Source organism: Vulpes vulpes, chromosome 14 (assembly GCF_048418805.1).
Source record: "Vulpes vulpes isolate BD-2025 chromosome 14, VulVul3, whole genome shotgun sequence".
Classification (NCBI taxonomy): Eukaryota; Metazoa; Chordata; class Mammalia; order Carnivora; family Canidae; genus Vulpes; species Vulpes vulpes.
Genome location: NC_132793.1, coordinates 111,222,680 through 111,294,768, shown reverse-complemented (window position 1 = coordinate 111,294,768; position 72,089 = coordinate 111,222,680). Strand labels below are relative to the sequence as shown.

At 40.5% G+C, this 72,089-nt stretch overlaps 1 long non-coding RNA gene across 2 annotated transcripts; it reads right to left on the bottom strand.

The window, feature by feature from the left end:
• Positions 1-38,803: 38,803 nt before the first annotated feature.
• On the bottom strand, positions 38,804-61,545 carry LOC140595312 (uncharacterized). Of its 2 annotated transcripts, XR_011996806.1 has the most exons (4): positions 61,461-61,545; positions 60,669-60,835; positions 54,886-54,970; positions 38,804-38,930 (listed from the first exon to the last, which is right to left on the bottom strand). It is a non-coding gene; the product is annotated as an uncharacterized lncRNA (long non-coding RNA). The 2 variants fall into 2 exon arrangements; XR_011996805.1 differs by lacking the exon at positions 38,804-38,930 and having other exon boundaries at positions 50,916-54,970.
• Between the last annotated feature and the right edge of the window lie 10,544 nt (positions 61,546-72,089).

Sequence of the window (72,089 nt, the reverse complement as noted above, 5' to 3'; positions counted from 1 at the left end):
GGACAATCATCCCCATCATATGGTTTCACTCATATGGGGAATATAAGAAATAGTGAAAGGGATTATAAGGAAAATGAGGGGAACTGAGTGCGAAAAATTAGAGAGGGAGACAAACCATGAGAGACTCCTAACTCTGGGAAACGAACAAAGGGTTGCGGAAGGGGAGGTGGGCAGGGGGTGGGGGTAACTGGGTGATGAAAACTAAGGAGGGCACTTGATGGGATGAGCACTGAGTGTTATACTATATGTTGGCAAATTGAACTTCAATAAAAACAAATTAAAAAAAAAAAGTGGGACCTGGGAAAAGAAACTGCCTATTACAGAGGATGGCACGTAGTAGATGTTAAATAAATACCATTTCCATCTCCTTGCCTTTCCCTTAACCAAACAAAGATGATCAGTGTAATGAAAAAAAGATGCAGCATTGTGTACCTTACTCCTAGGGTGATCATTTCAAAATTTCTGCTGTCCTGCTGTGGAAATTTTCTCACATTTTCTTTGCCTAGAGAAACATTTGGATATCAAAATATAGACCTATATTATTATTATTAGCTCAGGAAACCAAAAAAAAAGAAGATCTTCATTCTGTGGCTGCAATAAAGGTTTCCTTCTCTAGCGATAATCAACTCTGCATAATTAAAATCGCTCAGACTGCTGAACTAATTTTCAGACGGAGGTTTCTTCCTGTAGCAACACTTACAAGCAAAGTTTCTACTGTGAATGAATTTAATCGTGAGTCTAATTACAATTTTAATGAATATCTCCAGCCCTGCATGTAAACTTGCTCTCCAAGGCTTTGCTATCTGTGAGGGTATTTTAAGGTCTTTTCATTTTTAATATAAAGGAATGTGTTGGCAAAACGAACATGTAGAAAAGAAATATTCTTTATGGTTTAGTTTGGTTTTGTTTTGATGATCAAGTGAGAAAATGTAAAATGTCTGCTGTTTTAAAGAGCCTTTTCAGCATGGGTATTTCACCTTTAGTCTTTGTGTGAAGTGTTCTCTTTACTTAAGGATGGAGAGAGCAGTTTGCAACACTTGCCTTCCGTTTGCGATTTGGCATGTATTATCTCATTTCGTGAATGTCCAGAAAATTAGAGTTCCAGCTTACCTTGGAGCTTCATCTATTCTGGAAATTCAAGGACATTTTATAAAGAAGTAGAAAAGAGGAGGGAACGTAAAAAAAGGAATTTCTTTCCTTAAAAATACATTGTAAAGGGGGCACCTGGGTATGTCAGTCGATTAAGTGGCTGCCTTTGGCTCAGGTCATGATCCTGAGGTCCTTGGATCAAGCCCCATGTCAGGCTCCATGCTCAACAAGGAGCCTGCTTCTCCCTCTGCTTGCTGCTCCCCCTGCTTATGTGCTCTTTCTCTCTCTTTCTTTCTCTCTCTCTCTCTGTCAAATGGAAGAATAAAGTCTTTAAAATACATATATTGAAAAAGATATAAAACAGCTAAACTAAGTCACTCAAGTAATCAAAAATACCTTTCTAAGAAAAAAAAATGAATAAACAAACAAAACTCTACTTGATTAAAGCCAGCATTTTTTATAATAGGGACAAACTGGAAACCACATAATATCCAACAACAGACCATCAGTGAAATAAATCATGTGTTTGAAGACTATTTAGGAACATGATTTTTTTTTCTCTTTTTTAACTTTTTATTACACAAACAATGCATATTCATTTAAGAAAAATCATCAACTATAGGTAATTTAAAATACTTTTTTTAAATGGCACCTACAATATCACAACCTAAAATTAAATATTGTTAAAACAGATATTTACATGAGTATATACTGTAGTAACATATATATATATATACTCTATAAAATACATACACATATGTACATACATGCATAGGTACATCTACACTACACAAAAATGGTCTCATAGTGCATTTACTGCTCTGTAACCTACTTTTATCATTTAACAGCATATTTAAACAACTTTCCATGTCAATAATTATGTTTATGCAGCATCAAAACAGACTGCAAGAGCAGAACCGCAAGCCCCCCCAAGCCCTCCAGACCACCAGATTATATTCCTGTTTCTATCCCTTCTTGAGGCCAAGTGGTTTGGAGCCTATCCTTTGCTTTCTTGTCCCCTCTGCCTAGAAGCCCCATCCCCTGCCCTTTTGTCTTCATCCCTTAGGCTGGTGGAATGCCTCTTCTTTGCGTTGCCATAGAACTGGGGACTTAGGGACACCTGGGTGGCTCAGGGGTTGAGCATCTGCTTTTGGCTCAGGGAGTGATCCCATGGTCCCAGGATCGAGTCCCACATTGGGCTCCCTGCATTTTAAGAAGTAAAGGAGTCAAGAAATGTAGCACTGTGTACACTAAGCTTTCCATAGCAATTGCTATTAATCATCATATCATATGTAAATAGAGACATAAAAGTACTTGCTCAGGACTTGGAAGTGGAACAGTCTTCTGTACTGCTGATGTACATCAGGATCCTGTAGTACATTTATGTAGTTTCTTTATTATATTGACAAATTTAACCTCATGATAGTCTGTTATGTATGTATTTTTTATTCTCAGTTGATGAAGAAAATGCTCACCCAAAAGTTCACACAGCCTTTACATAGTGCAGTAAGAATTAGAATCTAGGTTTTTCTGGCTCCAAATTTGACATCAGAAGACTTCAGTTCAAGTTCAGACCCTATCAGTTACTAGTTTTATAGCAATAATATCTGACACTTATACTGCACTTTCTGCATGCCAAGACCTGTCCCAGGAATAGTTAAAACTCATTTAGTTATCATCATAAGGCTTTGAGAAAGGTACTATCATATCCATCACCCCATTCTATAGATGAGGAAACTGAGAGACAGAGTTCAGTCACTTGAACAAAGTCACCCAATAAATAGGAAGTAGAGAGACTTGAATCTACTATGTAGTTCCAAAGTCCATTAATTGTATTATTATTTATTAATCTGTGCCCTAGAACTTTTGTAAGATCCTTGTTCTATCTATCTGAACTTTAGGTTCCTCATCTCCAATATGAAAATTATATAATGTACTATTAGGGATTTTTATGAAGATTAAATAACATTATATAGATGAAAGGTATTTGTTAAACATGCAGTACCTTAAAATGAAGGTTTCTATATGGAAACATTTTTGTATTTTGATCAACAACTTAAGCTCATAAAATGAATAAAGGATCACTCCCTGAGCCTCCCTCTGTCTACGTCTCTGCCTTTCTCTCTGTTTCTCTCATGAATAAATAAATAAAATCTTTTTTTAAAAAATAAAAATAAATTTAAAAAAAGAACTGGGGACTTACATCTAGTAGACTCTTGTTCAGTCAGCTCAGGAGTCTTGAGTTCATGAGAAAACTAGCCCAGGACCCTGGAGAGAGAAATAGAACAGAGACTTTGGGGAAAGAAAGGAAGGAACCGACCTTCATGGTAACTAGAAAGTCCAAGTGCTGATGTTTTCACCTGCGTTATCTTTTCATCTTCCCACCAATTCTATGAGTTTCTATGAGCAGCTCTGTCCTTATCACTGTGGAGACCAAATAAAGGTTTAAAGGGTAAAGGAATAAACCCAAATCCCTTTGTAACCTCACTGTAACCTCTCTGCCACCCGCAGAGAGAGCACTGTAATTTGCAACACTGAACCCCCACCTCTGATACCACCAGGAGCTCTGCCCTGCAGCCACTGGATTCTGGATACAGCTGTGCCATCCTCACAGCATGGATTCTCTGGGACCCCACCTTTGGGTATCACTAGCTTCTAGACTGACTGGCAGTCTGCAGATAGATTTTTGTTCATGTGAATAAACCAAAGCTATAAAGGAGTCTGGGGAAGAGACTTTGGGTTTCTACCTTAGGAGGAATGGACTCTACAGAGTGGAATTCCTCACCAGATGAAGGGTGTTCAAGGGCATTATATGTACAAAAAGAGTAGGTAATGTTTACCGTTGTAGGAAAATTCCTAAATAACTCATCTTCCAGAAAAGACTCCTTTGTGGGGAAGCCTGAGTGGCTCAGTGGTTGAGCATCTGCCTTTGCTTCAGGGCGTGATCTTGGGGTCCTGGGATCGAGTCCCACATAAGGCTTTCTGCAGGGAGGCCTACTTCTCCCTCTGCCTATGTCTCTGCCTCTCTCTGTGTTGCTCATGAATAAATAAATAAAATCTTTAAAAAAAATAAAAATAATTTAAAAAGGACTGTTTTGTGTATTTTCAAGACAAGTGTTAATTCTATGTTACAAGTGAAGATGGCTGAACCTCGAAAGGTTTAGGATCTCTGAACTGCCTACATCCTTAAATTTGGGGAAGTTTTATTCTAGAAAATTAAGGCTTTTAACTTTAAGCTCTAACCACCTCTCTTGTGGACTTGAAGCATATCTAAATCCCGCCCACTAGCTTCTCTGTTTAACATGATTGTGTGCTGTTGAGAGAAACAGTCTTTTCCAAATCCTCCCACTCCTTCCTCCTAGTGTTTATCTTGATCCTGACTTTCCCTCGCCACGCCCCAAATAGCCACATGCAAGGGATCATTCTAGAATACGCGTGAGGAGTGCAGACCGCACTAAAGTATGGCAAGGACATGGGAAGTTCCTTCTTTTTTTTTTTTTTTTTTTAAAGATTTTATTTATTCATGAGAGGCACAGAGAGAGAGAGAGAGAGAGAGAGAGAGAGAGGCAGAGACACAGCCAGATGGAGAAGCAGGCTCCATGCAGGGATCCCGATGTGGGACTTGATCCCTGGTCTCCAGGATCACGCCCTGAGCCGAAGGCAGGCACTAAACCACTGAGCCACCCAGGGATCCTCAGGAAGTTCCTTCTTAGACATATCTGTCCTTCCAGGACCCTAAAAATTCACAGGAATGGAAAAAATAGCTGGGGATTCAAACCAGGTCTAGCTGGGTACATGCTGTAGTATGAGGGAAAAAAAACAGAACAGAAATGAACATGCACAATGGCAAAAAACACTTTCAAAGAAGAACTTCCATTTTATTAAATCAGTTTGCTGCTCTCTTAAAATCATAAATTCTAGGAAGAAGCCAGTAAGTTTTTTCTGGATGAGATTTTGATTCTTTTAAGGGTGAATGTGAGCATAATAAAATGGAGAAAAGAATAAATTAAGCTTTCCAAATCTAGTAAAGCTGGGGAAAGCAAAAAACACAGCAAAAATGCAGAATGATTTGACCCCAGTCAATAATGTAGAAAATTTAGATGGGATTAAAAAGTATATACAAGATAAAAAGTACCAAACATCACTAATGTCACAAATTTCCAAGTGACCAAGATCCTATTTTATGTATAATTTTTAAAAGTCCACAACAGTCATGTATATGGACAATGAGAGCCCAGCTGTGTGCTTTATTTCAGCCATGGCTAAAAAGAGGTGAGGGGTTTCATGGAGAAACTGAATAGAGACCAATCATAAGGTCCAGATGGCATAAATCCTTAGGTCTTAAAAAAATTAGATAATAAACCTATTGAACTGTTGCCATTTTCTTTATAAAATAAAATAGCAGTACAATCCCTAAATGCCTTTCATATGAAGGATTTTTGTTTTGTTTTTCTTTTCCAGTCTTTTAATACAGGTTGAAGAAAATTTTTCCCGAATGAGATACAGTACTTGCCAATAACCAGCATCCATCCGAGATCCAAATCCAGAAAAATTATACAACTTAACATGCAGTCAGGGTAAAGCTTCGAAAAGTGATAATGAGATTCCTCCAAGTTGGACCCGTTTCCAGGTTCTCAGGGAAGGCTGCTTTACCATGCGGTGCATCGTTGGCTCACACGGAGGAGTGTACACAGGACAACATTGGCTGGAAAGAACCGGGCTTGGTGTCAGGAGATCTGGGGTCAGTCCACTCTCCCCATCCACAAGCAGGGCGAGATTAACCTCTCTTTATTTGTCATTCTGAACTAGCCCGGAAAATGAGGCCTATTGCGCCACTCACATGGAATCTGAAAGTTATAAAATGCCATCAAAACACAAGCTAATGTTATCATTTTTTGTCTGTTACTATTCTGAGAAAAATCCTAAGATTCTGGGAGTAATGAAAATGATTTTTCCCCAAGCCAGGCAATCTAAAACTTATGCTGGAAAAAAAATGTTTTGAAAGTATAAAAGATAATACCTATTACAATAATGGTAAATTTAAGACATCATAGTGGAGAAAACTATCATTGATTATTTGCTGTGTGCCTGACCCTATGCTTAGAGCTTTATGTACATTACCTGAGTTTTCATCCAATGAAGTAGAGTGATATCCCAGCCCCATCCTTGCTTGCAAAGGGAGTCTCTCTGAGACTGAGTTGCATATCTAAGATCTCATCAGTGGGTGAGTAGAAGAGGTATGGCCCCTCCAGGGTGTCTGCATCCAGAAACTGCCCATTTCAGTGACTCCAGGCCCTGGCACAAAAGACAGAAAGATAAACAATGCCAACAGAAGGCAGTGACAACAGGAGAAGCCCTTATACTGATCATGGAAGTGGAAAGTCAGTTAAAACAGAGAATCAGAAAAATGATCCCATGGAAACTTTAAATACTTTAATTTAAAATACATAAATATGAATTGTTTAATAAAGTCAATGTTTGAAAGTTGCTTAGAAAAAGAAACACAGCTTTTGGAACATATCTTTGAAGCACTTACATTTTTTACACGTCATATTGTAGTTGACTACGGATTCAGTTCAACAAAGCCTTCTGAAGGATGAGAAGATCAGGCCTCTAGATTTGATATCACACATCCTTTTCCATCTTCTTCGTTCATTTTTTGATTTGTCTGTGTTTGTCATAGCCTGAAGGCCTTCTTCCCTGATGCTAAGTTTCAACTGCAATAAATAGGAATCATTAGTTCATTGTTACATATCATCTCTCTGTAAATCATTGGAACCGCCAATTTGTCTGGGATCGGTTACTAAACCATGTTCTTAATTATTCTCTTGTAGTTCAGAATTTTTCCAATATTGTCAACCTCAGGCAACATTTTTCTCTTCTCTGAGATTTAGTAAATGTTGAACTGGGAATTTCACTCCCCACTAAATGCAACATTGAAAAAAAAAAGAAAAAAATCTCCTTTAATGTTAGCAATTTTTAATGATTATATGTAACCTCCAGTCTTGTCTCTTATTTCTTCTAAAATGAAACTCCAATATTATTTTTTAAAATATTTTATAGCCCCTTGATCCCTAACTTGGAACAAAGAAATGTATTCTGTTATAATAACCTGGCATTTATTTAAATCTCTTTCTTTACTGTATTCATAACCAAAACATTAAGAAGCAGTATTTTATACCATAGACCTCCAAAGTTTTTTCCAGTAATATAAGGCAAGAGAAATTTTACCATAGTTAGAAAATTTATATTCCATATACGCACATGCCACACTCACACATTACACACATAGAGGAAAACAAATGTTCATGAAATACCTTTACAACATGTATTGCACACTGATATTTTCTATTCTACTTTATTCTATTTCATTTTTCTAAATTTTTTTTCCAGTAAATTTTATGACCCCTCCCCCAAGATTCAAGACCTACAATTTAGAAAACATTGATAAAGAATTGGCTTTCCAGATGTCTGTTTTCTTCAAGTGTTTCCTCACAGAATGTATAAATTTATGGGGGAAAAATCAATTTATAGAATAATATCTGTCTACACTGATATTTGTGAAGAGTATCTATCTCAAAAAGCAAATAATTTATATGTCTTAAATCTTGGAGATTTTTACTTTTTGACAACAATAAAAAATCAGAATTTGGAATTTCAGCAGTATTGCCACAGGCAGCTGCTGAGAATCTTTACTTGGATTTTGTATATACTGGTAGCACTTGCTTCACCTTTTCCACCATGGTTTCTCGAAAATATCTTATCAGTTAGAACTGTTTCAATTCTATTGGACAATTATTCCCTAAGAAAACTTTCCCCATTGATAAGTGACTTTAGCTCCTCTCTAAATTTTCAAGCAGCAGATTGATCTGTAGGTAATTTGTGTCCCCCAGGGCTCAGTGCTGGGTAGCATGGCTTTTTCCTATGTATAAGTCATCCATCAATTGCTGTAAAGCTTTCAGTGCAGCCAATCTTTTGGTATGGGTCCAAGGCCTTTTCTGTAACTATTGGTCCATGAATTGGCATTCTGTGTATTCTTTCTTGCATATATCAACTCTGATTAGTTTTGGTTTTTTCAAAGTAGAACAAAAATTTAAACACACTTGGAGAGCCTTATGATTACAGAACATTTCTAAATGCTACAGTGCTCCCTTGAACATTTTTTAAGATTTAAAAAAACTTCTTAGTAATCTCCACACCCAACATGGGACTCAAATCCACAATCCCGAGATCAAGAGTCACATGCTCTACTGACTGAGCCAGCCAGGCACCACTGCTCCCCACTAAACTTTAACAGTTAATTTACCACATCTCATTTGACTCTATAGTTCCTTTTTTTTTTTTTTAAGATTTTATTTATTTATTCATGAGAGACACAGAGAGAGAGAGAGACAGAGGCAGAGACACAGGCAGAGGGAGAAGCAGGCTCCATTCAGGGAGCCTGATGTGGGACTCAATCCCGGGTCTCCAGGATCAGGTCCTGGGCTGAAGGCAGCACTAAACCACTGAGCCACCCGGGCTGCCCAAAACCAATTCTTGATAAGCATACAATTCATGTAGAATCATTAGTACACATAGACTACAGCAAGAGGTCTACTGGCAATAAGCATTCAGAGTGCAGTTTACAGAAGAAATGGAAAGCACTGAGCAATCCAAGAGTAGGTAAAGGGGATGTGGGTAAGAGGGCTCCTCTGCCCCACAGTAGAGATAGGAACAAAGCCCTATGGGAAGAGGTCACAAAGGTCCCAAGACAAAAATTAAAGTGTTGCAACTTAACTTAGGAGGTGCAAGCCCAGGGTGGTAAGGGCTAAGGGAGAAGGGGGGATGAAATAAGGAAAGATACTGAGCAGCACAATGCAATAGAGCAGCTACCACTAAGCAATATGCCAGAGACATAGCTGGCAACTCAAGAGACATGTTTACTCACCAAACAAGACTTCTCTGGAAATTTTGCAGAGAAACTACACCTCTGAACAACCCAAGAAAGGGCAAAAGGAGCTGAAATTTATTGACCCTGCCCCTTTCTCTAGTTGTTGGCTTTCTTTACTGTAGGTCACCCCACAGTGAGTTGTTTCCTCTGTACATCAGGTGCATCTCCCAGGCCCTCAGCATCTAATCAAGCACCTGGATCCCATACCCAAACAGTAGGACTTTATAGTCTCAGTCGCAAAAGTCTAAAAGGGGAGGGGTACAGCATGTGATGCATGAAGGTGACGCAAGTTCAGAGCTTCAGCTCAGACTCCAACCACTCAGGGATCTCAAGGATACCAGGGAAGGAGGAGATGACATTACCCAGAAAGTGTGCAGCTGCATGAGAAAGATGGAGGTGCTTGAGAGAATTTGAGAAGGCACACAAGGTTCATGAGCAACACAGAAAGCTTGAGGGAAAACTTTACATTTTAAAGGACAGAGAATCAGAGTAAGGACATTCCTGGAAGAAGTAATGGTACATTTTAAAGGATCCAATGGAAGGAAATAGTGTGACTTTTTTAATGGAGTGCAAAGAGTAACATGTGGCTGGCATATGGGGGCATACCAGAGTATGAGAGCAGAGAAAACTCAGCATGTTTGGATGATGGCAGCCCCACCACACTACTGATTTACAGACAATTTACAGTCAACAGAAACCCCCTACATCGTTATCTTTTTCCCACATCCGGGCCCAACGAGCACCCAGACATCCTGATTCCTAGTTCTCATCCACTACACTACATGCCCACTAGCGAATATCCTCCCCATGAGAGTGGCGCTCAGGGAGAAGATGGAATACAGATAAGGCTTAGAGAAAATAAAACTGTTCATTTCTCCCAAATAATGCAGCCTACATATTTCACAGAATTAATGTTGACAGAATCCACAGAGTTTAGGGAAAAGCAAGAGCCAGAGCTCACATGATTTCTTCCAGCCATTTCAGAGCTCGCAATTTCTCTGCCATTGGTAACCTACCGTGGAGAATTCATTTCATGCCTGTCTACTCTGGTAAAACTTTGGAATGAATTGAATTGTTACAAAAAGGTGAAAATTAGGAATGCCAAGAGTCATTTGATGCAGCTAATTAGCAGTCATCATCTCTACAGTTTTGCATGTGCTCCTGACTTTCTTTACCTGTAAACTTAGTTTCTGAAGTTGTGTCTGATCAAAGAATTGTGAGAAACCCCTTTGCCTGTTGTCAAGGAAAAGGTCTTATCTCTCTACACTGGAGCATTAGAGAAAAATATTCACTTTCAAGTGATCTTTCTGTTATTAGAATTATTTTGATCAAAATAAAAACCTGTAAGCTAGCTTTTAGTTCAACTACGTGCTGGGTGTGAGGGATGGAGAAATGAAAGAAATGGACCTGCTCTCCCAGTGGTTTACACTGCATTAATGTTCCTCTATTTTACTACAATAAAAAAAGTTGGGGGGAAAAAGTCCAAGTTCCTCATGTGAGTTGTCAATGTCCTACCTCCCTGACCTTGTCTCTACATATATTGCTATCACTCAACACACCACCTTAGTGGTCAGCTCTCATTTCTTTGAACCCATCATGCCTGGTCCCACCTCTGGGCCTCTGCATTTGCGGTCCCCATTGCCTAGAATGCTCTTTTCCCTGTCCCTCTCTCCACCCCCAGCTCTTTCCAAAACTTGGCCCCTTCATGACAGTCATATATTAGCTTGAAAGTCACCTTCTCAACAAGTCTTCCTCTGACTCACATATATCAGTTGGGATATTTTCAGTAACAAAGAAGACCTAGGAGAAATAGTGAAAACAAAGCTTTGGTAACTCACACACACAATATATAGCACGAAGGAAGGACTGTTCTGAGGTTGGATAAATCAGTGGCGTTGAGACTCCATCAAAGACCGAGGTCCTTTCCAACTTTCCACTCTGCACCTTCAGCAGGCCAGCAATGTTTCCTTTGGGGTCACAGATTCCATATATCACGAAGACAGGATGGTGTTTAGTGAACAAGATACAATTTCTTTCCGTGCAGTTCTTATCAGCAAGAAAAACCTCTATCAGGGGCCCCCCAACAGCCAACTCTCTGACCCCACTGGCCAAGGCCTAGCTTTACTCACACTAATCACTGGCAGGAAGGAAGAGGCAACCACAATTGACATTGGAAGGGGTCATACTGCTATGATGACCAGAGGTTAAGCACCCAGAAAAAAAATCAAAGTTGTGCCAGCAAGTACAAGGAGGGAGGCAGGTTGGAGCAGAAATAGCTCCAATTAAAAGACAACCAGCAAAAAAATAAAAAATAAAAACAAATAAAAGACAATCAGCAGTGACTACAATATCCAATCTCACATGGTCCCAGGCACACATTCTCTAACACAACTGACCTTTTCATCTCCGTATAAAACTGAGTTTAACCTCATATTGCTCTTGTTCACTTGTTTGTTTATTGTCTGATGGACCCATGCAAACGTAAGCTCTAGGAGGGCAAGAGCCTTGACCATTGATTGCCTCACCAGTCTACTCCTGGCACCAGAACAGTGCCCGACAGGTAGTGTCACAGAGAGAATATTTTTGAATTAATGTATGCATGAATGTCCACATACATGTCCATTTGCCTTTGTACCCTTTGTGGTAGTTTGATATTCTATTTCACAAGCAGAAACGTCCACCAAGACTAAAGCACTTCAATACCTATAACTTCAGGAGGCAGACACTGAACTCATATAAATTGTATTTCCTGATTTCAACAAACTTTCACAGAACTCAAAACAGAATGCAATACTTTTCTCTTAAGTTTTGCATCTTCTCCAGGATTCTCTGATTCCATGATACCACATCCCATCCAGAAGCCCAAGGAAGAATCTAGGGTGTCTTACGCATTCCTCCTTCTCCCTTACTCACCCCTACATCCAATAGTCAAGTCCTGAGGAACTTGAAAATCCATCCCCTCCTCTCAATTCTCACTGTCACTGTTTTAGTTAGGTCATGTTAAATAAACTCTAATATCCTTGCCAACTTAACTTTCTATGATACTTTGACTCTTATTTCCTTATTTTCCAAGGCTCAGCATTAAATAAACACAACTATCAGAAAAGGATTGAGTTCATTATTATTTTGAATTACCATAATATCAAGAACATACATTTCTGTTTTTTCCATCTTCACTAAGATTACATTTGAGAGGACAGGGAGGAAGAAAAGACAATTTAAGCTATTATTTTAAATGGCCATTTCTTAGCAGTGGAAGAAAAACTAGAACATAACTCAGAGGTTTTAGCTTGATACTCAGCCAATTGTGCAGAGTCCAATCCTGTAAAAAATCCATCAATATATGAAATAAATGAAACAAAGATAGTCCAACATCTTTTATGATTTTGGGATGTTAGCCATGGAGAACTTTTTGCTTTCAAAGACATATCATAATTATTGAGATGATGTTAAAGAAAATTTATGGACAACATGTGATACCTCCTTTGGTCTTCCAATCAGAAAATTCCATCTATCCTCTGAATTCCCAGAACACTTGATATGGTACATTCATTCTCATCCTCTCTAGTATGTGTTAAATTATTTCTGACTTTATTATATCGTCTTTACTCACCTGTGAGCTCACTGAAAGCAAAGCCTAAGTGTATTAGGGAGTCTTAACTCATTGGGGTCACATACATGAAATAATCAGTCTCTTTTCCAATCACCGCTTTCAGCCATACTCTGTTGAAACCCTCTCTTCCATCCCTTCATGACACTTGGGTATAATACATAACTTCATGGTTACTTTTAGTAATTAAAAGTCCTCTCTATTTTAAAACTTCAATTTCATCTTAGATACAAAGCTACTCTCCTCTGTCTTGTGGGCTGGACATGTGGTTTGAGAGAATTTGACGGTGAGGGTGTTCCATCTAATTTTTCACTTCCTTTTCTCCCTCAAGACAGACTTTTAGCTCTTCCATTATTGAAAATAGGGAAGAAATGGGGGGAACAGGGAAAGAACAAATTATTCCTTACTCAACTAAATTTGTTGAATTATCTCATTATATTTGTTGCTTTCAACCATAGATGCCCGTTATATGGTGGGCATCTATGTGCTGATTCTCCTGAGTGCCTCCCTCCAGGGCCCCATGAAGCCTTCCCTTTTGCAAAGCACAGATCTCTTCTGTGGGAAACCTGGATTGCCTCTTGAGTCTCCCACTCAGCTCCCACTGTTGTTGCAGTCTCCCTACTGGTATATGGCCTGCGTTGATCAATCCCAGCTTATTGTGCAGCATTCTCTCAACCTCCAGGAAAATCACAACTTGGGGCACGCCAAATGATGAGAGCACTGATTACCTGGTTGCCAGCCTCTCTTGAACTTTGCCAACTCATTCCCATTCCTTTTTCTTCTGCTCAAGAGTCAAACCCATAACCCAAGAATAGGGATAACTAAGGACCAAGATTACCATCACCACTTCTTGTGGCTGGCCCCAATCTTACAAGCCTATCACTTGACTTTGAGGGGCGAGGGGTGGAGTAGTCACTTCTCACTTGAACACTCTCCATCAGCAAAACGTATAGGCTCTCTCCCTTCTTCCTCCCCATCCGTTCCTCTGTAATCTGAGTGAAGAACCAAGGAGTGGTTTTGGCAAGATATGTCTTGCTGACTATGAGGAATGCTAGCAGCTCTCTTTAGGTAAAGAGAACCACTGTATCTTTGCCTTCTATTCTGGACTCTAGGTGGTTCTTCTGTAGCCACAGGAATAAGTCCTGCTCAACATCCTCTCCCACATACAATTCTTTTACTGCTGCATAACAGATTGCCATAAACTCTGCAGCTTAAAACAGCATACATCCACCATTTCACGGTTTCCATGTGTCAGGAGTCCAGGCATTTTATCTTGGACCTTCATTCAGATTCTCAGAAGGGTATAATCAAGGCATCAGCTGAGATCCATTTGTATCTGGAGGCTTGACTGGTGAAGAATCTCTTTACAAACCTACTCGGGTTGTTACCAAAATTCATTTCCTTGCAAGTGTATGCCTCGGGTTCATGTTTTCTCACTTTCTATCATCCAGAGGCCAGTCTCAGCTTCTGGAGGCCACCCTCAGTTCCTTGCTACACAAACCCTCTACAGATCCTTCCACAAACTGCAGATTACTTCTTCAAAACTAGCAGAAGTATCTTCCACTCCAGTCTGCTCAAACAGAGTCTTACATAACATAACACAATGATGGGAGAGACTACAACATCACCTTTACCATTTTCTGTTGTCTGATGAAGTCACAGGTGCCACCGACGCTCTGGGGGAGGGGATATACAAGGGTATGACTCACTGAGGGCCATCTTAAGGCATATCCACTGCACACAGATTTCTCTCCTTCCTTCAGTATGTAGACAGCCTGATGTGTGCAAATCACACCATGATGAGTGAGACGAAAATGATTAAGGCAAACTTCTGTCCTCAAGAAGGTCATATACAAGTGGAAGACAGTTCCATGAATGGCTAAATTGTAGCTTGTAATAAGTGCCTGCATATAGTTATGTATAAAGCACCTGCTGGAGCCAGGAGCCCTACTTTTACAGCATGAAAAGGGAAAAAGTTCATGGAGGAGGTACTGTTTGCATAGGCTTTTGAAAGAGGAGGGGGAGGAGGTGGAGGAGGACCCACAACATTTAGCACAGTACTTTACCTGTATTGGGCATTCATCAAATATGTGTTGAATAAAAAGCTAACAAATATGAACAAAGAACTAATTTTCCAAATGAACAGAGTAAAGACTTAGGGAAACACCTGACATCACAGCAATTCCAACATAAAAATTTGTGTGAGGTTGATGTCAAAGGTCCAACTGGCCACATACTGCACAGGCCTTAAGAACTTGAAAGCCTTCAAAAGTCATTCTCCTCATTCTGTGCCTGTGAAGCAGCCTAGGTGGCCAGAGGGTACAGAGCAGAGGGCCATGGACAGGTGAGTGGAAGGGTAGGGCTCAGGGCAAGGGGCCAGCAGAACACTCATCAGAGAAGGGAAGAGGACAGAGCTATCCAGGACTGCACCTAGACAGGTGGTTCGAGACCAGTGAAATGTAGATAGTCATCCACTTTCAAAAGTTGTGTTTTCAAACAACCTGTATGTTCATATAGCACATACTGATACCCAAGATACTTGATTCACCCAAAAAAGACTTTCCTCCATAAGCTGACAAATGAACACTTTGAACTATTTAATAGTAGTAGTATTTGCCAAACTCCTTTCTGACAATGTCACCACCTTGGGCTATACAGTAGTGTTTAATGCACAAATATGAATACAATATTGCAAAGATCTTTAAACAGGTTCTGGGGAGCCCACAGAGGAGCTTCTGAGATCCTGTGTACCTCTCCCATTTTCAGTTGGGATTGTTCCATTTCTGTATGCTTTATAGACTGAGATCCTGGGAAGACTTTATTTGAAGAGAATAAAGTTTAATAATGAGAGAATAAAGTTTAAATAAATGTTTGTTTGCTTGTTTTTTTCCCAAAACCACTGTTCTGTTATACTTTGTCCCGTTTTTTTTTTTAAATAAAAATGGGCAATTGGAAAAATGTCTTGAGCCAAGTGATAGAAAACATAAGCCTCATAAACACATTACAATCAAAATTAAGATGGAAATCTTTAAGCATATCCAAAGCAGCAGAGCTTCATTTCAATTCAATGTTTAATGAACGTAGCATTGGCCAACCAGACATGTGATTAATTGTGAAGGGAAAGAAGTGAAAGATTAACGTACAAAATATCATTAATAATGTATTGTTGAAGATTGTGACTAAAACTGAAGATGTAATTAGGGATTTTATGGTATTTCAAGCTCTCTGGAATGAGGCTGTCACTATGACATGAGTGTCTGTATCTTTCGCACATCTGAGGTTAGCACATACATGTTTTTAACAATGTGTATGTGTGTACAAACCAGAAGACTATCTGCGAAACCAGAAGTGTTTTCATTAAATAAACTCAGGAGTTAATGGCTGCCTCCAAGCAATCCATCTTGAATATATTATTCTCAGCATCTACAACATACAACATACTCTTTCCTTTGGTTTTAGGTTTACTTTCAATATCCATCTCATAAGTTTAAGTTTCAATCCAAATCTGCTTTCTTTTATTCTTAATTCTGGCCTTTGCTTTCACTAAGAATTCTAATCATTTTAACAAACCAAGAAAGAAGCTTGAAAAAATTATGGCAAATATTTCTAACATTGGTCTTTCTTTCCTTTCCTTCCTGCTTCATTTCAAATTATTCAAAGTTTAGAGAACTTCTGATCACCACAATAAGAAGCCAGTAACAATGCAGGTTCTTGTTATAAGGAAATAAATCTAATGGACATCCACTTTGCCTTGGCAGTGACAAAAACAAATATTGAGACAAATAGAATCACAGTACAAAGCAATGATTTCCCCATTCAAATATTACAAGAAGGAAAAATTTAAGAAACCTTAATGGGCAAATATTTTGATGGGCAGCATCTTAAAACCTACTTTTCCAGATTTCCACTGTCTTCCTAGTTACTGTCTTGCATTTCTTTGCTTTTTGAGTCCTTTCAACAAATAGCCTGTCTCTCTGCAAATAATACAAGAAACAAATATAAAATACCTATTATGGGCATTACACCATCCTAGGTGCTATGGAAGATCCAGAGTTGAGCCTCCCTGAGAGTTTATATTGTAGCAGGGGAGCTAATTCATGGAATCTAAAAAAATATAAAAATACACAAATGCTTAACAGAGAAAAAGATGAGGTTTTTTGGAGAAGGTAGCATTTGAGCTGGTTTTGAAATATTGGTAAGATTTAGACTTGCAAAGATGAAGGCATCCCTAGAAAGGGAACTCATGAATAAACATGCCAAAATGATAAAGCACAAAATAGTTCAGAAAATGAAACCCAGAACTTGGGCTTTGCAAACTAAAAGACTCAGTTTCAAATCCTAGCTGATTAAGCCAGTTCAAACATCTTCTTGGAAGGCACAAAGGACCCTTTTCTCTGGGATGTGGAAACTTGATGTTGAGATGCAGACATTACTTGGGTCCATTGAGGTACATTATCTCCCACACTGCCCCTTTCTTTCCTTCCTATCTTGTGCTATGTTTATACTTTGTTACTCAGACACATAAAGCCACCTGCCCAAAGGCATCCATGTTTCAGAGCCTGGGTTAAAATTTAAATCTCTATCATTTCAAAGCCTCTGCTCAGCTAAGATCAGGCTGCCCACATCCCCTTGCCTCCCCCACTAGAATCTGTCTCCTCTAGTTTTAACCATCCTGGGAGCCCAGCATACACGCATCCCACCCACACCTTGCTAGGCAACCAGCAGCACTGGGGAAAAAAAAGAGAAGCACAAGCTTGATTCCACCAATTGACCTTTGTTCTTATTACTTCTTGGCACCATTTTCAGCTACAAACAAATAAGTAGCCGCCACATGCATTGCCTGAGTCTAAACTTGTCACATGTGTCAATTTATAATAACATGGAAAATGCCAACTGAACAGATCATTCAACATCCTGGGCCCAGTAAAATAAGAAAAGGAAAAAAAATTAAATATCATGATAACCCACTTTACTATGATACATCAAGATATAGTCAATGTCCAATTGGGAAATATCTTCCCAGCCATGATGAGGAAGAGAACGTGAACACTCCCTTGCCAGAGAGTAAGGAGCTACTCCATAGTGAGAGAAGTCACCTTCTAAGAATATGTGTGAAGCCACAAAGCAACCTTTCCTAGGCATCATTAACATGGCATCTTAGCTCGGGCTGCTGTAACAAATTACCAGACCTTTGGCTTAAACAACAAACATTTATTTCTCACAGCTGTTGAGATGGAGAAGTCCAAGATCAGGTTGTTGGCAGATCCAGTGTCTGATGACAGGCCACTCCCTGGTTTGCAGATGGCCATATTCTCAAGTAGCTTCACACAGCAGAGACAGTGAGACCATGAAGACGCCACTCTCATGATCTAGTACCTTCCAAAGACCTCACCTCTTAATACTTCTCATTGAGAGTTAGGATTTGAACATGTGAATTTGGAGGGGATGCACACATTTAGTCTATAACACGTGGTCTTTACAATCACTCTATAAAGAAGGCTATTTTTATCTTGCTTACTTGTGAGGACTCTCAGCTCAAAGATGTTAAGTAATGTGTCTAAAGTGGTATCACAAATTAGTCACCAAACGAGAAGCAGAAATTCAAACTTGGCTCTGTTGGCTCTAACTCCTAACCTCTTGTCCCTGTATGGACTTATGTCCCAGTGCCAAGTCCTTCAGAATGCATCCCACAGTTTCTCCCCATCTGACTTCTCCTTTCCAAACTCTGCTCTTGTTCTACCCTAAACTCTCTAATTCACCAAGATTTGAGTGCCCACAACGTGCTAAGTACCATTCCAAATGACTTACAAGCACAGTGCTACTTAAATTTCACAACAGTGAAATTTAACAACAGTGAAGTGGGTAGAGGCAGTCCTCATAATGGCCATTCTGACTGGTTATAAGTTGCATCCATCCTGACTGGTCAGTGCCATGCCAACCAGTGGCTAAATGCTTATAACACTCCTGGAATACACACTATAATTATGCCTGCCTATGAGATAGGAAAAGTGAAGCTGAGAGAGGTAAGTTGACACAGCCAAGGTCACATGGTTGGGAAGGGGTATCAATAAGATTCAAATCCAGGACATTTTGGTGGCAAGGCCTATACCCACACCTCACTCCACACTTTTCTGAGGCCTCTGCCTATTCCAAAGGGGCGTGGATTCAATAATAGCTCATCTACCTGTCATTTACCAACCCTGTGACCTCAGATGAACAGGTAAGCTTATATTTCCTTAATCTACAAAATGGGGCTACAACATACGCTCAAATATTTGTCATGAGGTCTACATCTAAACAACTATGGTCGTGAGCATGGCTGGCTTGTGGCAGTCACCGAATTATTATTAATATTGTTGTTCTTATTACTTGTTAATGTTATTTTTAAGAAGACCCCTTCAAAATGAATTAAAGATTCTTCACAACATATTTACATCACTGTTCCTCTAAATTTCTCATCCTGGGCCCCCATCAATAATCACATAAATAGGAAATGTGTTTCCATTCTCCATGCTCCTGATCATGCTAGTCTCAGTCTGCCTTTCCCATTTCTCCATCTATTTAAAAAATTTCTGATAAATGTCCAGCTCAGCATCAATGCCACCTTTCAAAAGAAGACTTCTCTAATTCCTCCACCAGAATTAATCATCTTAAATCACCAGTGCACATTGCTTTTACCTCTAATGAACAATTTCTTCTTTTTTTTTCCTCATTTACTCTTCATTCATTCATCTCCCGAAGGGTCAGAACCTCTTTCATTCAATGTCTGCATCTCCCATAGTATCTAATTAAATATGTAGAGAGAGGAAAGGAAGAGAAGTGGTGAGCAGAGATGGTCCAGAGATGAGCCCAATGGAGGATAAGATGGGACAGACACTGGGTGGAGCCCAGGGAAGATCTCTAGTTGCCCAGAGCAATTGTGTCACCAACATCTCGGGTGTCATACATCAGAAAAAACCTTCTGGGCTCTAGTCGGACCCTTTTTAGGTAGGTGATTTTAATCAAGTCAGTTTATCTCTCTGGGCCTCTGTATCCTTGTTTGTAAAATGGACTAAGTCTCAAGGGGCTCTTCCAACACTGAATTCCATGCATCCGTGCCTCACCTCCAGATACCCTGCCATTACCCCTAAGCTTGTGATGATCACACTGTGGTATCACTGCCTGACTCCTCATGAAACTCTGAGCTCCTGCAAGAGATGTACCATGCAATGGATCTTGTTAGCTACTGTTTCCCTTGTACTCAGTGCTGGACCAAGCATTATTTTGCTGAATGAATGAATGAATGACCTAAAAGACTGAAGAGTTCCAACAACCCCAGAGCAGAATTGTGTAGCAATGACTTTATGGCTTCTGGTGACAGAGTTGGGTGTGAACAGGCTGCCCCATGTGTTCCAGTTTGCTGGAACAGTCCAGTGTTTGCCTATTGTCCTAGTGAAATGATTATAGCATCCCCTTTCTCCTTACAAGAGTCCCCATTGGATGGTAAATGCAATGGTCACCCAGGAATGAGGGAACCCAGTGCTCTCTGTACTGACCATGCACCAGATGCCTTAATCAATCATTCTCCATGTATGTTCTTTGTTATTCTATCTCAGAATGCTTAATATGGATGTAATTATCCCCACTGTCCAGATAAAAAAAATTGAGGCTTAGTAAGTCAATATAAATGGCCAGAAACTTAAACACCACTAATAAATAGAAGCTGGATTCACATCCTAGACTGTCTGGATCCAAAGTCTTGCACTTTCTACACCACCATATGGTTGAATCATGGGGAAGAGCAGAAAATGGGAAAGGTCATGGTTCTCTAGACTCAGGATGAGGTTTCTCCCACTCTTGCCTCTTTTGTTACATTCCCTCTATTCTTTTATTTAATATTTTTATTTATTTATTCATGAGAGACACCGAGAGGGAGGCGGAGACCTAGGCAGAGGGAGAAGCTGGCTTCCTGCGGAGAGCCTGATGTGGGACTCAATCCCAGGACCCCAGGATCACACCCTGAGCCAAAGGCAGACGCTCAACTCTTGAGCAACCCAGGCACCCCATTCCCTCTATTCTTAATTTTTTTGCTAGATCCTGTCCACTCCCAAATCCCAGGATGGCTGCAGGTTTCAATTTTGGTGGGGTGGGCACATCTCTTACCTTTCCATCACTCTTTTCCTGCTGCCTCCTGAGACTAAAGCTGTAAAAGAGAACTGTGCTCTGGAACTCAGAGAGAAGAAACCACAAAGTTTTTGAGCACAGCACATGGCAAGAGTCGATCTTCACAGTGCAAGGGAGGATGTGTGTAAAGCAAGCAGACTCAGAGGCAGTATAGCACTGGGGCTTCTCCCCAGACACCATTGCAATAGAGCAGGAATGTGGGCTTTGTGAGTTTGTTTGTCTGGGTTTGAGTCCTGATCAGCCACTTCTGTCTTTTTTTTTTTTTTTTCTACTTCTGCCTTTTTGATGTTGGGCTAAATAGGTAGTCCCTTGCAGCCTTGATTTCTTCATCTGTAACGACCCATTGCTGGTGGTTGTCAGGAGAAGACCTCTTCTTACCAGCCACTGGTAGAGAGGGACCATATAGTTAGAGCTCAGAGTCTTAGGGTATTCCCTTTCTATAGATTCCCCAGGCAAATAAGTCCTCTGTGCTCTCCCTAGCCTCCAATGCATCCCCTGGCTGGAACCCAAGGAATCTTGAATCTCTCTCCCTCCAATGTCTCTACCACCTCTCCCAGCCATCCTCTCACTCAGAGTTCATGGCAACGGCCTTCTGCTTTGCCCTTCTCCCTTTCCCTCCACCAATTTATTCTCCACTCTGATTCCAGATGGATTTCTTTTAAAGTGCAAATCTATTCATATCACTTGCCTACTTAAAATTCTCCAGTCGTTTCCTCTTGCCCTCAGAAGCAGTTCAAACTCCTTGGAGAGAATTACACAGCCGGGGTGCCCTCACCCCATCATTTCCTGCTCTCTAGCCAGAGTGAATGTCTCTTGGTTCCATTAAGGGGCCACACTCACTCTTGCCTCGGGGTTCTCATGATGCTTTTCTCTGTTCCTGGAATGTTCTTCCCTCCCCTGCCCATCCTCCACCCCACTCACTCACTCACTCCTCATCTGATTAACTCTTTCAGACCATTTAAATCTTAGCCTGAAACTCATTTGGAAGATGAACCTTTCCTCACCTGACATGCCAACCAAGGTCACCCAGTTACAGGTGTCAAAGGAACCATGGACCCCCATGGGAGAGGGAACTGCATCTGACTGGCATCCTGCTGCATCCCTGAACAACAGGGAATCAGAAGCAAGGTAGAAATCCCATTTATTCATCTACTCACTCACTCATTCATTCATCAGTTCTTTCCATTGTGGTAGAGTGGGCATTTCTCTCCTCTATCACCTTCTCTCTGCTACTATCTATAAGAAAGGACTGTGCTTTGTAATACAGAGAGAATAAAGGCTCACAGATTCTTTAAGAGTATCAGCCAGCAGGAATATGCTTTCTCACAGTACAAGAGGTTAAATGTCCTTGAGGCCCTCAAGCCAGACCTTGGTGAGGACCTCTTTTTCTTTCCCCTCCTCTAATGGGAGCATATGAAACCCTTGTTCTGCCCCATGCCCTTTCCCAGCAGTGGGACCATGTGAAGCAGGGAATGACACAAATATAAGGCAAGATACTGGGAGAAAGCAGAAGCTTTAAGAAAGGAGCATTGGATGAAGATGGCCAAGGGCTCATGTAAAGAAAGAGGTGGAAAGGAAGAAGTTCTGGGTAGGTCCTAAGAGATCCCAGCTAAATCCTCCAGCTAGAAGTGGACTAGAGAAGCCACCAGAACCTCTACCACCTTGTGAATTCTGGATGGTTTGGTACCTATGCATTGTTTAGGCCTGCAATGAAAGACTGATTAAATGTTTGCTAAAATTCCCTATATATGCTTGTAAATGGCTGATCAGGTTGTATGTAGTCTTCCTTTGGCAAACAGTAATGGTTATCCATGAGAATCCACATATCCCTTCTTCCATAGGAATGGAATTAAAGATGGGGTAATGTAGGTTATGCTTACATTTCCCAGGCTCCCTTACAGCTTAGTTACGCATGCTAAGTGTACAACTACTGGATATGAATGGCTTGTGGAACTTCTGCATCATTGTCAAGCCACTGGCCCTGAAGAGCTTCTATTTCCTTTCCTATGATCAGTATCACAGAGCGATCACACAATTAGGACAAAGCCTTAAGAAATGCACGGCAATAACATGAAAAAAGGAACCTGGGTCCATGAATGGCTCCATGAAGCAGAGCAGCCCACCAGCCTCAGTTGCTCACCTCAGGGATGTTTCATTAGAGTACAATAAACTAATCTTCCTTAAATCATAGTATTTAGGGTATCTTTGTTACAGCGGGTTAGCCATTATCCTAATTAACAGAGTTTGGGTTTGTTGGTTTGTTTTTTTTTCCCCATGTTAATATGTACAGTTGGGTTTTCAATGATTGGATATATGAAACAACAAGGAACTTCCTTTGTGTGTTTTCTCTTAATACCATATAGCAATTCTAATACCCCCTTTGGACTCATTTAACCAGGCAAAGAATAAAGGCTCACAGATTCTTTAAGAGAATTAGCCAGCAGGAATATGCTTTGGATATTGCATGTTGAATATTACACACATTGAATTTAAATGAGTTTTGAGATTTCTATGAAAAAATATGCAAACCTTATATCTATATATATATTTGTTATAGCACAGTTGATACGCAAATGGCATTCAAGGTGTAGCCCAAAATCTGCCTCCTCCAAGAAGTCTTCCCTGAACTCTCCCTACAGCATTAAGCAGTCTGTCTTTGCTCAGCCGTGCCATGCCATCAGTCTCCATAACTGTCACCCACTCACCTGGAGTGGCATCTGTATACAACTTCTCTTCTCTGCCAGGTTGTAAACTGTTACATCTTTACTTTGTCTCTTTACTTATTGACTTATTGAGGACTTATTATGTGCCAGGGACTGTGCTAGGTGCTAAGGTCAAAACAATAGATGACACACGTGCCTATCCTCAGAGTCTGGTGGAGAGAGAGAAAGATATGGGTAAGAAATGACAACATAGAAGAAAGTGCTACCACAGTGACATGAACAGAGTAGTTTAAAGACAGAGAAGACAAGGAACAACTAACCGGGGAAGACTTGGAAGTCTTCATGGAAAAGAGGATTATTTGAATAGTTTGTAGTATCTCATCCAAACATCCACCACATTTTTTTTTGTATATCAACCAGTAATAATCACAAAATAACACCAACACATTACTTTTATATATATTATTCCATTTGATTTTAGTATATGTGCTGCCGAAGCGAGCACTTATTATTCCATTTGATCCACACAACGAGCTCAGGAAGATGGGTGTTAACATTGTTCTATTTTTAAGAAGGGAAAAATTGAGCTTTCTAAAGTTTGGCCCTCTCAGGTCACTAAGTGAGTAAATGGATCTAAGTGAAAGTCTTTGAATTCAAAAGCATATGAATTTTCCACTCTTAGCTTAGCTTCTTGGGGATTGGCCATTCATGCCAATGGTTTATCTGGCTTTGATTTGTCATCTCTCTGAAATGCTGCCTTCTACCTCTACCCCTAACCTCCATACAGTACAGTTTCAGAGGAGAGATGCCTTATATTCCCCCAATGACTGACCTAAGTTCCCACAACATCAGAGCACTAGAGCCTACTTATCTGAGAGAGAGAATCAGACAATGTATTTTAAAAACTAATGACTCCACCATTAAACTGTTAGGGATTTAAATTTCCTGCTATAATTCTCCCAAAGTGTATCCTATTAGAACAATGAAGATATGACTAGAAGTAGTGTTAAATAGGCAAGAACCAAAAATACATATGAATCAAAAATGGATGGATCCAAAGGAAGCCAAATACATTCCAAGGGCAGCATATTTACCTACTTTCAAAAAGCAAATAAAAGTCAGCTACAATTTAGAACAAATAAGCAATGGTATAATCCTTAACCTTGTTAACAGGCAAGGGTAGGGGGAGGCAAGCTCAAGCTAAGATGACATAGGATATTTCACTAGTTTAAAAAAAATGAAGTATGTTACAAATTTGAGATTAACCATTTAATTACAAATGCATTTAAAAATAAAATTTTGTGCATAAAATTAAATATTTCTCAGAGTTTACCAAGATGTTAAGAGTAGATATAGTTAGGTATAATTAGGTCATTTTTCTCTATTCCCTGAAGCTTCAATGTGCACACACAAAGAGGGAGAGGTTGGGGGAGATCAAGAAAGAGAAGGAGGTATTTAAGTATCCTAAGCAACATTAAGGAGGAAAAGATAGAACAAAAAACATACAAGCTATTTAAAGACCAGAGAATATCATTGGAAGATAAGTCCTTAATCTTTGTGCTGAGATTAAGGCTGTCTGGTGAATCCTATGGAGCCCTTCTCAGAGTAATGTTCTTTAATATATATAAAAAAATGCATAAACATAAAAAAAAGCATATTGAAATATAGTTATATTGAAATATAGTTAACAAAAATATTGAAATATAGTTATATTGAATATATATTGAAATATAGTTATATTGAAATATAGTTAACAAAATATTTAAAAACATAAATTTGAGATTAAGTAACATATGTGCTTCTTTATTGATGCCTGAAATAAATGGTGGGCCTAATAAGAAGTAATAGTAAATAAGTATAATGAATAATAAGTATAAATGATATTTCAGGATATCTGCCACAATTACAACAGAATATCAAAGTATTTCTAAAGACAATGTCACAAGTGTTGCTTGATAGTAATCTGGTGTGTTATTCCCACTCATCACTGAAAGACATCCTAAAAATCAGTTAGCAATAAATGAAAATAATGGTGCAGTCCTTTTCCATCCATGCTCATGAACTAAGATTAGAACCTCTGTTTCAGAAACACTATTGAAAGACCATATTTCAGGATAATGCCATTTTATCTAGAGAGGAGAACTAACATAGTTAAGTGCCTACTATGTACCATAGTCTACAACATAAAACATCATGTTCACTATAAACCACTTTTCCCTTTACCCTCCCCAGAGGACATTGAGAGTGATGATAGGATAAGGTTGGGAAAAGAGGCTCCTCTGTTAAATTGGGGCAATATTTAATAACATTAAATAACAGCCCAAACAGTTATCCTCTGTCAAGGTTAAATTCTACTAAGTAACTCACTTCTAAATTGCTGTGGTCCACCACCATGAGAGCCCAAAAGTTGCGAACAAGAATTCCAAGCTTATGATCTTTCTTCTAACTCTAAATGTTTATGTTTTAAAAGGCAGAGACATGGAACAGATGCCTAGCACACAAACAGAGGGTGGAGACAAGGGCAGCTGCTCCCTCCAAACCCACAGTGGGAAGGGCAACAAGGCTGCTGTATAGAATGGGGAGGGAGGGAGGAAGGTGGTGCCCTTAGATCTGAGAAGTGGGTGAGGAACATCTGACCTCTCACTGTTATATTCTCCAGGAGATGCTCTAGGTAGAAAAGAAAGATCCCAAATTCAGCAGATGTTACTGAGCATTGACCTTCTGCCCAGCGACGATCCACCAGAGAGTACAGGATCTCATCTCTATCCCCAGGGATATCCCCTGCGGTGCAGAAAGTCATACGTACAACCACAACCGGCTTTTACAATGGACTTGGGCTGAGGCTCTGTGGCTAGATTCTGGTTTCTGTTATTTGGGCCTCTTCCTTAGGTCATATTAAGATATTTAAATAAGAGACCATCTTGTGAAATGTCTTCAGTCTAAAAGCAAATGTTTAAATTGTGAGATCAGAGTAAACCAAAGGCCCAAGAAACTAAATCAAATATGCAAATTCAATTTAAATATAGCAAAGAAAGCAACTGGTTCTGGAGGGTCATGTGGACAAATAGAGTCCAGTTGTCTATCTAATTGCTTTACTTATTTACTTATTTACAGGGCCATCTTGATGTATGACAGGCCTTACTGAAGAATCTGTGTATCTGTAGGTGAACTTAGCACAGGAAATGGCATATAGTAGGGAGCTCAACAAATATTTGCTGAATCCAAATTGATTTTCCTAAGAGCCAGACTGCTCTCCTTCTTCCCCAGCTGTAATATTTCTTGCGGGTTTTTTAAGCTCTCTATGCAGGCAGGCTTAGCCTGAGGCTACAGAGAGAACAAGGTCAAGGTTAATTAGGAACAGCCAAAATTCCCATAATGACAGGATTCAGGACTTCTAAGGACAAGTCCTCAGAGTTCATGTACTCCAAAGTTCCTATTCCAATAAAGAGGGAATAGGAGCCTCCCAGGACACCCAAGCAGTTGTCCACTGGCTTGGAGTGGGGGTGGAGGATTTAATCAGTGAAGACATCCTGGGTTTTTTTGGATATTTGACTTTCATTTTAAAGTGTGGCATATTTACCTGAATTTTCACATAAGAGCAAATTGGGAAACAACCCTGCAACTGCAGTTTCTTTGAATACAAGGTGAGTTCTTTCTCTTAGCTCTGCAAGCCCTTCTCCCACTGGTTTGGCAGCAAAAGATCACACAGACAGTGACAGTAATAATCACTTGGGCAATTGGCAGTAAGTTCCCCCCTAAAATGGCTGCGACACCAGCTGCAGAGACTAGAGATGCAGATCCTATCCTGCCAAGATTCCTAGTGGATCAATAGCATTGTTAGTAGGAATCCCCTGAAGGAAGCTGCCCACTGCAATACTGGAATTTCATGTCTCACATGATCCCATGCACTTCTAAAGAAGTTAGATCCAGAGGGCAAAAGGCCAGGGAAAAAGAGGGGCCAGCCCCGTCTGGGCAGGAAGGAGAGTGAGACCAAGGAGCAAGCTCTGTCTGTGGGAGTGACTAGCAGCAGCCAGGCCGTGCACAGACTCTCAGGGATTAACCTACAGAGAAGTCAGACCCTGCCACCAACAGGACCTCTGCAGACATTAGCTCTGACCCTACAATAACAATAGCTCCCACATACAGCAGTCACCCCTTATGTGAAGAGGATGCATTCCAGGATCCCTAGGGATGCCTGAAATTATGGATAGTATTAAACCCTATGTATAAACTATGATTTTTCCTTCTCATACTGATTTATGTTAATGTTTAATTTATAATAAGGAACAATAAGAGATTAACAATAATAATAAAATAGAATAATTATAATAACATATTGTAATAAAATTTATATGAATGCAGTCTCTTTCAAAATACCATATTGCATCTAACCCTTTTTGTCTTCTCATGATGATATGAGATGACAAAATGCCCACATGATGAGATGAAGTGAAGTGAATCACGTAGGCATGTGATGTGGCATTAGGCAAGTTCCCAGGCCATGCTCCAGGCCCAGTAAGTGGGAATCTGGGCAGGGGTGCAGCAGTCTGTGTTGAAACCCGTGTGGGTTAGACACTGCCCTAGTTGGTGGAGATACCTCTTAGGCTACTGCTACTGTGACCCCAGAGAGTGCTGAAGGGACCCAAAAGTGGCACTCGTAGTCCTTGTTACAGGAGGATCTGATAAGCATGAAGAGGCCAGAGAGCAAGTCATGGTGACACAGGAAGCGAGCACACAGGAAGCACAAGAAAATTCATAGCCTTCTGGGTGCCTACACTAGTTGGAATGAAGTGCTGCTAGCTGAGAGAGAAAACACGGGAGGTAGGGGAGGGGGAAAAGCAGGCTTGTGTGAGGGGCCTCCCCATTCCTTCTTCTCCCCCCCCGCCCCCACTGCCCCAGCTCCCCAGGCCTTTTTGCAGTGTCATCCTTGGACAGTTCTACATGACCATGGGGAGCAAAGAGACAGGACCAAGTGTCCGGGTCTCTAGTCATCCCAGGAAGGCTGCACTTAGTGGACCCTCAGGAGATAAGTGGGTCCTAGAGACAAACATTTGGGAATCACCAGGAGTGCAGTGGTTACAAGACCAAGCTCTGGAGCCACCTACTTGGACTCACAATTTCCGTGTGCTGTGTTTACTAGCCATGTGACCACGGCCCAACTTCTCAGCTTCCATTGCCTCACCTGTAAAATGGGGATGGCAAGAACAGAATGCATGTTTTAGGATTGCTCTGAGGACAAAAGGAGTGAGAAAATGCAAAGCTTTTAGAACAGTTCCTGCATGGTAGTATTAGCATCAATTATTAGCTGCTATTAACATTTTTATTATCTCTGAACGTGGAGAAATTTGAAAGGATCAATCCGGTCCTCTGAGATGGAAGGACTAATGGGCTCCTTCACTCCTTCTACTTTAGCAGCGTTAACTCCAGTCCTGCCCTCTGGGGCCCTGTGCTGCCCTCCTTCTTCCAGCCTACACCTCTTCCTTCCCCGGCCCCCATCACCCACCCCATCGTTGTCTTCTCAGGTGGAATCAGTTGCAACCACATTGGATGTCAGGACATTTTCGGTGGGTGGCTGGGCTTGAAGACCAATCTCGCGGAGGAGAAAAAGATCTTGAATCCACATACGTGTTGATCACTGACTGGGCACAAGAGCCTGGGAGGCAGAGTCCCTGGGCTCTAGGAGCCCCCTGGCTGGGGGGAAAGGCGCTGGCGTACAGACACCATATCAGCACCGCGTGATGAGAGCCAGGAGCAGGGTACAGAGAGCCCCAAGAGACTCAAAGGAGAAAGCGTTATCTCTGACTAGAACCCTCCCCCTCAACCCACTTAACAATTTGTGTTCTCACTCTGGAATTAGCAAAGCATAAGAAATCTGCTATTGGAAAAGGAAATGCCGAGATAGCACAGTCTCCTTTTTCTGAAACGTCCCATCTTTTCTAATCTCAGTTTCCTAAGCGGGGCCCGCTGGCAGGAGGACAAAAAGCACAATCCCAACACTGACAGGCAGTTCTCCTAGAGCATGACGGGAAACAGAAAATAGCCCACAAACAAAGCAACATGGGGCAGAACCAGAGCCGATGCCTCCGGCGGCTTGGACTGATTGCACTCCTGGTTTCAACCGTGATCGGTTGGATGGATGGATGGACGAAAATAGAATCCCAGAATGGGTTCTGGGAGCTAAATAGAAAGAAGGAGGCCCAGAGGCACAGACAGGAGTCCCCCAGAGATACAGAGGTTGTGGGGGAGAGGAGGAGAAAGAGTGAGAGGGAGAGAAAAAAGACCCCAAATGGGAAAACTGCCACGGAGGAAGGGCCTAGGAGAGTGACGAATGATGGAGAGAGCTCATAACCTCCTTTTCAGCTGGTCTGAGGGAGCAGAGAAATTGGATCACGAAAACTGGTAGGAGAAGCTAGGAGAAGGGCTGGGAGAAGACAGTGTGTCTGATGACCCAGCCTGAGGCTTGGAATTAGATGATGATTCTTCCCAACACAGCGCCGAGGTGAGTGACCCTCTGATTAGGAAACACTGTGTTCTATCCTCCCTGCAGGGCAAAGGCTTTATATTTTTTCTTTTTTCCAACCCAGAAAAAAAAAAAAAGATCCTCTCCCCCCACAGGTCCCATTCGCAGAGACCTGTCTGGGCAGACCAGAGTCTTCAATAGCATCTCATACCAGCACAGCCCCTTTGCGGAGGAGGAATATTGAAACACCTTATTGGTGAAACAAATACCAAAGCCCAAAAGAACTGCCAGCCAGAAAAATGGAGGGAAATCGCTTCCTTCTACACCCAACCTACATGCAAAGTCTTTTCCAAGTTGGGAGTTCTTTTGACGTTGGGTTTTTTTGGTCTTTTTGTTTGTTTGTTTCTGTTTAGAGTTTAATGTGTAAGTTGGTTGTTTCATTTTAGGGGAAACATATGCTCCTATTTTAATATAGAGTAGCTAGTGATTATGTCCTCAGACCATCAGAAGGGACTCCCTTCCTCATTCTATTCATCTCAAAGGATAAAGTTTATTTTTTTATTTAAAAAGTAAAAAATACACACTGTAGGAAAAAAAAAGGAAAGAAAAAAGGAACGAACCCAAATCCCACAACTCACAGAAAATTACTTATATCTTCTTATAATTCTTCCCAGTTCTTTTGTCCCTATATATGTACTCTTCCATTTTTAAATGTCTTTCCTGAAAAATTACTCATAGTACAGCTACTTGGAATTCTTTTTAAAAGGATGTAGTGGATCTATGCTATTCTTGGCTGCCCAACATCTGTGTTGCCTTCCTCTGATAATTGTGTCCATATCATCTTTTGGGTATTACTTTTCCATTGACTATACCTGGTGGGAATGTCACTTGGAGTGTCCTGCAATCCCCTAACCATGGGGAGGGAATGTGACCCAAGTTAGGCCAATTAGATGCTGTCTTGTTGAAATTTGAACTTTGAATAAAGTGACCCCTGAAATGCAAATGGTTGAAATGCAGTATCCCAGTGCAATTTCCAAATACCACTGTTTTGTTATTCTTGCCACTTCTACACCCCAAGTCCCTCCAGAAATGCTTTCATTCCTGATCCTGCTTCTCCAAACTTCTAGTCAATTCCATATATCCCCTCATGTCCTTGAAGTAAATTTTCTTCATGCTTCAGGCAAGAAGACTTCATTTCTATTGTCTGTAACCAAACAGTCCTCTATGAAAATGGGCCCAAAAGGAGCATAGGGACCAAGATACCACGAGAAAAAAATCTGCCAACTGCTTTGCTACCACTTAACAAGCATTGTCATCCTCCCAGATTACCACATTGCTGTTACCCGAGTTCCTTTGATTTAGTAGTCACAGAGCCAATCACTTCTGCCAGGATGCTGATGTAGTAGACTGGTTGCCCTAAAGACCTTGATTTTTCACACCTACATGTAAACATGCTCCTGGCAATGTGACATTTTAGCACTTTGTCTAAGGAGGTAGACTTTGCTTCCCCATGCTTGAATCTAGGCTGGCCTTGAGACTTACTTTGGCCAATGAAATGCTGCAGAAATGAAGATGAGCCCATTCTGGGCCCCAAGGCCTTGGGTGCTTCTACTCACTCTCTTAAATTCCAGCCTGCTTTACAAGAATACGGCTGGATTTGTCTGCTCGACTGGAAAGCTACATGAACCAGACAAGACATATCCTGATGCCATGCTAAACCAAACAACACCTGACTAAGCTTCCTGTGACTGCAGACCCAAGAAGTGAGTCCAACCAAGATCAGCTAAGCCCCTCCCAGAGCCATAGAAATGCAGGTGGCCTGTAGACTTGTGAGCAAAATAAAATGCAATATAACTGTGTTTAAAAAAAGAGAAAGAAAAGAAAATAGTGAGAGTTGTTACATTATCTGAACAAAATAATAAGGGAATATGTCATGAAAAATATCATTTAGTTACTTGTGGGACAAAATACCATCAGTTGAAACTCTCCCAGAAATGCCATAAAAAAAAAGGATTGTCCTTTAACTAACATCTCAATTGATTTAACAATGTTGATAAGAACACAAGTCCAAAGAGCCTGATTTAAATCCTCATTCTGGGGATACCTGGGTGGCTCAGTTGGTTAAACATCTGACTCTTGGTTTTGGCTCAGGTCATGATCTCAGGGTCTTGAGATCAAGCCCCATGTTAGGCTTTCATTCAGCACGGAGTCTGCTTCAGATTCTCTCCCTCTCCCTCCCCCCTCTGCCTCTGCCCTTCCCCTGCTCTCTCTCTCTCTTCCTAAAGTAAATAAATATATACAAATCTTTGTAAAAAATAAAGTAAAATAAATCCTCATTCTGTCACATACTAACCATGTGACACTGAGCAAGTGTGTTTTTTCTACTATAAAGACATGAAAGTAATAGGACCAACCTTGAAGGTTAGATGACATGTAAAGGGTTTAAACAGAAATCAGTCAGTATAACGTTAGCCATTATAAATATTATTCTTCTGTGGCAGTTTGCTGTTCAGAGTCAGGAAGCTTGAAAAAAATCACAGTTCTTTTATTTCTTTCACTCACTTTGATTATCTTTGCATTCTAGTGGGAATAGTAGATTTCACTTAATGTATTACTGATATACTTGGGCTTGATTCTACCTATTATTTCTTTTCTTTTTTTTTTTTTTGAGTTCTGGCTACTTTTCTGGATATATTAAATACTCAATTTCCTTCTTTATTAAATATATTTTATATATACAATTTATAACATATTCTTTAAGTATATATAATTTGCATACATAATTTATAATATATATCTTATGCATATAATTTATAATATACCTAGCACCATTCTTTCAGCGGTTACTCTAAAGACTACCACACACATCCTTAACTAATTAAAGTCTAGTTAAATGAACATTTCACCATTGGACAATGCCAGGACGTAGACACCCCCCCCTTTTTTTTAAAGATTATATTTATTTATTCATGAGAGATACAGAGAGAGAGAAAGAGAGAGAGGCAGAGACACAGGCAGAGGGAGAAACAGAGGGAGAAGCAGGCTCCATGCAGGAACCTCGATGTGGGACTTAATCCCAGGACTCCAAGATCATGCCCTGGGCTGAAGGCAAGTGCTAAACTGCCGAGCCACCCAGGGATTCCCAACGTAGACCCCTTGACTTTGGTTTCTGTCCCTTGCCCTTCCTCCCCACCTTATGTTCAGTTGCTGGTGTATATTTGAGACTCTTGGTAGTATTATCCTCCTCCAGGGAAGATTCATGTTGGCTTCTGTCAGGAACCTAGGCTGAAAATCCAACCAGAGATTTCAGAGATTCAGCTGGGCTTCAGTCTTTATGAGGTATGGTTTTTTCCAGTTCTTTCCCACTCCTAGTAAGGGTTTCTTACTGGGACTTCCCAACCTCAGCATTATTGACATTTTAGACCAGATCATTCTTTGTTGTGGGAGCTGACCATGCAGTCTACTCACTAGAAGCTAGTAGTATTCTCACAGTTGTGACAACCAGCAATGTTTCCAGACATCTGGTGTCCCCTGAAGAAGAAAAGTTACCCCCATTGAGAACCATTTCCTAGAATGTAGCCCTTTAGGATCTCCACCAAAAGCCCCCAGTCCCTGAGACTGCCAAAGCCCACTCACTTCTCTGCCCCTTTGCTGTTCCTTCAGGATGAGGGAGAAAGCTGTTCTCAACAGGGAGCTCACCTCTCCTGGCCCTCCTATCACAGAGCTTGGACCCACAGGTTCTCCTTCCCTATAAACTTCTCCAGGACCTTCTTATAGGTATTTGTTTGCTTTTCTAGTTCTCAGTCCAAACATCAGTCTGAAATGACCTAGTTCATCATTGTAGAACTAAAGAATTACAATTGCTTGGAAGCAAAATCTTAAATAAATAACTTCAGTTGAATATAGGTACACAGAACTGAATGTTTTCTGCAAAGTTCTTTAATACAGGATACAAAGAGGGAACACAATACAAATGATAATAGACCTGTTCTTAGAGGAGTTTGAGGCTGGATAATTCTTTGCTGCAGAGCACAGTTCTGTGCATTATGGGATGGTCAGCAGCACCCCTGGCCTCTGGTACAAATAATAGAAGTACCTGTCCTTAGAAGAGTTTAGTTTCTGTTTGGAATAACAGTACATGCACATTTCAGAAGCTAACATAAAAAGACTGCAGTTGAGCTACAGAGTACATTCACATCTTCTACCCCCAAAAAGCATGTAGAAGAAAACTGGGGAAGGATATGTTTATTACAAATTCAATTCAATTCCCTACATTTTACCAGCCATATGACCTTAGCCAAGTAGAAGTTCAGGGCCTTCTACAAAATGAGGCTGTGGGATTAGATGATCCATCACTGCAGTCACGTCCAGCCCTGACAGAGGAGAAGTCTATTAGATATCAGGTTTGCGACCATTCAGAACATCAAAAACAGCCAAAGGGATGTAGCATGTTTATGATAAACCAGTCATATCTGATCGATCTATTCCCATTTCAAATGTAGTTCCTAATTTAGAAAGTATAGAAAACTCGTCAGACCTGGACTTTCTGGTTTCCAGATACATCGGAAAAGATATATCAAAATGTCCTTCTGGAGAAGTGTGGCCTGGTGAAGACACAGAGTGGATAGTTTGTAACTAGGAGACCCAAGGATTCCAATTGGCACATGGCTGTAGGTCTCCAAAGGTGGCTTCTGATACTGCAACCCCAAGAAACAGCAGCCTCTTCAGGTCTGTTGCTGCTCTGTATCAATGATTTGGATGACAATCAAGAAAGCATTTCATCAAGTGTATGGATGTTTGAAAGATGGAATTCACAGACAAGGTAAAGTCAAAATCAGGTTCTTCTTACTCCTTCAATGGCCACCTTCCTCCTACAGATGAAGCATCCCTGCAGATTTCTTCTTCCTTCCTTCCTGTCTGCTTCTGAGTCAGTTCACCCCAAAGCTTGTGTCATTATTGCCCATACCACCTGGACCCTCTGACTTACAGAATTCCACTCTGCATTTACTCCTCAGGGTGCCCCTAACACAAGACAATTGTGTGGAGCAGATTTTTACTGACATCTTTGGGAGTAGCAGAAGATATTTGGAGCATAGAGCAGAAAACAACTTCAAATTAGAAGTCAGATACCAAACCCTAGAAATATACAGTTTGTGGCTCCTCCCTGTGTGTCAGCAGCCGGCAGCATCTCTTGGTTTCCTCCACTGGCCCTACTTGAGGTTCCTGGGCCCCTGACAACTTCTTGTCTTGTCTGCAATTTGATACTAAAAAATCTGTCGTGTTTTACCACATAAGTGTATTCCAGTGTCTACTGATCTCATCCTTACCCATCCAATGGCAACTCCTAGGGTGGGTGGGAGATGGTAGGAGGGGGCTTGCTTTCTTCAACTGAAAGGTCTACCAAAGCATTTTCCTTTCTACCCAAGAGATAAATTTTGCCTTTAACATATGGTAGAATTTAAAAGTTCTCTGACACCAGGATTCTATGATCCTGGGGTTTTGCTTGATTTTTCTTCAAATGGCTAAATACTTAGGGAACAATGCGCACTCACCACCCCCACAGTCAAGGACGGGAGGGTTAAGGTTCATAGGTTGTGTGGATCAAAGTTTCCTAGAATACAATGACGACTGTCACGCATTTGCAAATCTCCTTTCTTTGTGCATTTGTACAAACCCAAATGTGCGCTCATCCCCATTCAATAAACAGAAGCTTAAAATCCAGTAGAAGCATGAAGCAGTGACAGAGGATGAAAGAGAGTAAAAATGATTTGGAGGAAAAAAAATACAAGCACTGATCTACAGTCCAAGGAAATGAAATGTCCACGCCAGAAAAAAGAGTGGACTAAATGAGATTCAGGATCTGAGTCCCAAAATACCACCCTCTCTTTTCCCTCCCTGTTTGGTGCTGGTGGGGAGCAGCGCGCTGCCAGCAGATATTTGCATGCTCTAAGTGTTCCGCTGGGGAAGTGGGAGATATCAAGACAGATGGCTCTAGTAAGTGTGGGCGAGTCTGACGTCAAGTTTATGAGCCAAATGGCGTTTTCCGAGTTCCCCTCTCCAAATCCCATCCATAACCGACCCACTAACTCAAGCCATGCCCCGCCTTTGAAGCCTCCCCTGTGCCCCCCATCAGAGTCAGTTTTCTTTCCTCTAATAGTAATAAATGACTCTTGGAGGTTAAGCATGAGCTGCCAGAGGAGACACTGGGACTTCAACAAATGTAACTCTGTGAAGGCCACTAGGAGATCTTCTCTCTGCAGCCCACCAGCCCGGCATTCCTCCACTTACTCAGTGAGCACTTATCAATACCTACTATGTTCCAGGCACTATGTTTTGTACTAGAGAAACCAGCATCATTCCAGAGAAGAAAGATAATAAATGCATAAATAACATTGAAGAGTCTGGCTCCTGGTTTAAAAAGTATGTGTGATTTTTCAGGACCAGCCACAGGCAACTCCAAAGGCCTTACCTGGCAGGCTTCATGGAGGACAGCTGCCCTCCTCACACCTGCCCTCCTCACACACTGCACTGGGGACAGCCAGTGCAGTGCAGCCTCTGAAGGAGATGTAGTCAAGGACTCTGGCCCCTCTGGTCACACTCTATGTATTTGCTTTCCTAGCCAAGCACTTTCATTCCTAGGTCTCTTTATCCAAGATCCTCAGGTACCTCTGCCAAACCAACCTCATGGGAAAGGAAAGGGAAAACCTTGAAGACAAGTTTTTTCACTCTGGGTACCCAGTAGTTTACCACTCCCTCCCCCCCTCCTCTCCCCCTCTCCTCTCCCTGTCCCTACAGTCCCTCCCCCTCCCTCCACCAGCATCCATAAAATTACAGGAACCTTTTGTTAAGGGCTCCCTCTAGGACCAGACAACCCCCATGCCAATGGTAACCCACATGACCTCCACCAGGATGCCATTCCATGGGGGGAAATGGGATATGGGGAGGCAGCATTTGCTTTGGCTTAGCCACTTGTGGACTCCATCACCATCGCTAAGGCTTCCCTTTTGCTTAAACTTTGGTTTATCCTTTAATTAGCTACTCCTATACCTGGCAGCTCAGCACTCTCTCCTTAGGCTGAGCTCCTGATAAAAATAAATAATTACATAAAACGTAATAAAATATCTGGTGGAATTTGGGATGTTTTCTCAAAGTCTCAAACTGAGAATAAGTGATAAAGAAAACCCACTCAACTCCCCCAGCAAATTCTAATGAAGGTATAAAGGTATAGACTTACCATTCAGGATTGTCTAAGAGGCAGCTAAAACCAGTCTTTGGTCCTATGACCCATAGTCCACCTGTTTCTCCCAAATTGCACAGATGAGGGAAACCTAGAGGTTAAGGAGTAAAGCTGCAGGTAGGTGGTAAGAAGGCTCTCTGGTCCCCAGTGCTGCCATGGCACGAGAGTAGAACATGATGACAGTAGGGGAGCTCTCATGTATCCTGGTGCACAAAGATCAGAGAAAAAGTGCAAAAGGAGAAGCCGGCTGCCTTGGGAGTGACCTGGCCCTCTGGAGTGCCACAGGACAAGGTGCCTAATGCTTCTGGTGGGCAGAGTGGGCTGAACAGTCTTGAGAGGACTTCCCAGTGGAGTGCCACCACCCTAGCAGATAGAGGCGGTGTGAGGTAAAGCTCTGAGAAGGAACGGAAGGAACAGTGATTCCCAAGAGGGAAGCCAGAGGGTACCCCCACCCTGGGGTGAGAATGGCAGGAAGGAGACCACCAGTGGGGGCTTGTGTCAAGGAAGAAACAGCAACTACTTATCTACATTGACAGTGAACACTTGACCATCAAAGAACTGCAAACCACACCAGCTACCTAAAAAGACTTTATTGTGCCTCTTATTCCACTCTCAGTCTGGCTGAAATGCCAGTGGAAGTCCAGCAGGCAGTAGATAGAAGAAGGTGGAAAATAGATCAGACCACAAACCTCTATTTCCTCTGGTCCCTGGGCAGTGGGATACTGGTCAACAGGACCTTATGTCAAGCTTAAACCTAAAAGCATGGAAAATACCTTAAACTGACGAGGAACTGAAGTTTTCACATTACATTGGACTGGACTAACTCATCTAAAAACAAGATGATCTTAATACTCAAATTTTACCACAAAAGCCACAGGATTTGCTTGTAATATCATCCTTGGCAAATCCTTCCCAAGCAGGTTTGAAGCTGTGGTAGGTGAAAAATAAAGTTATTTCCTCATCTTATCTTACCAAATATAGCTTGTTCCAATGCCAGTTAGAGAAGCAAAAAAAGAAGCTGAGAGAGAGAGATAAACAGGGATGAAATCTGCTTTAGAAATTGCCACCTGTGAAGGCGGAGAAGGCAACGGGTGGCAAGAGGAGACATCTCAGTGAAAATGGGGAGAGAGCATCCCAGGCCAAGGGAAGGTCAGGTGCAAAAGGGAGAAGAGAGGAAGCAGTGAAACAGAGCAGGAGCAGGGCAGAGCCTAGAGCTGACGTTGGAGTCACACTATGCAAGGTGACATGGTCCACCGTAGAGTTTGGTTCAACTCCCAAGGCATGGTCCAATGTACATGTTAAGATGACTTTTGCTGCTGTTTGAAGATCGAGAGCAGAAGTGAAAGTGCAGGCCCATTAGAAAGACATAACGCACTTCTTAGAAAAGGCCCAATAAATTCTCAGTGGTTGATTTTCTCAAGTTTACAGTCTCTGGAAAATCAGAAAAGACTGGTGGCCCTGGATACTTCATGTGTGACCAAAGCAATCCATTGGAATTTAACAACAAAAACAATAGAACAGAGAAGACAACATTCTCATGAAGAACTGGCCTGCGTGCTGAGGGCTATGTAACATGTTCCATCCACATATTTCCTCCCTTACCGACCAGGAAGCTCAGAGCTAAATTTCATGTTCCAGTAATAATAATTCTCTCACCTCTTCTCCCTTTCTATATATACAGTTTCTCATCTCTTCTTTGACATGATTTCAGCGTGAGAAGGCACCTTTTGGTTCTTCTTGAGCCACCTCAGATTCGACTTAAGGATTTTTTACACAACCTGTCACAAAGAAAAGAATGAGATTTTTTCTTTTAACAGTTTAGAAAACAGGCCAAAAAAAATATAACGTCAATTATTAAAAAGTGTTTTGATTCTTTTTCTCACCGACAGTTACACTGAGCAATCCACCTCCGGCCTGACCCTTTAGTACAGCCAACCCATACGGACCTACTGCCAGGCCATGAAGATAAGCAGCAACCAGCTCCCAGTGTTTGAGGCCATTTCTCTGGAAGCCCCATCTGCTCTCCCACATTCCCACCTAACTGAAATAGCGACTCTGCATCTAGTACTTATTCTGTGCCAGGCACCATGCTAAGCACTTTACATCTATCATAATAACCCATCATCCAGCAATCTCTTTAAGATAAGAATTATTATTATATATCCCTATTTTATAGCTGAAGAAACTGAAGCATGGAGATATTCAGTAACAAATCTAAGGTCAATCAGATGGCAGTGGTGTCATCAATGTTTCCACTCTAAATCTATCTGCCTTTGTGCTAAACTTTTAGGTTTTAGACCTTCACCTTGACTCCCTCTACACCCCCACCCCCTGGCCACCAGATGGGATGTCTGCCTATGTCCTCTCTAGCCCATGGGCCTTGTCTGTCTGCCTCAAGCACTAGCTTGACCCTTTGCCTCATGACCCACCATTATCTCCCATGGGAGATCTCAGGCCTGGCTCAGGCCCTAAATGACCACTGTTTCCAAGTAGGAGTTAATGGGATCAAAACAGACAGCAATGTGCTTATAATAGTTTATGGGAACAGGTTGTGTGCAGTACCTCTCTATTATGCATTTAATGACATCACGTTGCTAGTTTGAAATAGCCACAATGGGAGTATTTACACCACAGAAATTGGCAAACACCACAAATCAGGGCTTTGCTGAAGGGAAAGCCACATTTACCAGTACACCACTTGGGACAGACAATAGGGATAATAACAAAACCATCTCTTAGTCTTTTTTTCGTAGCTCTTGATATACAAATCATTCTTAATTCTGGGACCTCATCAAAAGAAGTTCAGCTGAAATTATACATGTAGGAGCCAGTTCTCCTTGCCCAGAATGCAAATATCCTTCCTCAACCTGTGCTGATTTCCTTGCTACATTAAGAGAAACAGGCTAGGAAACCTTTTCATGCTTTTCTACATTCTGTTGAGCTTGCAGTCTTGCTTAAAAGAGGGAGCCAATCTCAGGTGCCGAACCTCAAATTGCTTATTGGAACAGCTGCTGCTTTCAGCTGAGTAAGCAGGACATTCAAGGGTGGTGTTTTCTGGCTATGATGCTTCAGCCAGTTAAAAATTAGTGTTAGAGATAGAAAATAAGAAACAAAAGAACCATCCAGTGGTTTGATAGGACTTAAAGCCAGAAGCCTCGTTTATACTTTTAAACACAGTGTAGGGTGAAGGAAAGGATGTGAACACTAACGTAAGAAACACCTGCATCTGTGCCTTGGCTCCTCCACCTACTACATGTCCCGATGAGACAAATCAGTAGAAGAGAAAGAAAAGGTGTAATAACTATAAGGGAGCAATCTCAGGTCTGAAGAAGAAAAGACTCCACTAAGACAAGAAACTAAATGATGATTTTAGTACAACACTCACTCACTTGTATATTCAATATTCACTGGGCACCTACTATGTGCCCTGAGATATACTAGATATAGTTGTGACCAACAGAGACACAGCTCCTGCCCTCATGGAGCTTACAATCAAGTGGTGAATAGAAACACTGAACGTGTAGAACAAAATGGGGTGATGTGTCTTTGTTATGATAAAGAAAGTAAATGAGCCATGGGGACATAACAGGGAGGAATTGTGACTGACCTTGGCCAGGCACCAGAATATAAAGTCCTGCTTATAGGGTGAAAAAGCAAACTAGAGGGAACTCAGAACAGAGAGGTTGACAGCATGCCTGGAACTCATCACTCTTGCAAGGGTCTTGTGAGTGCATTGGAATGAGCTAGGTACTATAGGTTTGGAAGTCAGAGACCCAGGTTCAAATTTGATTCAATTACTGACAAGCAAGTTACTTAATGTCTGTGAGCTCAGTACCTTCATCATGTATAGGGACAGTAATGCTTACCTTCTAGGCTTACTATTTGAATTAAATTAGCGTGGGGAATAGAACTCAGCATGGTGCATGGCCTATGGCAGGTGCTCAAGAAATGATAGCTATATATAAAGATTAATCAATGAGAATTGTATTTTAAAAAATAAGGATCTCTTAAACTGCACACACAGGCCACTTGGTGAGTAAGTGCCAAAATATCTATCAGCAAAAGGATTTAATGAGGCTTAGCAGTCCTGTCCTGTGCAGTAACTTGAGAGTTTGCACAGCAAGAGGCTTCAAAAGTGCTTGCATTAAACACACCCAGAGTAGTCAGCATCTGTTTTCAGTAGCAGCAGGAACATGTACTATCCTTTGCAACCTACCTTGTCTTGTTTTACCCAAAATGTAGTTTCTACCTGCAGTGACTCTATTCCCAGATTTTCCCAGGTGAGTTTCCATTTCACTTTTTCCAATAAATAGCAATCAGACAAATGGGATTTCATTTGTGTACCTTTGCAAATCTTTCTCTTAAGCAAATTCATGAATCGGAAAAAAAATTCTGTGTCTAATAATATGTGCCAACTTGATATTAGGGGAAAATATGGTCATTATAGAGACTTTTATAAATCTGAAAGTTTGAGTTGCAACAGATCAAATTGATTGCTACCAATTGCTTCCTTGACATACATTACCTTGTTTTTCATTTCTCTTGTGATGTATGTACATTTTTAAAGTCTGCAATGCTTTTATTTGCTGTATATGTGGTGGGGATGACAGGCTGCAATGTGTTGTCTCCTTTGAACCTTTGCTCACCTTTAACATAAATTATCAAAGAAGGCAACAAAATGCAAGTTGACTGGTCTCCCCATTTTAATTTAGTAAGACAGGTCATAATGGCTTTGTTCTTTGGCCAGACATGCCAGGAGGCTGTTTTCACATATTAATGTGACATAACTTGGAGGGTCATAATAACTATGACAAGATAAAGGGAATTGGTTAAAACTTAATTAAAACCACATGGATAACAAGTAGAACACTGTATGTTTAGTGACATGAATTCTTTGTTCCTTGATTGGCAAAAAAAAAAAAGAAGATGCTTTGCAGCAAGCACAAGGGCTCCCAGTCAATAAAGAGCATTTCACTCTGGTCTGAAATGATCAGATCAAAATCAGAATCAAGAGGAAATGAAATTGGTGATTCTGATACCTGTCATCACCCTTCCAGCCACCCAGGACAGAGTAAGAGGACAGGAGTTGAGTTCCTATCAATTCGGAGATTGGAAGCACTAAGTCAGTGGTTACGACATTCAATCGTGCTTATTAAAAAGCTGATTCTTGGGATCTAATCCCAGGCATTCTGATTTGATGAGTGTGGCGTGGCAAGCCTGAAATGTTCATTTTTAGCTAGCACATTTTAATGTGCTAATAAAAACATATTTGGTTACAAAAGACAACGTGGGGAGATACTTGGAGAGTGTGCAAGTACATGACCTTCATTAAACTTTGACCCGGTGGTTTACCTCCATGTGGATGAGCCTTGCCTGAAATAGTGATCACTATCATGGTTGCAAAATGATGATTTTCTATTTTTTTATCGGTTGGCATATATTGCTTCTTTCTTCTATATCTATGAGTTGGGATAGATTATTTCTTCCTTGTCCTTTCTACATTTATTTATTGGGATTTTACTGTAAGGAAGAATTTTCCCATTGATTATTGATACTGACTTTATTCAATAGGTAACCAATTCATTACAATCATTGGCTTTTAATATTTCATCCCATATTTGACTGGAGGTAGCCCTCCAAGCTGGCTCCTGAAACCTTTTAAGCATGTCCTTACTTTCTAGGCAACAACGTGTTTCAGGCTTGTCGGGATCTTCCCAGTCCAGCCCTAGAATCAGACACTTCTCTAAGGAGCCTTCATTCTTCCAGGTGAGGGACGGTAGCTGAAAATAAACTGCTGCATTAAGAGGGACACAGCATCATTGCTGTGGCACTCCTGCCAAAAATGCGTATCCTAAATCAAATCACAAGGAAACATCAGACAAACTAAAATTGGTGTGAATTCCACCAAACAAGGCCACATGAAGAATTTTCAGTAGAACAGGTAAAATTAGAATTAAGACCTTAGATTTAATAACAAATAATATTGTACTAAGTTTCCTGATTTTGAGAGAGACAGAATGATAAAATAAATGTTGTAATGCTGCATGTGGTGAAGGATATATAGAAATTTCTGTACTATTCTGGCAACTTTTCTGTTTAATTTATTTCCAAATATAAGGTCTAAAAAAAGTCCATGTGGCATTAGGACAAGTTTCCTAAGGTGTGCTACTGTCCAGGTATATGAATGATGATTTACTCATGCAAACTAAGTCAACTATATACTTTTTTAAATATGTTTTTAAAATATATGTAATAAGCATATCTAACTTATGAATCCACAGATATTAGTACTTAGTTGAGGCTAAGCTTAAAGGAGTTGATTTAAAGAAAAATATTCAGTAAGTAATACACTGTGCAGCTATGGCAAAAATTGTGAATATTGAATACAAATGTTTGAAGTTAGTGAAACATGAGTCTATTGAAACAAGTACCTAAATCAGGATCCCAATGTTCATCTAGACATAGCTTCATATGTCTCAAGCAAATCTTGTCTTTGTCTACAAAATGGGGATAAGTGGACAGTATTTGTCCACACTGTTGTCTGTGATGATTACAAAAGAACTAGCTAGCACGGGGGATTTACTCAAGGAAAATCACTGAATGCCCACAGAGCTAACCTGAGAATGCCCTTCCCTCCTCTATTATAACACTCCCTGTACACTCACCAGCCAGCCAGCCAACAGGGAATGTCCCTCTTCCTGGCCTCCTCCTTCTTCCCATATGGGCCTTTCCATCCTCCGTATCACTTCCCACAATTGCAGGGGCAGAACATAAATTCAAACCTCTAAGCATAGCTGTTTTGACAGTCACGGTCATAACTAGGTCTTGTCCACTTGACTGACATTCTTCATCTCCATTACTGGAATAATGGAAATCTCCGTTTCTGGAATAATCCTGAGCCCTCTGGACCCTTCAGCACATGAGGTATGGTGTTTTGAGGCAATAATCATGATACAAATGCTTACCTTTACTATTTGATTTTTTAATTTTTATAAGCTCTCTGTCATGTTTAGGTGTGTACAAAACATATAAAAAGGTAAAAATGGTATTTCATTTGCTGTTTATCGACATTTGAGAACACAGAAAAATCAGTGTAGAAAGGTATAACGTAGGTCAGAAAAACCTAGAATATGAATCCTGCCTCCTCTACTTTTCCTTGTATGTTAAACAAGTTGCTTAAGCTTTCCAAGCATCTGTTTCTTCACAGTCCAAAACTGGAGTAGCAAAACCTTCTTCATCAATTAGCTGTTTAAATTAAACATGATATTGATGTAGGGTTGCGATTTTCAAACTTAAATGTGTATGCATATTACTTTGAGATTCTTGTTAAAATGCAGCTTCTGATTCTGTAGGTCCTGAGATGCAGCATTTCTAAAAAGCTCCCCAGTGATGGTGCTGCTGCTGGTCCATGGACCACACTCAAGAGTAACAAGGACTTAGGACACTGAAGAGAATGGCTAACTCAAAGCACATTCCATGCAAGTTTCTCTTTCTTATACCTTACCACTTACTCATTTTTTAAAGAAGTTGTTAAGAAAAGCCAATCAAAAGAGGGCCAAAAAAATAGTCTAAGAAATTCACAGCTCTCCACTAGAGGTTGATTAGGGTCACAAGAAGATATATTTAAACCTAATTAAGATAAAGGATTCCTCATTAGGCTGAGAGAAACTCTAAGAGTAAAAGCTCTGAGGACATATTGACTTCTGTCAGATTCCTGTCAGAAAATATTCCTTCAAGGAAGCACACTGACAGCCTTCAAGATTGATAGTCCTGACTATAAGTCTGAAGGCATTTTTTTAATATGATAAAACTCAGGAAATCATAATAATGCCTTTATACTGATCAATTGTTTTAAACTTCACAAACCCCTTGGATGTATTAATGCATCCCAGTCATCACTTCTTAAAACTTTTACCAAATTTGAAGTTGTGCAGTTCTTCAGCATAGGAGCCATGCCTTCTTCATGTTTATATCCCCAATAATTGGCAAAGGTTTGGCATCTAGCAGGCATTTGACAAATATTTATTAGAAAAGAGCTTAAAAAAAAAAAAAAAGAAAAGAGATTTTTCCTTGGTCCTCAAATACATAATATTGTGTTTCATAATATTGTGAATCTAAATGTCCATCAATTATGATAGACTACTATTTTATGTATCTCTAAGAAAAAAAATGCCACTGTTTAAAGCTTATGTGCTTTTAATTGGAAGATTCCTCACAATTTCAGAGATGTTAAAATATGGGGGGAACAGCCACCTCAGAATCAAGAAACTGAAGTAGCTTTGCACTCCTATGGAGCCGCCCATACAGTGCAGACAGAAAATGGTTAATAGCAAAACATTAGGGCTGCTGAAGATAACCTGAGGGAAGAGGGGAGACAAATAGGGACAGGGAGATGTTTCTCTATAACAGAGAATGTATCACAGATTCTGTAACTTGGGGGCAGGCAGGAATCTTTTCAGATAGTAATCAAGTTGGCACCATCCTTCCTCAAGAAAAGTGTTGGTGGACTTCTGGATTTACCAGAAAAAGCATGGACCAAGTGAATGGTAGAACCCACAAGACAATGCTCAAAGGCTGCCGTGTTGTGGTTTATAAGAAAAATATACATTGTCATTCAGATGGCCAAAATATATTTCTCATATATATATTTAGCCTTTGTCCACAGTTCCACAGCTTCACAGCTCCCAAAGCCCTAGGAATTTCCTAAGGCTTCCTAAAAATGTCTCTTGTTGTATTAATAAGGTGACTTTTGGACCTCACCATGGTTTCCAGGGGAGCCAACCCTGTGATTAGAGGGTTGGAACTTCAGTGTTGCCCCCCACCACTCACCCCTGACCTCTACTGGAGATGGCCCAGAGGTCGAATCAATTGCCAATGGCCACTGATTTAATCATTGGTGAGTATGTAACAAAGCCTCCAATAAAACCCCAAGAGGACAGGTCCATAGAGCTTCCATGTTGGGAAGACATGGAGATGTGAGGAGAGTAGTATATTCAGAGAAGACATAGAAGCTTCACAGCCTTTCCCCATACCCTGCCTTATGCATCCCTTTCATCTATTACTGCATTATATCCTTCTATAATAAACCAGTGATTTATTTATTTTTAATATTTTACTTTATTCACGAGAGACACACAGAGAGAGGCAGAGACACAGGCAGAGGAAGAAGAAAGCTCCATGCAGGGAGCCCGATACGGGACTTGATCTCAGGACTCCAGGATCACACCTTGGGCTGAAGGCAGGCGTTAAACTGCTGAGCCACACAGGAATCCCCTAAACCAGTGATTTAGTAAGTAAAATGTTTCAGTGAGTCCTGTGAGCTTCTCTAGCAAATTAATTGAACCTGAGTAATGGGTCATAGGAACTTCTGATTTATAGACAGTCAACAGAAGGAGAGTTAACAACCTGGGCTTGCAACAAGTGTTTGAATCCAAAAAGGAAGTCACGGGAAGCTCTAATCTGTAGCAAGTTGGTCAGAAGCACAGGTAAGAACTTGGACTTACAATTGGCATCTGAAATTGGTAAAGGGCTGGAGGCAGTCTTATAGGACTGAACCCTTAACATGTGGAATCTGATGCTATCTCTGGGTGGATAGTATCAGAATTGAGTTGAGTTGTAGGACACTCTGCCAGTGTTGAAGAAGTGCTTGATATTGTGTGGGAAGGCCCCCTATGCACATTCACACGTGGAAATTGGGTCCAGGAACCTAATTCAGAGGTGATTGGCCCTTTAACAGAAAGTATCCTGAAAAACAAGAAGAAAGAAGAGGAGGAGGCCAAGGAGGAGAAGGAGAGGGGGAAAGGGGAAGGGAAGGGATGTCATTATTGTCTCATCACACAAATCTGTAGAGTAACTATCAGAGGAACCCAGAACTATAGAATTCCAGTGAGTGAGGATGTTTGGAGCCACTGCAGAGAAAGAGATGAAGACTTCTCAACCACTGGTATAAAAACTGATTCAGAGTAGACTCCTTTCTGCTATTGATCAAAGGAACCATTTCTTGTGTGGTCAAAAGAGACTCTCTCAACAGGTGAACATGTTGAATGCCAGGCTCTAGGGTCCAGGAGAACAAGTGAAGCAATCCAAATGACCCCTGAATGAGGTTATCCCTTACCTGGGTGAGTGCCATGTTGCCATAACACGGAGTAATGGCAACACCCTGTGCCAGTCTGCAGATATGTTTATTGAAGTTGAAAGGACATTTGTTGAGGTTCCCTCTCAAGTAATGACCTTGGGCAAGTTATTCTGTACTTCAGTTTCCTCATCTATACTTTGACATGAGGATGAAATAAGTTAATTCATGAGAAGCTTTGGAACAGTGTCTGGCATAAGACAATCACTCAATGAATGTCAGTTATTTTTACTATTATTATCTGACATATAATTGCTCATAGACTGACACATGACATGACTTAATGTTGGATTAGTGACCATGCAACAGGTTTCACGGGCCTCCAGGGTTCCCAAAAACAACAAAAATGTTAGACTTGCCCAAGTGACAGAGGAATGAAAAAAGCCATAACTGTTAGAAAGAGTCCAACTGCAGAAAATGAGGAGCATGGCCTTCCAAGAATCATGACCATGCCACTTCTCATGAAGGAATCTTGCAGCTACAATAGCTCAGAGACCAAGCTGATGGTGGCCCAACCTACCCCTCCGCAGCTCCGTGTCTCCTTTTGGGATGCAGATCATGTGCTGTGTAATCTGTCTTGTGCACAAAAACATTAACCTCTGGAATCAAATGTGTCTGTTAATAAACCAACATGCCGCTCACACCCATCAGCCCCCTTACAGCGTGCCCCCTCTGGAGCCACACTGTAGGCACATCTCATTTGTCAGCTGGTTCAACTGCTTAGGCATGACATAATTTGGAAATGTGAAAGATCCCAAATTATCTTATCCTGAGGTGACAAATCAAGTACAGTGCCCACAAGCCCAGACAGTTTACATGCCAAATAAACAAAACACCACAGAAGTGAGAGTATCAATCTCCTAACAGTTTAGGAAAAACAAGTTTATTTCTTATCTGAAAGATTAATGAACCAGACTGGAACCTCACCTCTAATTGTGGCTGAACAGAAATTAGGTGCTGTTTTTAATCTATTTTGCAATAATATAACAATGTCATGTCACAAAAGTTCATAAAGAAAGGGTCTACACTTATCTTTGGAATTAAAGTATCCAGTGACTAGCCATTAATGTAAAATTTTTACATTTCATCAGATACACTGCTGGTTTTTTTTTTTTAATTCAGTGTAGACAAACTAATAAAATATCTTCTTACTAAATAAGACTTTGTTTTTCTGCTACAGACACAACTGTAAAGAATATATATTTATATAGCATATTACCGGTATATTTTAAAAAGCTATTGATACTGTATTTCTTTCTGACACTTTGCTGAACATATTTGTCTCTACGTTTATTTCTTCTACTTGATCCAACCCTGCTTCTGGGTCTGAGCTGGGACACAAATGCTTGAAAAGCTGGACAAGGGAGAGCAGGCGATGGCAGAAGGGGAAAGAGGACAGAGGACTGGCTACCTTTAGGACAGATAACTACCAGAGCAGACAGTGTGCTTTTGGAGACTCAATCACAAAGTGCAGCACCTTTTCTATCTTAAAATTTGATTTAAAAAAATAGTTGTATACTTAATGAAACTCCACATGGTTAAAAATAATCATACTCAGTGCACTTTTTTCCACATGGAATGTATAGTGTTTTTCCTTATAACTCCATGTTTCATCAACAAGATTCTGCGTAACTACAAGGAAGAGATTCATCCTGAGGAAAAATCAATTTTATTAGAGAAGCAAGGGACTGTAATGTATACAGGAGAGGCAAAGGCAACATTTCCCACTAAATCTCCAACTGGGGAGTTCGGCTAGAACCTTGGGCCACAACTACACTACAGATTTGGGCAATGGAATTTGGATAAAAGTTCAAATTGGATTGTTCATATTATATTCATGTGTAAACTGATTTGAAAGGAAAATTATAATGAACCAATGCTGAAGTTCAGCCAACAGTTCTAGGTGATGAATTGTTCTCACTTAACAGCCCAAGAAATTCTAAACTAGGCACATCCAGATGAAATAACCTTTTAGCCTGTGTGTGTTTGCGTGTGTGTGTGTGTGTGTGTGTGTGTGTGTGTGTGTGTGTGTTTCAACTGAGATACTGTCTAATGTCTAAATTATCCAAGCCATGCATAGTCAATGCTCGGCAAATACTGAGATACGTTAGATGTAAAATGGGCTTTTTACTAAGAATTATATGATCAAATAACTATAGGAAATCCTCATTTAAGAAAGAAGTAAAAAACTAGGGAGGCAGGAAGAGCCCAAACACATTATTTCCTCTTTGTGACCATCTTACTTCTTATACCAAAGAAAGTTACAAGTGCCTGGAAACTGCACACAAAGATTTCTGATTGCTGCCTGAAACCCCTGTCATGTTGGGGGGTGTAGCTAGCTGGACCACTCCAGTCAAGCCTTTCTTAAGTCTTCCGCTTGTTGAGGGGGGACACAAGTCTGATTCTGCTTCTGAGAGCAGAGAAGAGACCTGAAATATGGCCAGTGACTAAAAAGACCTAGAGAAATCCACAGAGTGAGCATCTTTCTTTCTTCTCACCAATAAGATCAAACCAAGAGTGTCTTAATCCCTCACCAATAAGGAATTGTATTTAAGATCTACATAAAGGCACTGGGATAAGTGCTTTCCTAAAAGAATAAGAAGACATCATGCAGCTTAATGGGGAAGGAAGATCTGGAAACAAGTAATTAAGTATACTGAGTGCTATAATCAGATAAATGGAAAGTGCTATGTGACATGAAAAAGAGATCCAAACCCCGATACAGAAGTCATGGAAGGCTCCATGAAAAGGTATCATTAGACTTGGGTTATGAATGACTAGAAGGAAGTGGAGAGGCAGGGAAAGGGCTTTCTGGCATAAAGAAACAACATCATGAAGGCACTGAGACATTGCAGTGCAGAATGGGCATTCCATGTCTCTGAACAGCAAGCTGTATGTGAGTGCAAATAAAAGATGAAACCAGAAAAGTAGAAGAGGACAGGCTCCTGAGGTCTTATTTACCATGCTAAGAAGTATAGAGTTATTGTGGGATGAAGTGGAAAGCCAATGGAAATTTTACATAAGGGGAACAATAAAATGAGACTGGATTGCTGAGGGCCTAGGCAGAGGATGAGAGAAAGGGAAAAACATTTATTGAAACTTTTGTAATTTTCCAAGTAGGGGATGATGCTGGCCTGATTTTAAATATTAACAGCATGAAGAAACAGGAATAAATCAGAAGTGTCTTTCTGATTTTGTGGGACATATTGCCCAATTAAATAGGAAAAATAAAGGAGAAGAGAAGAAAGGGATGATGTCAAGATTTTGATCTTGAAAAGTTAGGTGGAAATTGACATCATTAATCAAGAAGAATCAGATTTGGACAGATTGAGTTTGAGATGCCAAAGAGAAGTCAAATACTGACACCCAGTAGAGAGTGGGAAATATCAATCTATTAGAAAATTTTATTTGCAGTCTTTATAACTTAATTCCTGAAATGTTTAGAAAGCTTGACAAGTATTCAGAGAGTGAAAAACATAATCTATGTCCTCTTGGAGCTTCTAGTTCTAGAACAAGTGCAGCAAAAAGAAAATAGTGTCAAACATGGTAGATATCAATCCATCTATATCAATATTCACTTTAAACATGAATGGCCTAAATATATCAATTAAAAGGCAGGGATTATAAGATTGGTTTAAAAAACCCAACTTTATGTTGTCTACAAGAAATCCATTTTAAATATAAAGACACAGGTTAAACGTAAAAGGGTGCAGAAAGACATACCATGCTAACATTAATTAAAAGAAAATTATCACAGTTAATTTCACACAAAAATGTCCCCATACACTGCAAAATGTATCCTAAGGGGTAAAATCACCTTTGGCCTAAACTACCATCATCTCCTGCCAGACCAACTTCAATAACTCTTTAATGGGTTCCATTATATTTACTCTTGGCCTCTAAGAGTCCATTCTACACTGCAACCAGAATGATCTTTTCAGATCCAAGTCTCATGTCACCCTGCTGCTTAAAATGTTCAAGGACTTCTCCTTATTTTTAGGGCAAAATTCCAAAGTCCAAATTTGCCTTATACTACAAATATCAAATCATTATGTTGCATGCCTAAAACGAATATAATGTTGAATGGCAATTATACTTCAATAAAAATAAATACATTTTTTAAATTTTGGGGTACACTGAAATTCTAGGAAGTATATATGGCAACTAGTCCCCAAAACTTCAAAGAAAGGAAATTAACTGCTCTTATGAAATAGGGAAATGAATTTTGTCATTGCTCTAGAGAGAACAATGTGAGTGAATGGAGGAGCAATGATTTAATGGTAAGCACTGACCAGGGACAGACCATGAGAGAGACCCTGATCACAGGTGTCCAAACAAACCCTAGAGAACAGAACATAGTTTGCAGTCTACCTGTCCCCAGGAATCTTGGCTTTTAGATAATGTTTTTTTGAGAACTTTCCCCCAGAACTAACAAAAGACTTGGATTTCATGTCTGGATTGACATGTAATAAAAGAAGTTATGTGAAAAGAAGCAGGAAGGAGGCGGCAGACAGTCAGAATATCTCCCATTTTAACCCTGGTTTCCAAGGGACAAGGTCAAAGAAAAGCCTATTCACATCTGGGTTGAAAAACAAAACAAAACAAAACAAAAATGCCTGAAAACAAACCTTTAGCTTTCTCTCTCTGTCTCTCTCTCTCTACACACACACACACACACACACACACACACACACACACACACACGATTTTCTCTTTTAGAATAAATTTCCAAAACTGAAATTACTGGATAAAAGGTTAAACACATATTTAAGGTGAAATTATTTCTAGCAATCTATACTCCCACTTTTTCAATAGAAAATTCTAAAGAATAAAGCAGCAACATCCTTAGAAATGACTGTCTTGAATTACAGATTCCAGTTCCTTCCAATTAAAAATCATCTCTCTTAAAAAAAAAATTATCTCTCTTATATTCTTTGAAACTACATACACCATGGGTCCTTAATAAATGACTGTGGAATTAAATTCCTAGCACTCTGGTGCTTAAAACTAGCTATTTTTATATGGACTTCCCCCTCTGTATTTCTAAGAAGGCTGCAATATGTCTTGATTTTTTAGATCATAAGTCCCCATCCCCTGACTTATAAATATCTCAAGCCTTCAAAATCATGTTGTGTATTTTACAAGAATCTTGATTGTGTGAAATTTCCAATTCTGTTATAATCTTGTTTTTTAAAGGATCTTAACATACCTACTCCTAACTAGCATAATAAATTCACTAATGATTAACTAAATTCTTTCAAAACTAACTTTCTAAAATTCAAGTAATATTTTGCTTATGTTTAGTTTTTTTAAATGCATAATTGTTTTAAGCCTATATTTATTTCTTTTTTTAACCTACTTTGATCATCCTTTTTACTATATGTTATTAAAAATCTAGCCAATATCAAAATTAACCATATGGTTAACAAAAGCAAAAAAAAAAAAAGAAAAAAAGATTAGAACAATAATTTCAGAATTTGTCAAGGACCCATTTTTTTTTTTTTTTTACTCTGTTGACCCAAGTTAGAGTTAGTTAGTTAGAGTCGGCAACTCTAAAAGAAACAAACAAAAAAGTAACCTGAAATAACTCACTAAATAGCCTTCTAGTTATACTTTATTAATACTAGAATGGTTTTTTTTAAATCAAAATTATTCTTTTATTGCAATTGATCACTTGGCCTAATACATTTGTGGTTGGGTTAGAGTCTGACCATATAATATTTTCAAGGGCATAACAATGCCATCTTTATAATATCCTACAGTTATGTCCTCACAAAGATTTTGTGTATAAGAAGGTTTATTGTGTTATTGTTTATAATACCAAAAGACAGGAAGCCACATAAATCTTCAGTGTTAGGGGGATAGTTAAATAAATTGCAGCCAATAAAAAAAGAATGAGATATAACTATATGTGCCAATACACAATTAATTCTAAGATATATTTTAAGTGAATAAGGCAAACTGCAGAACATTATATATACTGTGTGTTTTGTATGTTTAGAATATTTCTATTGGACTATTCATAATAATAAGGAACTCATAATAATTGCTGCTTCTGGGGAAGGCAGGTGGGATGTGGTTTTGAGATGGAAAAAACTTTTTCACTGAAATGTTTCATTTTTTTACCATGAACATATATTAGTTTTTAGTGAAATGTAGACAATAAAATGGAGGGGAGGAGGAACTTCCGGGGCTATATTTCATGAAAACAATCAAAATCCTATGAATTTTGACTAATGGTAATCAATTCAAATTGCCAATTAGCTGCCAATTTATCTCTAACTCTCTCAGCAGGATTTCGACCTCACACCAGAGATTACTAAGAGTTTCAATCACATGCCAAACAATCATTTACTCAGTCATTCACTCACTGAATCATTCCATCCTTCTAACTAAACCTGTGCCCTGCCAGGCCATCCCAGGGTATTGGTAGGAAACCAGCAGTAAGCAAGGGCAAAGACAGATCCTGACCTCGCTGAATTCATGGTCTAGCAGAAAAGACCAATGTTTAATCAAAATAACTGGAGAAATGTGGATGAGCTCTGGGGGAACACTTAGAGGGGCTTATACCAATCTAGGGATCAGGGAAGACCCCTAAGGAAGGCACATTTAAGCTGATACCTTTAAAATATGCAGAAGTTAAACAGGTGACCAGGGAGAGAAAGGCTGTTCTAAGAAGAGATAGGCAGATGGTCGTTAGGAAGACACAGCTTGGGGATGAGCAAAAGCTCTGCTTGGAGAGATTGAAAGACGTCTAGAGCAGATGAAATGTCAAAGGAAAGGGCCAGGAGGGGTGCAGCTGCAGAGACCATCAGGGAGCAGGTCTTGGGGACTTGAGCCTTACTCTGATGACAAGGAAAAGCACAGCAAGATTTTAAATGACTGCATTAGTTTCCCAGGACCGCCCTAACCAATTACCACAAATTGAGTGGCTTAAGAAAACAGAAATGTATTCTCTCGTAGTTCTGGAGACCAGAAGTCTGAAATCCAGGCGTCTGCAGGGCCATGCTCCCTCTGAATGCTCCAAGGGAGGTTCCATCTGGGCCTCTTCCTAACGTCCAGTGGTTGCGAGCATCCTTGGTGTTTCTTGGCTGGTAGACAGGTCACTCCAATCTCTGCTTCTGTTATCACATGGCATTCTCCTCTTTGTGTCTCTTTGTGTCTGCATCCCTGTGTTCAAATGCCCATGTCCCTCTTCTTATAAGGACATTGGTCATGGTGGATTTAGAGTCCATCCTGATTCAGAATGACTTTATCTTAACTTGATCACATCTGCAAAGACTCTATTTCCAAATAAGGTCACATTCACAGATTCCATGTGGACATGAATTTGGGGAGGATCCTATTCAACCCAGAGCAGCAAGAAAATGATAAAAATCTGATTTACATTTTAGAACTATCCTGAAGGTGTTTGGGGAAAGAATAGGGAGTGAGCAAGACTGGGAAGACAGAGATTAATGTCATATACATCTTTATTATTTTTGAAACATGAGGTTTATTTGGGGGTCCTACTGCATGTCAGACATTGAGCTAAGAGCTGTTTCCAAATCTCATTCAGTCTTCACAGAGCCCTGTGAAGGAAGTCAGAGAGGGGACTTTACCTGTCCATGGTCACACAGCAGAGCTTCAGATCCAGATTCTGCAGACTCTGGAGCCCAAAAGCTTTTCATCACCCCAGGCTCAAACCTGAAGACAAAATGAAGGCAATGAGAATCCTTTGACAATGATTTCTAGGAGGAAGAAACTGTTGGCCCACCAACACGGTTCTGTTTGCAAGCACACTTCATATTCCTTATGCAAAGCCAGGGCAAAAGGTGAACAGCTAACATGTCCTGAAGAGCACTCATGTTGTAACGCAAAGGAATCTGACGGTTCCAATCACGCAGCGCCGTGTCCAGTGATTCAGCACTAGGTCAGAAATGTTCTTTTAGGAAAAGACCTAAGTAAAATTCGTGCTTCACAAACACGAGACCATATTAAAATAAGCCTGCTTTTTATAAGATGAAGAAACTTGAAGCCATTATCTGAAAACTCAGAGGACAGAAATGAATTCAGAGGAAAAAGAGGTTAATTGGTGGGAATTGTTCAGACTGATAGCTGATATTGATCAGAAATACTGACGGCTGGATCTTCTCCCTCTTCCTGGCTTTGCCGCCATAGCCCACAATTTTAAAGGTGGATTGAAATTTTAAGAGACAATGAAGACCAAGGTTATTCTGGCTTGAGCTCAGTATTCTTCCGATGGGCAGGCGGGCATTGGGGGCGGAGGGGGGAGCGGTGATGAGTATTCTGGGTGTAGGTTACAGCTTTCATCACCTATCACAATTTTGTAATCTCAAAATCTGACCAGAGCACCTAACTTTCAATTTTCTCATTTTGTTCCATGTCTTTTCCCTGCAATATTAAAAGGGAAAAGGAGGGAGGGCCGTGGGGAGGGGGGAAAGGAAGGAAAAAAACAGAAAGAAGAAAGTAAATACGGATTCCAAAAAGGAGAGGAAAACAATGGTCCAATGGACTATTCTGAGATTTATTATTGGTTAAAAAAATAATAAAAACAAAAACTTTAAATCAAGCTTATTTTTTAAAAATTGGTTCCTAAAAATAAAGAATAAATGTGTTCAAAAGCAATTAATAAGCAATTTTTATCTAGGAAGTGAGCGATTTCTGTGCAGAGGGGGAAAAAAGGCTCCAGGCTTTGCCTCATCTCCTAGAAGCATCCCATATTCTTAGATGTGACGTTGCCTTGGTAACCACAACTTGGTGACCTCGTTATTTCAACCTAATCCTGCTTTGAAATTATAGTTGCTCCACCCTTTTGCCTGGCTAGCCTGATAACATAATCATTGTAAATGAGGATGGGAAAAAAACAGCAGGATACAGTCCCTCCGGTGACACAGGACCAGTCTCACCTTATCATGGAAATAGACGAACAATTAAACGGCATGAATCTAAAACCCTAAAAGTGGATTTTCTTATTTTTTATATGGTCTGTTATGCTTATTTTCAAAACCTACTGGTTGATTCAATGGAGCAGGGTATCTTGATATTACTATATGAAAATGGAAATTTCCTACTTGTGTTAAAAGAAAAAAATTAAGGACAGCTAAACTGTCAAAGGTGAAGTTCTTAATTATGCATTTGTTTTGCCCAACAGCCAAGTAGAAACAGGAATCAGAATGTAATTCTGTAACAAATAGAATGGCAGCACCCAGGTTTGTTCACCCAGCCTAACTTCCAATGGTTAAAGCCCCATAATCAGTTGTCCTCTTGAATTCAGATTCCCTCTAAAAAAAGGGGTCTTAGGAGGCTACATTGCTTAAATTCTGCATGCAGCAAGTGTAAATATAGTTTAAAGGAAATGTAATTAACTCATTTATTTCAGTTTGGCGCTTTGAGATCTCTGTTCTTCTGGAAAGGAGCTGCAAATTCCATTCTCTTTCTCATTCATTAACTCCCTGTTTTATTCTTTGCAGTCCAAAATGGCTAGAGTACAGAAGCACTGGGTTCAGATCTCAATAAAAGATTCATGCTGCGTGCAGTTCATATATTGAGGGGAGCTGTGTGACCTTATGTCTTAGGCTCCTAAGTCTCCCTAAACTTCCCTCCAGGAGAATCTCCCTGAGTGCCCCCAGCTTGACTGCTGTCTTTCCAAAGAGATCCTCATTATGGTACTTGGGGGAGTGAGGAGAGTTGTGTGACTTGGATATTGCATTCCCCCACAATTCTCTTGGTGGCAATGATCCCACTTTCTCTGTCTCTCCACTTTGTGTTTCCCAAAGAAGAACACTTTAATACCAGTGGATGTGCTGTCGGTCTCACTGTTGGGTGTCAGTGATGGCTCACAGGTGAGGGGCACATTGCCGGTCAGGGCCATTATCCAGAAGCCTGGGCTACATCTGGGTATGCCCAGGGCATAACGCTTTCCACGTTGGTATCCCTCCTTTCTGCAAAAAGATAGCCACTACCACCACTTATTTCTTACAACTATCACCATTATTGTGATATTTTAACAGCATAAGGAAAGTTGTAGTTTCTTAAAGAAACTATGCCATATAAATTAAAGTTTTACTGTCAGAATGCTTTTATCAAATCTCTTTAGAGAAGTAAGTTGGAAGAGTCTGCATATGACTTAAAACTATCTTTTCTTTTTCTGAGACATGAATCGGAAGTGGCATTTTTATAAAGTGTGAGTTCAAACTATACTTTGTTGGGGCCACTGGACGCCCACTCTCCTTTTGCTAACTCTAGCCACAAGGATTAAAAATAATAACAATTAATATTTAGGAAGTTCTCACACTATCAGCCCCGTTTTACAGAGAAGAAACAGAGACACCGACAGCTAGGGGACTTGCACAGTATCCCAGAGCCAGCAGTGTAAGTGGCAGAGCCAAGTTCAGGTGTTCTCAGCTACTCTGCTATTCTGCCTCAATGGAACCTAACCATAGAACCAGAACCAAGGAATGCACTCCATGGGTAGACACATCAAAACTCCCTAAGAAGAAATTTCTAAATAGTTCAAGCTGTCCAAAAACAAAATAGGCAGTCTCAACAACAAAGGAAACACAAAATTTAAAATCTACAACCAAATATCCTTGCCCTCTCAGAACAGATCCAAGTGTAAATATTACATCCTTCTGCTCTCTAAGTATTCATCATATGGGGTACTTTTGGCCAGCTTGGATGGTGGGAAATTCTTAAATGATAGAGAGAGAAAAAGAAAAATTCATTGGCAGATCAAGCATCTGTGCACGAATAAGCAAAGAAGAGGACTAAAATTATTAAAATCAAGGTAAAATGGGGGTAAGGGACTGATAATAGACAAGTTTTAGATCTAGACTGAGAATTGAGAGAAATTAGCCAGTTACCATGATGCTTAAAGATGATAGGTCCTGAAAAAGTAGAAAGATAGGAAGGAGGTGCCTAATGGCTCAGTCAGTTAAGCGTCCAACTCTTGATCTCAGCTCAGGTCTTGTGAGTTCCAGCCCCACATTGGGCTCCATGCTGGGCATGCTGGGTAGCTCAGCAGTTGAGAGTCTGCCTTTGGCTCAGGGAGCAATCCTGGGCCCAGGGATCGAGTCCCATATCAGGCTCCCTGTAGGATCCTGCTTCTCCCTCTATCTATGTTGCTGCCTCTCTCTGTGTGTCTCTCATGAATAAATAAATAAAATCTTAAAAAAAAAAAAAGAAAGAAAAGGATGACAGCAATGGCTAGGGCAGAGAAGGCAATCTGTGAAGAGAAGATACAGCGTTGGCAGGGCCTGGAAAATGAGGATCCTGGTTCATTTCTCACAGTTCTTCCTTCCACTCTGTACCCAGTGGACTTGTGAATAACCAAATCATCACACCTGTCCCACATCTCCTTCCCTCTACCTGGAAAACCCTTCATCTCCTCCATCTCTCATCTCTTCCTTCCTCCTTCAGCTTAGCTATCTCTTATTTGTGCTTTGGGTCTCTTCTCAATTGTTACTTCCTGTAGAAACCCTTTTTGGACTCCCCCCATTCCACACACACTAAGTCTTTATTTTCCTTTTCTTCTCCAAATATCCTGTCCTTTCTCTACCCCTATATTGTCATTGTCCTTGCCCTGTCTTCCCTACCACCACCATCACACCATAAACCTGTAAACCCTGTGAAAGTAAGAACCACGATGTTTATACAGAGCCTGACACACTTAGTAGACACTCCAAAAATTCATTCATTCATTTATTTACCCAACAAGTATTTAGTAAATATACATTCAATGGCAGACCATGGGGGTAGAACAGTCAACAAAACAGATAAGTTCCTCACCTTCATTCTTGGAGGAGGAAAGCTTTTTTTTCATCAAGTAAATAAAAACAAACAAGATGGTAATAGATAATTATAAACAGTATGAAAAATTAACAGAATGATGACATAAAAGAGGAAAATCTTCTGTTAGACCTACTTCGTTGGATCCTTGGAGAATCTATCACCTGCAACCTGAAGCCATGTTCCTTTTTCCATGGGGCATCCACTGAGGGCTCACTAAGGCATCAGACAGAGGGGCCCTCAGGGAGATTTCAGGTCAATGAAGGGAGCTAACAAGTAAACCAGGATCCAGTCACGGTTACTAGGGCAGTGACAAAAATATTTACATGGGGCCATGATATAATGGAGATTAAGTACATTGAAGATTGGGGGAAAGTACTCTGGATCTGTAAGGGCTTCTGGTGAAGATGGCATTGAGCCTGGTGATTCGGAGCACTGAGATTCCTGAGACCAAACTGCCTATTATTTAATCCACCCATACCACACATCCAAGCTGTGTGACTTGGATGAGTCACTTAATCTCTCTGTGCCTCAGTTTCCTCATCTGTAAAATGAGGGTGATGGCAATACCTTACAGTATCATTATGAGAATGAAATCAGTTAGTATATGTAAACTATTTAGAACAGGATAAGCACATGTGTTGACCACTATTAACATTTTCCAGGATGTAAGAGTTAGCTCAATGAAGAAGAAGATGTCAAGAAAGCATTCCAGGAAGAATGAAAGAATGACTCTAGGATGCCAAGTCAGTGATCAACAGGCTCTGCCTCTGTCCCTGAGTGATCATGAGGGAGAATTCACTGGGCCTAGAATATGGGTTAAGGACAGACCCAGGAGAAACAGAGGAAGTGGTTTCTGTCCTTTAAGACATTATATTCAACAAGACTAAACACAAAAGCAAAAAATTAAGAAGGAGCCAAGATAACATATAACCAGTGATAACAAGAAAAAAATGTCAATCATATATCTATGTGTTTATAATATTCCAGGCACTGGGCTAAGGAAACACTTCACATGCTATTCTTGCTCAAATTCAGCTTACAAACATAGGTCACATGACAAAAGCTCTAGGAGATTTAAAGAAGGAAGAGATGTACCAAAAGGCCTCGTGAGGACAATAAAGCTTGAGTCAGGCATTGAACAAAGGAAAGAGTATGAATAGAGAGATGGAGGAATTAGAAACTAGGTCAGGCAGTCTGATGGAAATAAAGCAGGTGCCACAAATACAAGCCACATGTATAATTTTTAATTTTCTAACAGCCACATCTTTTTAAAAATTTTTATTTATTTATTTATTTATTTATTTATTTATTTATTTATTTGAGAGAGAGTGAGGTGGCAGCAGAGGGAAAGAACTTCAGGCAGACTCCCCACTGAGTGCAGAGCCCAGCGTGGGACTTGATCTCAGCACCCAGAGATCATGACGGGAGCTGAAACCTAGAGTCTTACACTTATTGGACTGAGCCACCCAGGTGCCCCCAACCACATCTTTTAAAAGTAAGAAGAAACAGGTGAAATTAACTTTAAAGAGTATTTATTTAACATTTATTAAATTATTATTTCAACATGTAATCAGTATAAGGAATTACTCACAAACTATTTTAAATTCTCTTTTCTTAGAAGTATTTTAGGGCAGCCCTGGTGGCACAGCGGTTTGGCACTGCCTGCAGCCTGGGGTGTGATCCTGGAGACCTGGGATCGAGTCCCACGTCGGGCCTGCTTCTCCCTCTGCCTGTGTCTCTGCCTCCCTCTCTCTGTGTCTATGAATAAATAAATAAAAGCTTTAAAAAAAAGGTCTTTTAAATCTGATGTGTATTTTACACTTACAGTACTTACCATCTGTAAGTAATCATATTTCACATGCTCAGGAGCCACATGTGGCCGATGGCTACCATCTTGGATAGCCCAGTCAGGAGGGAAAAAAGAGCTGCCCTTGACTGAAGTCTCATCAGGCTTCAATCACTTTTTATACATTATTTAACTTTCCCTGCCACCTTCTTGGGAAATGCTATCATTCTCCCCATTTTACAGATGAGGACACTGAGACTCCAAAGAGATTAAGTCAACAGCTCAATAAATGGGATGACCTAGGATTTAAACCCAGCCCCGACCAATTTCAAGCTTGGGCATATTCCTCACCCTGGAACTGGCTTCAGCAAATGCCACTGGGGGCTTAGTGCTAGGAAACAAGATGATGCTGGAGCAAGGAGAAACCACCAAGTCCGGGGGGGGGGGGGGGGGGGTGGCAGAGAAGTGGACAGACTGGGGGGGGGGGTCTAATTCTGAGCAGCTTCCTCTCCAACCCCCAAAGCCCACGCAGCCCTTCTGCGTGCTCCCGGATTTGGAGGAGGGGAGGCAAGCAAGCAAGCAAGCAAACAAACAAACCTTTCCCTTTCCTGTTAAGTAGCACTTGAAGCTCTAGCCCAGCTCCAGAGCAGCGAAGCCACAAGACTTGTATGCAGGAGGCAAGGAAGGGCACCTGTGGTACATAAATATTTAACTTTTGTTGCAGGGAAGTGCAGGATGAGGAAACACTTGGCTGCTTCTCAGCCAGGGGAGCCGGGCTCCCTTACACCCTTTGCGGGCTCCACTTTGTCGTCAATTACTTTTCTAAAACTATTAAGAGAGGAAAGGGGGAAAGTATAAACAGAATTAACAGTAATTTATGATCTGAAAAAAAGACAGCAGGAGTTCGAAATCTGTCTCCATTAGGATACTTTCCCGGCGCTCCCCTGGACCCCCAAGCCACGGGATCCTGTAGGAAAAGGATGTTTATACAGCATTCCTGGCAGGAGAGACGCTTTTCCTTGCGCCCAGAGGGCAAGGTTCAGCCAACTTTCCACGGAGGGGTCTGGCTTGTGCTGAGCCTGCTGCCAGGACCCAATCCCGGGTGTGGGCAGACACTGAGCTTTTTAGATTTTTGTTTTATTATATTTGTTTCTTTTTCAGTGGTCCCCTCTGGATTTCTACAGGGACCTCCAAGCCTGCTCCTCCTCCACCTCAAACATCAGCAAAGCCCACCAGGAGAATTGCCAAAAGAGACAATCGTCCGTTCCTCAGTGAGAATGTTTCCCTGCTTCTGCCTCGGATAACTCCAGAATTTTCGAGACAAAGGTTTATTCCATCATCTAAGACATATTTTATGCCACGCAGTTTCACTTTGTAGGACTAACTTTTCAAGTCAAGGAATTGCAAAGCCTCAATATGTAGCAGCTTGGATTATCGTCCAAAAAGGGAGCCAGTAGAGCTCCAAAATTACTATTTCTTCCTTTTCTTTGTCTTTTCTTTTGGGGTGGGCATCGGGATGCTGTGACCCAACTGGGGAATAATGTCTCTGGCACATGCCTGTGGTCCACTCAATATTAATGATGCAATCAAGTCTTCAGGTGAATTTTGGAGCTAAAGCAAAAGACAAAAAGAAAATTTCGTAAACCACCCTCAGAATCTGTTAGCTGAAGCTCCACACACTTTAGGCCTTAACCAGCCAGTCCCTTAGATCGCTGGCGACCCCAAGTGGCCAATTTATAATAACAGTTTTTTGGATTTTGTTGGGTTTTGGTATTTTTCCCCCTGTGGAAAAGAAACATACTCCAAGGTTTTTTATTCCCAAATCCTTGTAGAATTTAAAAACTGCAGAGCCGGAAGGACCATTAGTGTTACCTGGCCTAACCATCTCATTTTACAGAAAGCACAGATCCAGAGAGGTAAAGAGAGATTCCAAAAGTCACACAGCATGTTAGGGTCAAGGGAGGAAGCAGTTAAAAGTGATGGCTTTAAGAGAGTCTATGCAACCAGATTTTAGCTCCTTAATGGAAAAAGAGAATTTTTCCCCAAGCCATAAAAGAAACATTGTTATTACAGAAGAATCACCGTAATGAGGCTGCATTGTTAACAGATCTGAAGTTTCCTCAGGCACACACTTCTTTTTTCTTCTTCTATTCCTAGACTGACCAGGGTGTATTAAATTGAATCACACAGCAAGTGTGAGGCCAGCATGGGGGAGAGGGGAGATGTCAGCGTTTGGCAGATGTGGGTTAGATGCTTATTCCCAAAGCCTGGGCCGTGAGTTTGGTTCCCACCTACATGAGCACTGTAGAGGGGGCATTATCATTCTCATTTCAGAAATGAGAAAACCAAAGCTCAGGGAAATTAATTAACTCGCCCAAGATGCTTCAGCTACGAAATTGCAAAAGCAACTTTCTCCATCACTTTAATCTATGTGTGCCTCCGTCCACCAAATGGGATGATAAAATCTGCCTATAGAATCAGAAAATGCTGATATTAGAGAGTCCATAGAAGAGCCTGCTTTTAAACAAAATGAACCCTCTCTAGAGAAAACTAACAAAAATATCTATGAGAAAGTCAATCAAAGAGAACATGGGTGCTGTTGTAAGGAACACCAGGAAATCCCATTCTCCTTAAAACAAAAAAACTAGGATCTCCAAGGTTTTGCTTCAGGTCAAATTTCTGTTCTTCCCCACCACGTGACGCCTTTCCCTTGAGGTGCCTCACTTAGTCTCCTCCTGTCATCAGGCAGCTGAACCCCTGGCAGGACACTGCCCTCCTCTTGGCAGCTCTGTCCCAGCCATGGACAGAATTCCCTTTGCTATCAGCTCTGAGCACCATGGAGATGATCTGGAATTTCCCCAGTGCTGTTCCTAAAATTACTGCGAAGGAATAGAAGGTAAAGTAACACAGAGAGTGGGAGAAGCCTGAAATCAGTATGATTTACAGAACATGAAATTCGGACCCAAATCTTACAGACGGGGGGTTCTCTCTAGAGTTAGCAAATCCTGCTCTGTTCCAGTCAGGATCTCAGTTTTAAAACACTCAGTGTAAATTATTCCAGCCCTCCACAAAAGCAATGTAGCAACATGCTGCAAGGCCTGGGAAAGATTCCTACTCTTTGGCCCAGGAATTCCTCTAGCAATCCACCTGAATGAAATAATGAAACTGTGCAGGAAGGAATATATACACAAAGATGATCATCACTAACTTATGTTCAATTACCAAAAAAAAAAAAAAGGAAGCAAATTATACAATAGGATTTATGATGTAGCCAGAAGATGGAAAATTATGTAACCATTAAAAAATGATGTTTTCAAAGCATTTTTAATGACACTAAATGTAAAAAGCATTTGAAATAGCATTAAGTGAAAAAAAGCAGAGTGCAAAAGAAGTGCACGTTGTATGATCAAATACTTAAAACCAAAAAAAGAGAAATGTGAGTGTATAAGGACAAAAAAAGAAATCTTCACCCATCAGGATGTTATGACTAAGTGGTGAGATTAATGTTGATTTCTTTACTACTTACATTTTGCTTTAGTTTTACAGTGAGGCCATATTAATGTATAATCTGAAAATTATATATATATACATATATATATATTTAAGATATTGACTCTGTAGCCCAAAAAAGCTGATGGATTTTCTCAGGTCACACCCTCCTGACTTCCACTCTGTCCCCACCGTGTTCCTCCATCTTGGTGCCTTCTCTTCCACCTGCCTCACTTCTGCCTTCCTTTTATTTTTAATTCTTTATTGAAATTCAATTTAGTTAACATATTTTTTTTATTAGTTACAGGAGTAGAATTTAGTGATTCATCAGTTGCATATAACACCCAGTGCTCACTACATCAAGTGACAACATGCTTCAAGGTCTGGGAAAGATTCCTACTCTTTGGCCCAAGAATTCCTTTTGCTATCAGCTCTGAGCACCATGGAGACAGTAGTCTCCTTAATCCTTAATGCCCATCACTCAATTACCCCATCCCCCACTGACCTCACTTCCAGCAATGTTCAATTTGTTTCCTAGAGTTGAGTGTTTCTTATGGTTTGTCTTCCTCTCTATTTTCATCTTATTTCATTTTTCCATTTCTTCCCCTGTATTCATGTTTTGTTTCTTAAGTTCCACATATGCATGAAATCATATTGTATTTGTCTTTCTCTAACTTATTTCACTTAGCATAATACCTTTTAGTTCCATCCATGTCATTGCAAATGGCAAGATTTCACTCTTTTTGATGGCTGAGTGATATTCCATTGTATATATCATACACAAAAATAAACTCAAAGTGGATGAAAGACCTAAATGTGAGACAGGAATTCATCAAAATCCTAGAGGAGAAGATAGGCAACAACTTCTTTGACCTTGGCTGTAGCAACTTCTTGCTAGGCAAGTCTCCAAAGGCAAGAGAAACCTCTGCCCATCTTTCTGCTTATACATCCAAGATCCACATTCATGACCTAGCCAATGATTAACTCATCAAGAGGTCCCTCAGAGTCACATTTGTCAAGGTGCTAGTGATCCTTTTCAATTCCTTCCTATTAAATAGGGCAGTGAAACCCATATTCCCTGCTCATCTTAGAGTGCTTTATTTCCTTCCTCCTAGTTGAAAGGCAGGATCTATGTAACTTTGGAATTTATTCAACTGATATTTATTGAGCGTCCACTATGTGCCAGGGCCTGTTCTAGTAAGATACAAGAGATAAGGTCTTACTCTCAAGGGGCTAGACAGATAATAAATAATCCTACAAATGAGAAGACTGTCAACTCTGATAATGCCATGCTACAAGCATGTGGGCAGCATCCTGAAATCATTATTCTTCAAACCTGTGATGGCAAAGGCATGGAACAAAATCCAGGATGCATTTTGATGCCAAGATGTTTGGAAAAAACCAACTTCTCCAGGGCTCGTGCATTGCCAGTGAATGTTAGAATTGGCCAAGAATTCTCAGAAAGAGAGATGCAGGAGACTTCGAAAGGCAGATGTGTGCACACTGGGCAGTGCCAGCTGACTTCCACTTCCCAGTAATATTCCCTCCATCCCTGGCAAGTGATATGGATTAGGAGAGAGAGAGCTCAAAAGAGAATTGTGAAGGGATTTTTGAGACTTCAATGTCCCTGCCAAAAAAGGAGACTCCTACTGATGGACTGTAGGCAGCATGTTGCTTACTTCTCATGTGCATCGTTGTTGCTTACCAAAAGAATAATAAAATCTTTAAAATCACTAGTAGCCATAACGGTTTATCTCTCTTGAGTTTTATCAGTGAATATCTCGGAGTCTAAGGTCCTGGGAACACATCACATGTACAACAGATTTAAGAAAACTGAAAGAGGGTACAATGAGAATCCAAAGAGGAGATGGAACCTCAAATTCATTTCTGCTTTTCCAACATCTCACTGCAACACACACACACACACACACACACACACACACACACACTCACATTCACACCCATCCCCCTTCCCAGATCATTTATGATCATCTACTGATGCCCTGTGAGCATCCATTCAGAACATTTTCTAACCTTTCTGCAACTTACATAACACCTTTTTCTGGACATAAATAGGGATTTCAACTGGGATGAAAGCTGTCACTCAATCTCCAAAAAACTCATCAATCACCAAACAAGAGTGGAAATGGTTTGAACCTGATTGTAACAGAGTTAGGCAGGACGTTCTGTTCTGAGGAATCGCTGTTTGAACAGAGAATCAGATGAGCTGAGGTTGTTGCTGGAGGAAGCCAGAGAGCAGATACAAATCAAGGACACAACACATACCCCGTGGCTCTCATGCCCACAGAAAAGTTTGAGAGAAAATTCAAGAAATTGAAAATGGAACTAGCCCCAAATATATCCCAGATGTCCACTTCCAACTCCTAAGAAACAGGAAGGCAAAATAGAACAAAGCATCTTCCAACTTTCCTAAAAATATTTAAAGTGAAAATGAACCCTTGTAATATGTCACCCACTAATCTGGCCTCCAGAATTTACTTTCTCTCATTTTTAAAACCAAATAGCAAATAGCATATGCTATCTTATGCATATGCTTGTTCTTTAAATGTGTGAGCATGTACCTTGTTTCTCCGACCATATTAATGGGTCTCAGGGGCAAAAAGCCATAGCTGGTACTTGCACTGAGTCCATGGCTGCTAACAAGTATTCAATACATATTAATTGATTGGTTGAAATATAAACCTCATTTATTGACTGCAATATATGATCTGCAGATACATATCAGTTGTTAATAAAATGCATACAAGCCACCAGATTATATAGAGAAAGGGTTTACGAAGCTATTGCCATCATAATAATGGTAGATAACATCAAATAAATACCTCTTTACAGTTTACAAAGCACTTTCATAAACTCTATCTCTTAACTCCCATAACAGCCATGTGAAATAAGTATTGAGGTTAATTCTCCAGTCCCAGCACCTTTCTGAGAGTATAACCAGATGGACTAATTACTCAGTTCATAAAAGAATATGCCCACTCTAACCCCAGGAATCCCGGATCGAGCTGTGTTAGCAGAAACAAACAGCAGCGCACTCTCCTTGCATGTCCTCAAAAAGATACACAGAGTCTGAACAATAGCAGCTATAAACAGCAAAGTGAACTCATCTGGGAAGAGAAACTACAGACTTTATTTTCCACATTCCTACAGCTATTAATTCACCTTTTGTTCTTGGGATGTTTGGGTTTTATTTTGTGTTTTTAATGTAATTTTTGAATAGCTTAACCCCCTGTCCCACAAATATCTGACACTAAAAACAAAACAAAGCCTAAAATGAGCTAGGGAAAGAAAAACTAGAAAAAATAGTTCATGTATCAACCTATTCCAGCTCAACTTATTTTATTTTGACAACAAATCCAGTTTGAACCAAGGAACTCATTAATAAACCTGTTTTTGTGATGTTTCTAGACCAATTTTTCAATTTTAAAGGCTTTGAAAAGTGAGTTCAGTACTGTACAATCCTCCAAATTTTTCAGACTTTTCATGTTATAAAGTCTGTAATTTACTTTAAAGTACATCAGTATAGGAAGTGTAATGGGTGTGTGTGTGTGTGTGTGTGTGTGTGTGTGTGTCTAAATTAGTTTCAATCTACCCCACAGGGTAGGTTAGTTAACATTTGAAGAACCCTTATCAAAAATATACACCCCAGGAGTGTTAATTAACATTTGAAAGATCCTAATTAGAAGTCCCAACTCCAGAAACTCCATGACAATCACTTCAAATATCAAATTCTTAATCTAAAATACAGAGGTCATTCATTTAACATTAAGGAATATTTGAGAAATAATTTCTCACTGTTGAAATAAATAGTGTTAAAACATGCAGATTGGCTCAAAATACTACACAGGTATCTCCACTACAGTATTAATGGAGAATAAAAATGTGAGGAGCCCAACAGTCTACTTCAGTGAGATACTCTGGCTTGGTTTCATTATAATACTATATCGCACTACTAGACAACTGGAAAGCTGGCTAATCCTACCTCTGGTTGGAATATTGCTCCATCTGCCTGCAGTAAGCCTTTCTTGCAAGGTGCTTTTTAGACCGTAAAAGAGTGGAGGGCTAGAGCTTTACCAAGATTACAAGATCAGACCTATGACTGCAGTGCTCTTGCTTCTCATAAGTCTTCACACAGGCAGCAGGACTCAGTGAAACTTCATGGAAACATACCCTGTAGGTAGCAAGGTCATGGGGCAGGGGACCATGGCTCTCACCTACCTACGATCCTTGGAGGCAACCAGTAGCCAATAATCACCAAAACATGACAACACTGACCAGCCAACACCTCAGCTTGAACTAAACACTATCCAGAATTGTTGGGAGCATAATAATATTATGCTTCTCTACTGCATCATAGAACATGGGGGAAGGTACTTCATCCTCTCTTTCTGTAAGGGGAAGTTTTGGGGAAGTCATTTGCCATTCTTTCTCTCTCTCTCTCTCTCTCTCTCTCACTCTCATACACATACACACACACACACACACATATACACACACATATACACACATACACCATGCAGATCTCAAGATTCAGACTCTAAGCTATGTTCTCCAACCCATCTTTCACTGGGTGATGAAAGATGGGTGCTTGGGAGCTTCCATGAGCACCCCTTAATAAAACAGTTCTGTGTTTGTCATTGGTTATTGATCCCAATGTGTATATTCCACTGGTCAGAAACTCGGAGAAGAGGGGACATGTGTGGCACCCTGAACCCCTACCAGGATACTCTGCACCTACCAAAATCATTTTTTCTAACAATATCTGATAATATGGTAAAATACTTACAATATAATTATAAGTGAAAAAAGCTTGGTTCTCGAGAAGATATGTAGTATGGTTTCAGTTTTGTTTTATATATAGAAAGAAAACATCCCCCAAATGCGTTATCTGCTTATCTCAGAGATGACACCACTGAAGATTTCTATTTTTAATCTTTATGCTTTCAAACTGCTTTACAATGAACAAAAACATTTATATCCTGTTAAAAAAAATGTCACTGTAACAATTTAAATATTTGCTTCTACCAGGGCAGGCTCAGCACCAGTGATGTTCAATAGGAATATAATGTAAGCCACATATGTAATTTTAAATTTTCTAGCAGCCATTTTTTAGAAATACAAAGAAACAGGTAAAATTAATTTTACTAATACATTTTATTTAACCCAATGTACCAAAATATTATCATTGGAATGTGAACTCAATAGAAAATAGTATTCACGAGGTATTTTATATTCTCTCCTTTATTCTAAGTCTTCAAACAAAATGTAGGGTGTATTTTACACTTAGAGTACTAGCCTTATTTCAGACTGGCCACATTTCAAAGCCTTAATAGCCATACATGACTAGTGGCTCCTGAAATGGATAGCACGGCTCTGTATGCTAGCAACAGAAAAAATAATATCAAAAACACAATGCCAAGATAGTACAGGTCTCCCTAGTGTGCTTTAGACCTTGACATTCTCATGTAGTATAGTTTAAAGTTGGGTTGTAAAGGCCTCTGTTTACAAAGTGAATATTCACCCTTTATTCATCTATTGCTCACTGAGCCATCATCCTTGGTCAGGCACCTGGCCAGAGATGATAAGGTAAAGGAAAGGGAGTCTGGCCCTTTGGCAGCCCACTGTCCAGTGGGAGAGAGTAGCCATAAATAGACTGTTACAATAGCACACTGTAGGTGTGATGATTATACATCCCATGTGGTGACTAGCACACAGATGATGACAATGGCATTGACAGAGCACAGCTTCCTGCAGGAGGGGACAGTTGAGCTGGTCCTAAAGATGAATGGAGATCATTGGCAGAGGTAGTAGAATGAGCAAAAGCATAAACGTGCAAAGGGTAAGGCCTCTCTCCCAGGGTAGGGTGAGTCAGGGGTGCCTGGATTACAGGCTGTATCAGAAGAGGCATTGGGCATTGGGAGTAGAAAGAAGGCAGAGGTCATGGAGTGGAGCACAAACACAAGAGATAGAATTAGGTTCATGACTAGAAAGACCACTTTGGATGCTATATGGAGGGGGTACTGAAGCCAAAGCAGGTGGTATGTGAGGGATGGTTAGGAGGAGAGAACCATGCCCATGGGAGAGCTGGACCACCTTAGCCATAGGGAGTGGAGACAAGTGAACAGAGATAAAAATCAACAAAACTTAGCAAGTGACGAGAGATGGGGTAGATGGGAGAAGGTTCGAGTGAAGATTTACTCCTACTGTCCAAGTTTGGCTCAGTGGGTAGACAGTCATGACTGTAAACAATGGCAGCCATGCTGTTTGTATAAGGAAGATTCCATCATCACTGGAGACCAGCAACCCCAGCCTCCATGCTGATCCAACCCGAGGATTACCCTTGAGCTTGAATCTCTTCTCCATAACCATCCCAGCTGCCACCAGGGGCCAGTGCCCCCAGGACTGGGGTCACCCTGACCCCTTGCTTTGACTTGGAGAGCTTCTGGGGCCTCAACCACCTCGCCAGCCCCTGCGCTGGTGCTCTGTCCTGTCCAGACAGAACCACAACTGCCCATCCGCCTTCTTAAAGCTTCTCTCCTACCAGGAAAGGGGGTGTCATCCCTAGTCATTCCTCTTAAATATGTTTTTTTTTTTTCAAAATTAAAGTCAGATTGACTAGAAGAAGTAAATTTAGCAAACCAAACATTCCTATTTTCCTTCTAATGCCAAAAACATATTTCTAGCAAATATAATCTCTTATACTAAGTATAAATGTCCACCATATGTCAAAAAATATTAGGAATATTATCCACATTTTTAGAGTACTCTGTAGTTTCCAAGGCACTTTATAGGGAAACATAAAGTTTCCCATTTGCTCTCAAAGCAATGTCCCTGCCTCTGCTAGTGACATGCCAGGCTCTTCTGAGCTGACCCTGTCCCTCCCTCGTTGCCCCCTCTCACCACCCCCATCTCAGGCCCTGTTTTACAATCAGACCCACAGCTCCTGGACTGTGTCATACTCTTTCTCTCACCTCTATCTGCACCTCTGAATGTGCTAGACCTTCTACCTGGAAAGCTTTCTCCCTCCTCTTTCACCTTGCTCATCTCTTTTTTTGCCTGCACTTCCTACAGGAACTTTTAAGCCCAGCCCAGTCCCACCCTACACTGAGATAGGTGCCCTTTCTCTTGGGCTCCCTTAGTAACTTGTACACACTTCCCTTAGGCCCTGCCACACTAGATTCAAGGGGCTTGCCTGCATCCCTGCCTGATGTCTACCCATTAAATTGTGAGTGATGCATGGGCCCCTCTTGTGCCTTATTTATCTTTTTAAAATCCTCGTCCAGAGTCTGGCACATGTACTGAATGGCTGAACAGTAGCTTATTCTTACTTTTGGTAACCAAGTATAGTAGGTTAAATAGTGGTCCCAAAAAGAGATGTCCAAGTGCTAACGCTTACCTCTGTGAATGTGACTTTATTTGGAAATGGGATCTTTGCAGATGTAATTAAGGACCTCTAGATAAGCTCATCCTGGACTTGGGTGAACCCTAAATCCACTGGTGTCTTTATGAGACGAGGAGAGGACACACAGAGATATGCAGAGAGGAGAGGCCATGTGATGACAGAGCAGAGATTGGAGTGATGTGTCTAAAAACCAAGGAACACCAAAGGTGGCTGGGAACTCCCAAAGGATAGGAAGAGACAAGGAGGGATCCTCCCTCAGACCCTTCAGAGGGAGCAGAGTCAACGCTTTGATTTTGGACTTTCGAAACGTCCAG